General features: G+C 38.9%; 1 pseudogene; it reads right to left on the reverse strand.

Annotated features, from left to right (window-relative positions):
* Nucleotides 1–9,886: 9,886 nt before the first annotated feature.
* LOC120854500 lies at nucleotides 9,887–10,855 on the reverse strand (annotated as a pseudogene).
* Between the last annotated feature and the right edge of the window lie 61,234 nt (nucleotides 10,856–72,089).

The following is a 72,089-nucleotide window of genomic DNA, read 5'->3' on the forward strand; positions in this document are numbered from 1 at the left end:
CATGGACTTCAGCCTACCAGGCTCCTTTGTCCATGGTATTTTCCAGGCAAGCGTACTGGAGTGGGTTGCCATTGCCTTCTCCAGACATTCTCAGTACCATGGGATAAAATGATCATGAAATGCAATCATGGTCACTATAACTGCTGACTTTCAAAGCCTTTGAAAGGAATTCAGGATGAAAATCAGGAATCAGGCACTCTGTGCTCTGGGAAAAACTGGCAGAACAGTCCTTCAGATAGATCCTTTCAAGAGAAGATTTTATGAGTTCCAATTCTTGCATCTTCTCGTACCTAGAGAAACACAGACATCATTAATTGTGACATCTGCTTTGGCTAGTAAGGAAAATTTTACAGTTAAAAAGTCAAAATAGAGTGGCTATGGTTCAGACATCCTGGAAAATAACTAGGTGACACTATGGTGTAATTTCAGATTAGACGTTGTATTGCTAACACTTGAGTTTTCTGAGTCATATCAGGCTTAGATGCCACCATTCTCAAAACAATGTCTGCTGGAAGCTAGTAACTGCAACCTTACTTTTTATAAAACTAGGCAACTGGCTACTTGGCTACAAGTCTCCCTGAAGTGCCAGGTTTCCAGACTGGGTTTCAGGCCTATTCTTCTAAAAAGAAATGAGATTTATTTTGTGTATTAAAATTCCAGTTATCCCCTCCTCCAGCTACTTCTAATTGGATCTGTTACAACAAAATGGCAGACCAAGGGACTGAGATTTTAATCATATAAGACTCAGATCTAGGACTTGGAACTCAGGAGTACTTACAATTCAGTGTATCTTCTCCAAGCTGAGGCACTCCTATGCTCCATTTTGAAAGGAAGTTATCACAGTCATAGTTGCCCAGTTCCCTAAATTAAAACTGAGCAGGACGCTGTGGGGCTCTGGAGTACAGATCTGTTCTGTGTTCTCCATTTCTTTTCTGTAGGATATAGGCTTCATTCAGCCTCCTTGACCTTCCCTGAGTTCCAAAGGGTGGATTCAGACAACTGATAATTAGGGAAGGGAGGGGATACAGAAACAGGAGAAACAATCAAGAGTTGGTACAGCCTCCAGACAGAGTCCTTGTTCTACTCAAAGAAATATGCATAACAATATCTTTGAGTTCTTCTACAGAACTGGAGCCCCCACCCAGGTGGAGGATGGTAACTTCACACTGAACACAAGATTTCAGTGTTCAGTGGAGCACTGCTCTGTTGCCTCACCACCAAGCAATCAAAAAAGGTCACAAACCCTGCAACCCTCACCCCAAATGTTGCCTTCCAGGGACCAGAGATGACCATCCTGTTAGGTCTCCTGTTTGGCCTCTGTCTATTTCATCTCTGAGAGGGGCCAACAGTTTCAAACTAAATTGCTGTTATTACAAGGGTAAATATTGGTTTCAGGCAAAAAGTACCTTGACTTAGATCAGGTAGAGAGAGACTTCTGCTCTACTAGGCAGGCCTACACCCATGCACAGCAGGAAGAAGTTAGAGAAGAAAGAGAGCTCCACCCCAATTCCCAAGAAGTATATTGAGTATGATGTCTCTCAGGAGGGAGTTGTTAGGGGAAGCACACTGACTGAAACTGCACACCCTGGTCAGGCCCTTTAGTAACCATTCACATGAGTTGTTTTATGACAGATCCTTGTAAGGAATATGAAACTAATAAGCCACCACCAACCGGAAGAGTTTGGGAAAGGTCAAAAGGAGACACTATGTGCCCGTCTACATCCCAGAATCTTTCTCAGTACAGTTCAGTCGCTCAGTCGTGTCCGACTCTTCGCGACCCCATGAATCGCAGCATGCCAGGCCTCCCTGTTCATCACTGTCTCCTGGAGTTCACTCAGACTCATGTCCATCGAGTCCGTGATGCCATCCAGCCATCTCATCCTCGGTCGTCCCTTTCTCCTCCTGCCCCCAATCTCTCCCAGCATCAGAGTCTTTTCCAAAGATTCAACTCTTCTCATGAGGTGGTCAAAGTACTGGAGCTTCAGCTTCAGCATCATTCCTTCCAAAGAAATCCCAGGGCTGATCTCCTTCGGAATGGACTGGTTGGATCTCCTTGCAGTCCAAGGGACTCTCAAGAGTCTTCTCCAACACCACAGTTCAAAAGCATCAATTTGGCACTCAGCCCTCGTCACAGTCCAACTCTCACATACATACATGACCACAGGAAAAACCATAGCCTTGACTAGAAGGACCTTTGTTGGCAAAGTAATGTCTCTGCTTTTGAATATGCTGTCTAGGTTGGTCATAACTTTTCTTCCAAGGAGTAAGTGTCTTTTAATTTCATGGCTGCAGTCACCATCTGCAGTGATTTTGGAGCCCCCCAAAATAAAGTCTGAACTGTTTCCACTGTTTCCCCATCTATTTCCCATGAAGTGATGGGACCAGATGCCATGATCTTCGTTTTCTGAATGTTGAGCTTTAAGCCAACTTTTTCACTCTCCTCTTTCACTTTCATCAAGAGGCTTTTTAGCTCCTCTTCACTTTCTGCCATAAGGGTGGTGTCATCTGCATATCTGAGGTTATTGATATTTCTCCCGGCAATCTTGATTCCAGCTTGTGTTTCTTCCAGTCCAGCATTTCTCATGATGTATTCTGCATATAAGTTAAATAAGCAGGGTGACAATATACAGCCTTGACATACTCCTTTTCCTATTTGGAACCAGTCTGTTGTTCCATGTCCAGTTCTAACTGTTGCTTCCTGGCCTGCATACAGATTTCTCAAGAGGCAGGTTAGGTAGTCTGGTATTCCCATCTCTTTCAGAATTTTCCACAGTTTATTGTGATCCACACAGTCAAAGGCTTTGGCATAGTCAATAAAGCAGAAATAGATGTTTTTCTGGAACTCTCTTGCTTTTTCCCTGATCCAGTGGATGTTGGCAATTTGATCTCTGGTTCCTCTGCCTTTTCTAAAACCAGCTTGAGCATCAGCGAGTTCACGGTTCACATATTGCTTGGAGAATTTTGAGCATTACTTTACTAGCATGTGAAATGAGTGCAATTGTGTGGTAGTTTGAGCATTCTTTGGCATTTCCTTTCTTTGGGATTGGAATGAAAACTGACCTTTTCCAGTCCTTTGGCCACTGCTGAGTTTTCCAAATTTGCTGGCATATTGAGTGCAGCACTTTCACAGCATCATCCCTCAGGACTTGAAACAACTCAACTGGAATTCCATCACCTCCACTAGCTTTGTTCGTAGTGATGCTTTCTAAGGCGCACTTGACTTCACATTCCACGATGTCTGGCTCTGGATTAATGATCACATCATCATGATTATCTGGGTCGTGAAGATCTTTTTTGTACAGTTCTTCTGTGTATTCTTGCCACCTCTTCTTAATATCTTCTGCTTCTGTTAGGTCCATATCATTTCTGTCCTTGATTGCATGAAATGTTCCCTTGGTATCTCTAATTTTTTTTTTTTTCTTTCTCTTTTTTTTTTTTTTTTCTAATTTTTTTGAAGAGATCTCTAGTCTTTCCCTTTCTGTTGTTTTCCTCGATTTCTTTGCATTGGTTGCTGAAGAAGGCTTTCTTATCTCTTCTTGCTATTCTTTGGAACTCTGCATTCAGATGCTTTTATCTTTCCTTTTCTCCTTTGCTTTTTGCCTCTCTCCTTTTCACAGCTATTTGTAAGGCCTCCCCAGATAGCCATTTTGCTTTTTTGCATTTCTTTTCCATGGGGATGGTCTTGATCCCTGTCTCCTGTACAATGTTACGAACCTCATTCCATAGTTCATCAGGCACTCTATCTATCAGATCTAGGCACTTAAATCTATTTCTCACTTCCATTGAATAATCATAAGGGATTTGCTTTAGATCATACCTGAATGGTCTAGTGGTTTTCCCTACTTTCTTCAATTTGACTCTGAATTTGGTAATAAGGAGTTCATGATCTGAGCCACAGTCAGCTCCCGGTCTTGTTTTTGTTGACTGTATAGAGCTTCTCCATCTTTGGCTGCAAAGAATATAATCAATCTGATTTCGGTGTTGACCATCTGGTGATGTCCATGTGTAGAGTCTTCTCTTGTGTTGTTGGAAGAGGGTGTTTTCTATGACCAGTGCATTTTCTTGGCAAAACTCTGTTAGTCTTTGCCCTGCTTCATTCTGTATTCCAAGGCCAAATTTGCCTGTTACCCCAGGTGTTTCTTGACTTCCTACTTTTGCATTCCAGTCCCCTATAATGAAAAGGACACCTTTTTAGGGTGTTAGTTCTAAAAGGTCTTGTAGGTCTTCATAAAACCATTTAACTTCAGCTTCTTCAGCATTACTGGTTGGGGCATAGACTTGGATTACCGTGATATTGAATGGTTTGCCTTGGAGACGAATAGAGATCATTCTGTCGTTTTTGAGATTGCATCCAAGTACTGCATTTTGGACTCTTTTGTTGACCATGATGTCTGCTCCATTTCTTCTTAGGGATTCCTGCCTGCAGTAGTAGATATAATGGTCATCTGAGTTAAATTCACCCATTCCAGTCCATTTTAGTTCGCTGATTTCTAGGATGTCAACGTTCACCCTTGCCATCTCTTGTTTGACCACTTCCAATTTGCCTTGATTCATGGACCTGACATTCCAGGTTCCTATGCAATATTGCTCTTTACAGCATCAGATCTTGCCTCTATCACCAGTCACATCCACAACTGGGTATTGTTTTTGCTTTGGCTCCATCCCTTCATTCTTTCTGGAGTTACTTCTCCACTGATCTCCAGTAGCATATTGGGCACCTAATGACCTGGGGAGTTCCTCTTTTGGTATCCTATCATTTTGCCTTTTCATACTGTTCATGGGATTCTCAAGACAAGAATACTGAAGTGGTTTGCCATTCCCTTCTCCAGTGGACCACGTTCTGTCAGACCTCTCTACCATGACCCACCCATCTTGGGTTGCCCCGCAGGCATGGCTTGGTTTCATTGAGTTAGACAAGGCTGTGATCCTAGTGTGATTAGATTGACTAGTTTTCTGTGAGTATGATTTCAGTGTGTCTGCCCTCTGATGCCCTCTTGCAACACCTATCATCTTACTTGGGTTTCTCTTACCTTGGGCGTGGGGTATCTCTTCACGGCTGCTCCAGCAAAGCATAGCTGCTGCTCCTTACCTTGGACGAGGGGTATCTCCTTACTGCCACCATTCCTGACCTTCAACGTGGGATAGCTCCCCTAGGCCTTCCTGTGCCTGTGCAGCCACCGCTCCCTGGGTGGCTCCTCCCAGCTGCTGCCCCTGGCCTCGGGCTTGGGGTGGCTCCTCAGGGTCACCGCTCCTGGCCGTGGGCACGAGGTGGCTTCTCCTGGCTGTCCCTGACCTCGGACGAGGGGTGTCTCCACCTGGCCACCCCTGACCTCGGACACGGGGTAGCTCCTCCCGGCCGCCACTGACCTCGGGTGCAGTGTAGCAAGTAGAATCCTTCTCACTAGTATCCATTTTGGCTGAGTGATGAGTTCACCACCAGGAAAGACTCTGAATTAGAGTGACTGGCCAAAGACAACCCAGAAGCCAATACCATCACCATAAAACCCAAGACTGCGAGCCACATGGCAGAGCAGTTCTCCTGGGTTCCCTTATCCTACTGCTCTCCACCCTGGTGCCCTTTCCCAATAAAATCTCTTGCTTTGTCAGCAATGTGTCTCCTAGGACAATTCATTTCTGAGTGTTAGATAAGAGCCCAGTATCGGGCCCTGGAAGGGGTCTCTCTTTCTGCAACAGTACCATTAAAACTATTATGTAGTTTCATTTATTTGGGAAAACATATTGATTGCTTGTGTTTTCTTGGTTCTAGTTCTTACCTGGTGGAGTATGTGAAGAATAAAAGTCTTTATAGGGTATCAGTTATTTCAAGTTTTTTTTTCTTTTCTTTTTAAAATTAAGTTATTTCTTAGTTGAAGGATAATTGCTTTACAGAATTTTGTTAGTTTCTGCCAAACAGCAACATGAATCAGCCATTGGTATACATATGTCCCCTTCCTCTTGGAGAAGTTTCAAGGTTTCTAACGCAGCTTTCCTTTAATCAAATGAAGAATCTGTCAAGCATTTAACAGGAACTTATAGTTTAGCTTTTTGGACAATGAAATGTTCAACTTATGAACAAATCAAAGAAGGTCAAACCCAGCATGAATCAAATTAGTATAAAATCGTAGGTGAAATTTTAAGAACTGTGTATTAGGACTGTTCTCTCTCTCCAGCTATGAGAGGTGGAAGGGAAGAACTCTTTTTCTATACTCACACATCTGACACTAACTACCCAGAATTAGCACAGACACCACAGATTAAAGGCTCAGTCCCACAGGACTGTCCCCACTTCTCAAGTCTAGAACTGCTGTACTTCTGGCCAACTGGTTCCATAATAGAGGTTAACACAATCTCTCTCCTAACATTCAATAATTTTCTAGAACGCTTCACAGAACTCAGGAAAGCATTTTGCTTGGCACGCTACAGTCCATGGGGTGCAAAGGGTCAGACATACCTGAGTGACTGAGCTCAGCACAACAGCATTTTTAAAGGATATAGTAATAACTCAGAAACCACCATGTGGAAGACAGCCAAGACAAGATGAGGCATGTCTGCATGACTTCTAAGGAATGAAATGTTTCTATGCCCTTTCCAGGGATGCCATCCTTCTAGTACCAAGACATATTCACCAAACCTGGAGTTCTTGGAAATCCTTTGTTTAAGGTTTTCTTAGAGGTTCCATTAAACAGGCATGATTACCTAGATCACTGACCATTGGTGATTAACTCACCCTTGTTCCTCTCCCCTCCCCAGTGATCAGGGAGTGGGGCTGAAAGTTTTAACTCTCTAATCACTTAGTTTTTTTTCTGGTGGCAACCAGCCCACATCCTCCAAGAGTCACCACATTATCAAAAACTCAGGTTTGATAGAAAGGGACTCATTATGAATAACAAAAGAGTCTCCTCTCACCACTAAGAGTCAGGAAATTCCAAGGGTTTTAGAAGTTCTATCTTAGGAATCAGAGATAGAGATGAAAAATATATTTCTTATTATGTCACAGAAACAATTCAGTTTAATCATTAATGACTGGATATACATGAAGTTCAATAACCAGGCTGTACATATGATGAACATGATTGTTTCCAAAAACTGTGAATCAAAGTACTGATGACTTTCAAGGAGTATGAGGTTTTTAAACTGCAGAAGGAAAGAAAAAGCCAAGAAGATAGAGATAAGGAGATGGTAGGTAATTGTGCGTGCTTGCTAAGTCACTTCAGTTGTGTCCGATTCTTTGTGACCCTATAGATCATAGACTACTAGGCTCCTCTGTCCATGGGATTCTCCAGGCATGAATACCAAAGCGGGTTGCCTTGCCTTCCTCCAGGGGATCTTCCCGACCCTGGGATAGAACCCATGTCTTGTACTTCTCCTGCATTGGCAGGCAGGATCTTTACCACTGGTGCTACCAAGTAAAAGTTCATATGGTTAAAATAATTTTGCTTTATTGAATATGGATATTTTATATCTACAAATAATAAAGGGGGAGGGAAATTCAGATTTTATTCCAGAGAGTTACTCACATGCTGAATTCATATAATGTACACTGTATGGGTGAAAATCACCCATATGTTATTAATAACATACACAAAATATACAGGAGTAGAAAAGGAGAAATGTAGTTTTCAACCTCTGGGTATGTGAAAACATTTTAAAAACTCAATTAAAAATGTTATATATATATATAACATTGAAACGCTTTAAAAACTGCTTTCATTTAACACACAGAATCATGTTTTTTTTTTTAATCTAGAGAAACAAAAGACAGATTAGGTCTTATGATACTCAAATTTTCTTTATTTGATATCAATTAAAAAAGGAAAATTGAGTCATTTTCTCACTTTAAATTGATTGTTTTAATTATCAGTATGTCATTCTTTTTTTTTTTTTTCAGTATGACATTCTTAACAAAAAATAAAGTAACTGAATAAAAAAATGAATGTTTCAGAGTTAACCAGAGAAAGAAAAGATGGGTTCCTCCTTTTCGCTCTAAAGTTAATTATGTTAGAATACATTTTTATTACATAAAATTAGAAGATTCTCATTAGCCAAAAAATAATTGGAATATTTATATTCTTCTCCTACAGGTAACCATTACTAACCTTTGATAAAGTTTCTTTCAGAATTTTTTCATACATATTATTCATTAAATAAATATTTTTATAAGACCAAGAAGCATATGATTTTTTTCACTAAATTATACATCAAAAACATGCTTCTACAGTATAAAAGTGTCCTTCAATATAATTGGGTACAATGTTTTATCTTATTTATGAATTAATAATGAGTTATTTAATTGTTTATACAACAACAGAGAGACATTTAAAGGGAATTTAAATGTCTAGAAGAGGTCAAGAAGGTAACTTAAATCTTTGATTTAGACAATAATGCTTTTGAAACAACCAGAGAACCCAAACCTAGCCTAATAGATTTTAAGTATAATTTAAAATAAAAATGGAAACAATTACATTTTTAAATTGAGAAAAAATAAAAATATTTATTTTGTACCATACCTGATAATTCACATATTTGAAGAGTTTCATGGGTCTCATCCAGTTGAGACCCAAATTATGCTGTATTTTTTAGATTTTTTAGTCCCTGTTTTTATGACACTGCTGCTGCTGCTAAGTCGCTTCAGTCATGTCTGACTCTGTGCGACCCCATAGATGGCAGCCCATTGGGCTCCCCCGTCCCTGAGATTCTCCAGGCAAGAACATGGGAGTGGGTTGCCATTTCCTTCTCCAATGCATGAAAGTGAAAAGTGAAAGTGAAGTCGCTCAGTCGTGTCTGACTCTTAGCGACCCCATGGACTGCAGTCCACCAGGCTCCTCCATCCATGGGATTTTCGAGGCAGGAGTACTCGAGTGGGGTGCCATTGACACTAGGGAAAAACAAAACAAACAAACAAAAAACTTCTGAGAAGTCCAGTCCAGAGTATAATCTTCTGGAGCTGATTTTCTTTTCCTTCTGCAAGGTTCTACAAGATGTGACCTCTTCTTTTTTTTTCTTTTAATTATTTGAGATATTGAAAAGACTTGCAAAAATAATACAAAAATTTTGTTTTGCACAAAAATTTTCTAAAGTATTAATATTAATATTTCACCACATTTGTTTCTCTCTTGCTTTATATTTATATAAAATTATGCCTGGTGGCTCAGACAGTAAAGAATCCACCTGCAATTGTGGGAGACCTGGGTTCAATCCCTGGGTTGGGAAGATCCGCTGGAGAAAGCATGGCAACCCACTCTAGTATTCTTGCCTGAAAAATCCCTATGGTCAGAGGCGCCTGGTGGGCTACAGCCCATGGGGTTACAAAGAGTCGGACAGGACTGAGAAACTAAGCAGAGTACAGCGCCGATTGGAGTGCTATTTCTTAATTTGTGATTTTCTGGATTATGTAAGTGTTATTAACTAAAACCACAACTCCTCCTAACTTAGACCAGTAATTGCATATACTTTCCCCCAAGAATCTTATTTAAAGCAAAGAAAAAACATCTTTACTCTTGCTTTGCTGTTCTGTTTGTTTTACTGGTAGATTTTTTTTTTTTTTTTCATAAGAACACGTTTTATTTGAGGCAAAGAAAAGTCTAGCTGAAAGGATTACAGTACCAAGCAATCAAAATCCCACTGTTAGAGGCACTATTCTGATTTTGTAAATTCAGTTTAGAAAAGAGTATTTGGGTTGCATGTTCCCCAGTTCCCCAGCCAAGAAGGGCAAAGGAAAACTGAAGAGACTTCTGCTAATCTACTGATTCTGTTCTTTGGACCCGATACCAAGCTGACCGAGCCCTCACCGGTTTTTCTAGAAGTTGCTGATCCACCACTGAGGGACACGGGTCAAATTACGCTACACACAAGAAAAGAGGTGGGAGATGGCAGGTCATCTGGCCAAGGGCAGACACGTGCAGCTTCAAAACTCCTCGTGAAAGGGGTAATCCCCATAGGAGGCACAGCTCACCAAGGCACAAGCCCTCCAGTCCCTGTTGTAGTTGAGCAAGGTGGTCATATCCTCCTTGTTCAGTTCAAAGTCAAAGACCTCGAAGTTCTCAGCAATGCGTTCAGGCGTCACTGACTTGGGGATCATGATCAGGTTCCTCTACATGGGGAATCAGATCAGCACCTGGGCTGTGGTTTTATTGTGCTTGTCTGCAATCGCTCTGATCCTTGGGTCCTCCAATATGGCAGGGTCCTCGGGGTTGGCCCAAGCCCTGTTGGGAGAGCCGAGAGGACTATAGGCAGTCACCACAATGCCTTTGGAGTTGCAGTATTGGATTAACTTCTCCTGAGTGAGGTATGGGTGGCACTCGATCTGGTTAACCACCGGCTTGTATTTTAAGCCAGGTTGTTTAAGAATCTTCTCCACTTGGAGATGGTTGAAGTTGGAGACTCCTATAACTTTCACCAGCCCTTCGTCCACCGGCTCTTCCATGACCATCCAGGTATCCATGAAATCTTTCTCACTGGGAATCACATCTATGTCCTCATCCAATGGGAAAAAGTCTTTCCCAGGCTTGAAGCCCATGGGCCAGTGGATGAGGTAGAGGTCCAGGTAATTCAGCTTCAGGTCGCTGAGCATCTTCTGGCAGGCTCTTTTCACATGCACCACAGCTTGCTGACGATGAAGAGGTCCTCAGATTTCACAACCTTCTCCTGCAGCTTCGCATGGAGGGCCAAACCCACCTCATTCTCATTCTGGTACTTGTGGCCACAGTCAATGTGACAGTACCCAGAGTCAATCGCTACCTTCACAGTCTCTGTCACTTTGCCTGGAGGGGACTTCCAGGTGCCCAGCCCCAAGATGGGCATCTTGGTGCCAGTGTAGAGCACGATATGGTTGGCCATGACTGCTGAGCTGTGCTGACAAGGATCAGAGGACTGTGGTAGATATTTTTCTACTCTACTTTTTTTCACTGTAGATATAGTGGCTTAACTATTATCAATGTATGGGAGGATCTCAATTCTGTTGGTTCTGAGACCATTCCCCTTTTTCTAAGTGATGATCAATACTCGCAGTTTTAGGGTCCTGGTATCAGCATATGTCTGTAAGATATGTGTCTATAGTTATATATTTATAGCTGTGGCTTCATTTTTTGTTCATCACTTTCATTTCAACTTATTTTTTCACTTTTGCTTTATGCGGATTTTACCTCACCCTGTTGAGAGATCTCTTATCCATTTAAATATATGTTTGTAAAAATGTATTCAGCATTTCTAGATGTTTAATCATGCATCATTTTTCACAATATCAAAGCAGCCATATTGCTAGAACAATTCTAAATAACAATTTTAAAGATAACATTTTCAATTGTTTACCTTGAATATAATATTCATTATTTTTTAATGAGTCTGGAAAATAAAAATTAGTCAGAACTTATCATACTTACTGTTATAGATTCTTCTCCCCAAAGCCCTGATGAAATCACTGTATATAAAATAATTAATTTCATATATATTCCTCTTCATCAATTAACTTATTTCTTTTGACATTTTGAAGATAAATCCTACCTTGGGTGTGCAGATGTTTTGTTGTTTTCCTAACATTCAAATAAGTTGTATTTTTCAACATTTCTTGTGATAGCTTGCTATTTTTAGCCAAAAAAATAGAAGCAATAAATTTCTGAGTAACATATTAAAGAAAATGAATGCTGAAGTAACATTTGACACTGAGAACTGGAAAATGAGTTGATCAGAATCACACTGGTTAGCCTGGAAAGTGAGTTTTTAACAGAAAGAAAATTTGGCAGTGCCAACTCTGAACTACTCATTGCTTATGACATGATTTGACATTATAATCATTCACCTTACACTCTTTGTACTAATTTTTTATATGAAGTAAGCAAGCTTGTCTCTATAGTTTGGCTTCCCATTTGATTTCCTACAGAGATTATAAGTTGGTCAAGGAAACTATAAATCTTGTCTGCTTAACAGTGATATTTCTTTCTGTATGTTGTTAAATTAGCATTCAGTTCTGCACTAGCTTTTGTGAGCTTGGCTGACCTGAGACTATCTGGGAAAGATTGAAAGGCTAAAAATGAAACCTGAAATATTATGAACACAAGAATTCTGGGATGCTATATACATTACCAATGAATCAGTTATCCCTTAAATGCTTCCTGTGTTTTAGTCACGTAGACAGTCATTTATTTCTGTCATTATTCATTCAATCATGCATTTATCCATGCACCCATCCATGCATCCACCCATCCATTTAACTATTCACTGAACCAGCACTTATTAAATATCTATATATCTAGTTCTGTGCTAGCTGGTAGTAATAAATAGAAAATTATTTCCAGCAACTTTTTTTAGAAGGGAGGCAGATAGGTGAAACAGAAACATAATCACATATTACAAACATAAAAATATAAAAATAGGTGTTACTCAGTATGATCAAAAGAAAAAGTGAGTTTACCCTGGAGAACAAAAAAAAAAAAAAGGAAACGAATATTTATAACTCCTAATATCACTTTCTTTCAATTTCTCTGAAATTATGCCTTTAGTTATGAGAGTATATGAATTGATCTTGGATATATTTCTGACTATGTGTAAACATGTAAGTAAGTAAAAATTAAATGAATAAAAATAGGTAAAATGTATGAAGTCACATCACAAGAGCCATCATTGGAAATATTTCCTCATTTAATAAGTATATGCTGAACACCAATATGTACAATTATGTACAAGGCATATTAATCCCTGAATCGTGTGACTAAAAGTAATGCATCAATATTGAACTTGGCCTTTTATATTTTTAGAATATAAATATAAATATAGAATTTTAATTTTTCATGTTAAATTTTAAACTATTGGAAGAAATCACCATTACAAATCTAAAGCTTTTTAGCTTCATGGTCTATTATGTCAATTTTTAAACTACAGATTATTATGTAGATCAAAAAGAGCTTAAAAGTGTTTAGTAGTAGCTTTTACCAATAAATGAAACATCTATGATTAACAACTATTAATCTTTGACATATATAAATGCCATGCATATCTATATATAATTTTATCTATATGTCCATAAAAAGAGGACTTATTTTAAGAATATGAAGGAAGAGCATTCATTTCTTTTAAGAGACAGAATTTTGTGCTCAGTGATTAGGAGATGAAAAAAAGAACCTAGAAATTTAACTGGGCACATTGGTCATGAACCAATACTGGATTTCCATAAATTATGGGATTAAAACTACTGATCTGACATTTATAAGATTAATTTACAACATTTATTTTAATTGTCTCATTACAAAATTTGGCTGTCTTTGTAAATTTTTGGCCTTGGATTAAGAATTTTAGATATTTATTTATATTTAAGATTACTGAGAAAATATATGATGAATTTTCTCTCTAATACAAAATATTATTCTCTAGTGTTGTAATTTTTATTCTAATGGTGGATAGTTAAGAAACAGTATTTATCTGTTGTATACAGGTTGTATTAACTACAAATTGGCCCTTGCCATTGCACTTGCCATCTACCACAAGGATTAAATCATGTGCTGCTGCAGCTGCTGATTTTCAATACCCTCTGAGAGCAATTCAAGGTTGAGATCAGAAATGAGGCAGCCTGTGTTGTGGGGGTGGGGGTGCTGTCGGGGAGGAAACTGGAAGAACAAGTCTTCAGATAGTTAAATATTTTCAGGAGCCAATTTTATGAGTTCAATTCTTATATCTCTTTGTACCTAGAAAAGCACTAAAATCCTTTATAGTGATGACCGCTCCTCATGACAAGCAGAAAACTTCTGCAAAAAATATGGGATTGATTACATGTACTACCCTCTTCAACAAAATAACGTATATTCTGACCTTCCCCTCTATCTCTTTGGAGCAGTTTCTCAGGGCTATCTGAGGTGCTGTCTCTTGGGCTATAGTTCTCATTTTGCCCCCAATAAAAGTTAACTCACAACTCTCACATTGTGTGTTTTTAAAAGTCAACACTTGTTTAAATTACTAAAGTGCCAACACGAATACTACATATATTCTCAAACTCATTTATTAAATTAGAACAAAAATTAGCACATTTTAAGTATGCTCATTAAAAATATCACAAAGTTCAAGGATTTAAATTTCACTCACATTTTCTGAATGTTTCTTGAGGTAAAAGACATAGTGTTAGGTAATGTAAATAACATACAACTGGTTTAATGAAGAATCAACTATGGTAACTGTGATAAATGCAGAATAGAGATATGAGGCAAAGGGCTGGTACAGAGGAGGGAACGATTGAGGGTTCTTGACACAAGACAGTCTTTTAGAATAATTCTTGCTTGAACTGGGCTTTTGATTACAAATAGCTTTTTTTTTTTTTTCTTTCAGGTAAATGAGGGTGGTGTAAAAGGGTATTGAGAATAGAGGAAAATAGAATAGCACATTCAAGAAACTATTCAGTATCCTAGAATGCAAGATGCAGATTTTCAGCAGGATGTATCTGCAATGTGGAAATGATCAGATTCTATAGGATCTTGTGACTCAAGCTAGTATCTTTATCACTTGGATAATGGCAAGCCACTGAGACACAGAAAAGGTTAGAAACTGAGGTGAAAACAAACACACATACCCCTCCCACATATTAGTTTTCACCTTAGCAAATATGTTATTTACTTTATATTTTCAAAAAAGAAAGAAAAAGAGAACAACTGGATCTTCTGAAACTCATACAAAATTTAAGGGGTTTTTTGTTGTTAAATTTTTTTTAATTTAATTTTTATTGGAGTACAGTTACTTTGCAATGTTGTGTTATTTTCTCCTGTATGGCAAAATAAATCAGCTTTAGAAAGGAACATAGGAGTTTGCAAGGTCAATCTCTACTCTTGGCAGATAAAGACTTTAAGCTTCTTAGAAGCTAAATGAGGCTCTTGAGCTCTTACCAAGGACCAGATGCAAAACTAGACTAGATCACAGGTCACCTACTCATTGTCCAGAATTATTTGGAGATTCAATATTATTGTGACTTTGCAAGATAGTTGCAATATATTGATGCTTGATACTGTTTAATGCCAGTACCATCATTCACTTATTATAAAATAGCTCTTGTATTTTGCTTTCATTAATCCAGGCTTTTAAGGTTCCTTGCCTTTCACATTAATCTTTGGCATATGCACTGTTAGTAGGAGTAGCATTTGGTTTTCATGTGGCTTCTTTTAATCTCAGTATGATTGAAAACAAAATGAATGTTTCTTCCGACTATCTGTGCCCTAATCCCAGCATGAAAGTCCAAATACAGAATATGATGCATTGGCAGAGACCCAAGATGGAAGCAGAAGGAGGTGCCAAAGGTCTGATGATAGGAGTCAAGGTTTTTGGCTTGTCTATGAAGGAAAATTAACACATGGGCTTTAAATGAAAAATATCCCATCTTCGTGCAAAATGCAGCAACATTAATTACAAGAGTAAAGTCTATTCATACCTTACTTCAGAAGAAGGTGGGTTATTTTTCATTCTAGATGCACTGATTGTTATTCAATAACCTTGCTGGATTTTGCCCTTAACTGCATTTATCAACTATGAGACTTGCTCAGAAAATAAGTTTATAAGGTTAATTATTAGCACATTATACAGAATGCAGAAAATTTGATGGTGGCTTTATATTCTGCTGGCATGTGAGGGAACATTTTGAAGGGCTCAGCTCTGATTGTTTGTGACATGGTGTTTCCTTAATTAAGAATGGCTATTCTCCTACATGTATGCTCCCCACACAAACGTCAAGATTTAATTTTTTTTAACTCTTCTTTTTTTTAACAGCAAAAACCAAGATCAATTTACTGTTTTGTTGGAAAAAAATACTAACACTTAATAATTTTAAATTGCTATTTAAGAAAAGAGCATTTCCATCACTATAAGGGGACTTTAGGTGTCGTCAGTCAGTCGTGTCCGACTCTTTGTGACCCCATGGACTGTAGCCTACCAGGCTCCTCCGTCCATGGGATTTTCCAGGCAAGAGTATTGGAATGGGGTGCCATTTCCTTCTCCAGGGGATCTTCCCAACCCAGAGATCGAACCCGGGTCTCCTGCATTGCAAGCAGATGCTTTACCCTTTAAGCCACCGGGGGATTTTAGTTTTTTTTTTTTTGTTTTTTTTTAATGCATATTATATGGGTTTCTGAATGTGTTGTGTGACAATGATAAACTGCTTAGTCCTTCTCTCAAAACTGTCAATACATCATCGAATTTTTTATTGTCTTTCAGTTTTCACTCTGACACTTAAGTGGAATACAGGTTTTATCTGTTTGCTTAGGGTACATTATTAAGAGATAAGTACTCCTTGGTGGCTCAGACTGTAAAGAATCTACTTGCAATGAGGGAGACCTGGGTTTGATCCCTGGATTGGGAAGATCCCCTGGAGGAGGGCAAGGCAACCCACTCCAGTATTCTTGCCTGAAGAATCCCCATGGACAGAGGAGCCTGGTGGCCTACAGTCCATGTGGTCTCAAACAGTCAGACATGACAGAGTGACTAAGTACACAGCACTCTCTTATCTACTTCCTAAAATTTATAAACTGAATGGCTTTCAACATCTCTTGAGGAAAACAACATAGAAGACTAGAAGACTCTGAATGAATATACATACATCTAACAGTCCATACAGTTAATATTTGATGGCCACTGTTTCCCTCCTTTAGTTAAACCTAAGATAATTGATCAATCTATGAGACTACTGAAGATCCATTTTCACAAGCCAAGAGGATTTTTTATTTTAGAAATTTCATGACAATAGAGAAAAAGGAAGTTTTTTTTTTTTTTTTACATTTTATAATCCTAGGAAAATTTGGGAAATTCTTAGGCTTCAAAGTGCTGAACAACAAGAACCCTTACCTCCTTCTCTAACCTGTTCTGATATTACTCTTTTCCTAGCTATATTCCCGCCATGTCAGTTATCTTTCAGGTCCTCAAACATTTCACTCTCATTTTTACTGCAGGTGATTTATCCTTACCATTTCCTCTGCCTGAAATAATCATCCATGGTTCTTGAATAGCTGACTCCTGGTTGTCATTCAGGTTCCAGTTCAAAGGGACTTTCCTTAGAGAAGTTATGCTAATAATCTAATGTACAGCTCAGGAATCCCTGATACTAACCACTCTCTCTCTCTTCAAACCTCTTTCATTCTCATCGTAAAGAATAGAAGTATCAGAATGTATTTAGTTGCTTATTCTCTGTCTTCTCCTTCCAAAATATAAAGACTTGGGTGGTTTTTATATTCCTACTATTTAGAAGGATAGTAGTTCAAAAATATTGGTTGAATATAAGAAAGAGGGTTTCCCAGTGGTAAAGAATCCATCTTTCAATCAGGAAACCCAGGTTCGATCCCTGGGTTGGGAAGATCCCCTGGAGAAGGAAATGGCAACCCACTCTAGTAGTCTCACCTGGGAAATCCTCTGGACAGAGGGGCCTGGCAGGCTACAATCCATGGTGTTGCAAAAGAGTCGGATATAACAACAACTAAACAACAAAAAATACAAAGAACAAATGGGAGCATCCTGTGTGTGGAGCTCTCTGTAATACATTCTATGCATTTCTGTCTTAAATTAGTGGTTACAAATGCAAATGCCTACAGAGGTCAGGTAAACAATATGAGTGAAATAGTCAGGTATCATGATTAATAAGGATAGGAAGGGGGAAGATTATGGCAAATTGTGGAATATTTCCTCTACCTACACTCAGTTTGACTAACATTTATTTTCATGAATTTGAACTCCAAAATGCTAGAGTTTATGTATAATTCTTAAATTTTAGTGTTGGCAAAATAAATCTTTTTAGAATTTTATTAGCCAAAAATGTATCTCTATGCTACATAAGTATTACTGATCCTCTTGTTTGCAACTTCAGCTACAAAATTAAATGTTACCATAAGAGAGTATCAAAAATTCCCAGAGGGAAAAAAAAATAATCTCAGGAAATTGCATATGACATGTCACTCCAAATAAGGTATGTATTATATGACATTTCCATCTATAAAGACCAATTCAGTTGTAATTGAAACCCCAAAATGATAGTGGTTTGAACAAGGTACACATTATTTTTCTCATAATGAGGTATAGTATGTTGGCTTTGTAGACCAGGAATCTGGTCTCCTTCAATTTAATTGCTTTACCAGCTTCACAAATGAGTTTTTCCTCATGGTTCTCAAAAGCTGCTTCAGTTCAAGATAACAAATCTGCATTTTGAAACAAGAATACATTTTGTGGTGGTAGCAAAACAAAAAAAGAAAGAGATAGACATCAGATTTGTACTGCAATCAGCAGAAAAAAGGAAGTGGATGAAAGAAAAGTGGTAAAAAATATCTGTTACTCAGCTCTTAAGAAATTTTCCTGGAAACAGATACATACAGTTTTTGCATATTCAACATATTTGTGCAACAAATATTTACTAAGAGGAATTAAGTATGAATACACAACACATTTTTCCCTGGATCCCCAGGATAAGGCACCATTTTGAGAGGTAGGGAAACACCAGTGAACAAACCATATCTGCCCTATGAAATTTATGTTCAGGGAAGAGAAGAATGAAAAATGAAAATATATAGAAGTAAAATATATACAGTTGACCCTTGAATAGCATGAGTTTAAACTGAGCAGATCCAATTACAGGTGGGTTTTTCCAATAATAAATACTATAGTACTACACTATTCTCAGGTGATTGAATCCACAAATACAGTACTGAGGATACAGAGGAACCAGGTATAGGGTGCATACATGCCTGCTCAGTCGCTAAGTTGTGTCTGACTCATTGCAACCCCATGGATGTAGCCCACCAGATTCCTCCGTCCATGGGATTTCCCAGGCAAGAATATTAGAGTGGGTTGCCATTTCCTTCTCCAAGAGATCTTCCTGACCCAGGGATTGAACCTGCGTCTCGTGCATTGGCAGGTGGATTCTTACCACTGAGCCACTTAGGAATCCCTTGGTATACAGAGGGCCCACTATATGTGGGAATGTAAATTGGTGTGGCCACTATAGAGAACTGTGTGGAGGTTCCTCAAAAGACTAAAAACACAGTTGCCATATGGTCTAGCAATTCCACTCCTGGGCATATATCCTGACAAAACTATAAATCAAAAAGATACAAGCACCCCTGCGTTCATAGCGACACTATTTACAACAGCAAAAACATGGAAACAAACTAAATGTCCATCAACAGATAAGTGGATAAAGAAGATGGAATACTACTCAGCTGTGAAAAAGAACAAAATAATGCCCTTTTGTAGTAATATGAATGCTACTAGAGATTATCATGCTAAGTGAAGTAAAAGACAGAAAGATAAGTGATACATTATCACTTATATGTGGAATCTAAAATAAAAGACAAATGAACCTTTCTAAGAAACAAAAAGACTCACAGATATATAGAACAGACTTCTAGTTGTCAGGGGAGGTTGGGGGTGTGGGAATGATGGGAGAGGGAAGGACTGGGAGTTTGGGGATAACAGACCCAAACTCTTATATATAATGGATAAACAAGTTCCTACTGTGTAGCACAGGGAATTTTGTTAACTATCCTGTGATAAACCATACTAGAAATGAATATGAAAAAGAATGTGTATATATATATGTGTATGTATGTGTGTATAACTGAATCACTGAATCACTTTGCTGTAACAGCAGAAATTAACACATTGTAAATTAACTAGACTTCATTATAATTTTTTTAAAATTTAGCCATTTTAATAGATGTATAGTGCTTTTTGTGTGGTTTAATTTGCATTTCTCTGGTGAAAAGTACTGATTAACACATGTTCATATCCTGTTTGCTATTTGTATTTATTTGTGAAATATATGTTCAACTTTTACTTGTTTTCTTTAATTTTTTTGGTCATCTTTTTAATATTACATTGTAATGGTTCTTTATACTTCTGGAAGCAGATCCCTTAGTTAGTTATATGTTATAACACATTTTCTCCAAGTTTATGACTTTCCCTTTTATTTTTTTAACTTTATCTTTCAATGAGCTTTAATTTATATGAATGTTGTTGTTCAGCTGCTCAGTCATGTCTGACCCTTTGCGACCCCATGGACTACAGCATGCCAGGCTTCCCTGTCCTTCACCATCTCCTGGAGTTTGTTCAAACTCATGTCCAGTGAGTCAGTGATGCCAACCAACCATCTTGTCCTCTGTTGTCCCCTTCTCCTCTTGCCTTCTATCATTCCCAGCATCAGGATCTTTTCCAACGAGTCAGTTCTTCACATCATGTGGCCAAAGTATTAGAGCTTCGCCTTCAGGATCGGTCCTTCCAATGAGTATTCACGGTTGATTTCCTTAGGATTGACTAGTTTGATCTTGTTTTCCAAGGAACTCTATTAATTTTCTTTTGCATTTTGTACTTTTTGTATTTGGTTTATATTTTCTTTTTTTTCCTAATTCAACATCACAAGAATTTTCTTCCTTGCTTCTTCTAAGTCTTAATATTTTTATCTCTTTTATTTAGGTCTATGATCAGTTTCAGGTAATTTTTGTGGATGGTTTGAGGCATGAGTCAAGGTTCATCCATTGTATTGGCTTATTATATTTGTAGAAACTCATTTGATGGTATAAGTGTGAGTCTACTTCTGACTATTCCATTGATTTTGATGTCTATCATTATGTGACTATCGTACTATAACTTTAAGTTTTGAAATTGGATAGTATGAATCCCAGAATCCTGTTCATTTTCAAGAATAGCTAGAATGATTTTATACTACTTAGTTTAATCCTAACAATATACTCTGGTATAGTGATTATTGTTATTACCATTAACTGCAGCAGAAATCTTATATATAAAAATGGCAGAGCCAAATTTGAATAATGCCAGTGCGACTCCAAAATGTATCAATTCAACCATTGTATAGTTCTGTCTCCTTGCATATGGACAATATGATATTGGACCTATTTATGGACACTAATGACTAAAAGAAAGCTAATGACATCTGTATTGAGTGTGTGTGTGTGTGTGTGTGTGCATGCGCACATGCTCATACATGTATAAGTATCTATTATATATGAAAATTCAGAACAAGAACTAAAGCTATCTTTTAGAAGATAATTTTCCCATTAGCCTCAGTAGATTTAACTTTATAGTTTTTGCTGAGTTTCTATGCTCTTTTTGGCCTTCCTGGTAAAAATCCTTAATCATATTGCCACATATGCCATGTTTCAAACCTATGTTCAGAGCTCATGACCTTTCTAAAACACTTTAACTGCTACAAGTTCATACAATAACACTGGTTTATAGATTTACTTAATGCAGATATTAAAATCTTATCATGAGACAACAGTATTCCTGATATAATATGTGAGAGTTGAAAGATAACACAGGCCTTGGTGGAAGAAGACAATGGAAAATTTAAATTTCAAAATTCAGGAGGATTATTTTTTATATATATAAAATTATGGTATAAATAAAGTTTCTAAGTGCCTGAAATAATGGGAACTGAGTCTGCCTGCCTGGTCTGTCAGACAACATATACTGAAATAGTTTTACTGAGTGGATCAAGGGAGGAAGATACTATAGTCTTCAGGAATGATATTGAAGAAATGGTGCCATCAGAGAGCCTGACATTCCATGGGCCTAAAGCAGAGATGTATGCATATAATCACTTGTTAAGGGTACAAGTATTAGAAATACTTTCTCTTGATTCAGGAATTAGTTTATAGCTACATTATCTGAGTATTTACCAAAGTCACAAAAAAAAATAGGAAAAAATTATTTTCTGAGGTCAAACACTAAAATGGAATTGTTCATATGCCCCTAAAAATAGAATTTTACAAAACTCACTTCCCAGTATTAGAGCTGATTTCTAAGGAATTAATAGAAAAATTGTCAGTTGACAGAAAGAGAAAAGAAGTATTTTAGAGATGTGCTAAAGATGAACCCAAGAAAGAGGTTTGCCTCTCTCAGGCATGATACCAACTTCAGTGGCACATCCTGACATATATGTATAGAGGTAAGGCTAGGGAATCAAGAAGTGAACTATTGGAATAATTTTATTCCAGGTAGGAAGTGTTGAGGGCCAACAACGGCAGTGCCACTAGAAAGCTTTCTGAAGTAGGATCAGTGGGATACAGTAATCATTTGAAGAGAACAGATGTTTGAATTTTTCAGATCATGATTCTCCTCGTAATATAAACATTTTCCTTTTAAGAAAAAAACCTTAAATGGACTCTTTGGAACAACACTTATTTTTAGTAGTCAATGTTAATAGGGAAAAGCTATTTAGAGCAAGAGAATGAAGGGAAAGAGGGGATGATCTTCCCAGGCATGTGTTTCACAATGAATACAGACCCATCTGGGCCCAGCAATCTCCATCTCTGCCACTGAAAGTATGCTCCATATGTATTCATGAGTTCCTGCTTTAGCGTGCTAGGAGCCTGTGACCTTCAATTTGGCAAGGCACGCTACAACAGGATGAATGGTATTCTGTATTCAAAGAATATTTTTTAAAAATCCAAAAAGCTATTGTGTTCAAAGGCTTGTATTAAAAAAAAAAAAAGTATCATTTAATCTTGAGGAAAAAATGGTGTGAATTAGACCATATGCTTGTTCTCTGAATAAAATTATTATTGGCTTTAGTTAATGTTGCCTGAGTCCCAGATATAAACTAAGGAAGATCTATAGACTTACCATGTGCAGAGAACATTTCTAATAGTATAACCAAGGACCTGCAATAGGAAATAGGCAATGTTAACTTTCTCTGCTTAATATAATGCAACTTAATAAATGTTTCATATATGAAATGATCTGCAGGGATGTGTGTGCTTTTTGAATAATGAGTTGAAAAGTGAAGGGAAAAAACAACCATTCAACTGGTTAAAGTCTCTTCATGATACCAGGCTATTATTTTGACTGATGTTGGCACTCAACTCCCTGGACTATTGTTGTCACATTGCCTTGACATATCCTGAAGAAGGTCATCAAGCCTCAAAATGGAAATATCCAGAACTGAAAAAAAGAAAAACCAAAGACAAAATCCACCAAAGAGAGACAAATTCTAGGATGTGATGGTTTTGCATCCTGAAAACAAGCCATTTTTCAACTGCATGGTATTAACAGAGAAGTTGAAGAAACTAAAAAGGATCAGAAACATCTGACTGTTTAATGTCGTTATAGTCATTTACCTTTCTTCTGATTTTGAAATGTTCTGAAACTTTCTGTACCTGCTTCCTCATTTGGTGCCTGAGTGTTGTACTTCAAAAAGTGTTACAAATGTAAAATTACAGTTGTAACTTGCTTAGCCTGTAAAAAGGAAAAAAAAAAAGTCAATTCACTTCTGCCTGCTTCCTTCTTTTGTAGCTATTGAAGTTAGATACATGATTTCCTGCTTCCCTAGGTGCTCAGACTGTAAAGAATTTGTCTGCAATGCAGGAGGCCCAGGTTTGATCCCTGGATAGAGAAGATCCCCTGAAGAAGGGAATGGCTACCTACTCCAGTATTCTTGCCTGGAGAATTGCACGGACAGAGGAGCCTAGCAAGTTACAGTCCATGGGGTCGCAGAGTTGGATATGACTAACTAGTATTCTCACATGATTTCCTAGGAAGAGAGGAAAGTCCCCATTCAGTTTGTCCACCACTGATTTTGGCCACAATTGTTCTGACCGATCAGGCTTGGAGTGAGGGGGGAGAAAAGATGTGTACGAATGCTGTTTTGTAGAGACAGAACTGTCTGAAATATAAGGAGAGGAGCAGAATGATGATGAAATGTGAAGGGTGATAGAAAAAGATGACTCTCTTAGCTTGGCTTGATCACCATTAGAGATATTCCATGAGTCAAGAGTATAGTCATAAAATTAGCCTTAATCAAATGAAAACACTTATATAAGTACCCATGATGCCCTTTAATTTAACACACGGGTAACTCATCAGCAGAACTAGAAACCATTTGAGCATCTTCATTTTTTAACAATTATTTAAAGATTTAAAAATTATTTATTTTTTTGGCTGCACTAGGTCAAGTTTGCTACACATGGGCTTTCTCCAGTTGGGGTGAATGTGGGCTACTTCTCATTGAGGTGGCTTCTCTTATTGCAAAGCACAGCTCTGTGTGGGCTTCAGTTAGTTTTTCTTTGGCATGTATGATCTTCCTGGTCCAGGGATCAGACCTGTGCCTCTTGCACTGGCGGGCAAATTCTTAACCACCTGACCACCAACGAAGTCCAACAACTTTAAATCTGATTTCTGATTGTGTAACTCTATAGAAATACAGACACTAATATCCCCTCTCTTAAATCTTACATCTTTTTTTATATTTCATTCTCCCTATAGATTCAGTTGTTGTTGTCATTCAGTCACACAGTCATGTCTGACTCTTTGCAACCCCATGGGCTGAAGCATGCCAGGCTTCCCTGTCCTTCACCATCTCTTAGAGTTTGCTCAAACTCATGTCCTTTGAGTCAGTGATGCCATCCAACTATCTTATCCTCTGTCATCCTCTTCTCCTGCCTTCAAAATTTCCCAGAATTGGGGTCTTTTCTAAGAGTCAGTTCTTCACATTAGGTGGCCAAAATTTTGGAACTTCAGCTTCAGTATCAGTCCTTCCAAAAAATATTCAGGATTGATTTCATTTCGGACTGACTGGCTTGATCTCCTTACAGTCCAAGGGACTCTCAAGAGTCTTCTTTAATACCACAGTTCAAAAGCATCAGTTCTTTGGCCCTCAGCCTTTTTTATGGTCCAACTCTCACTTTCATACATGACTACTGGAAAAACCATAGCTTTCACTATATGGACCTTTGTCGTCAAAGTAATGTCTCTGTTTTTTAATATGCCGTCTAGGTTTGTCATAGCTTTTCTTCCAAGGAGCAAACATTTTTAAATTTTGCGGCTGCAGTCACTGTCATCACTGATTTTGGAGCCCAAGGAAATAAAGTCTGTCACTGTTTCCATTGTTTCCCCATCTATTTGCCATGAAGTAATAGGACGGAATCCCATGATCTTAGGTTTTTGAATGTTGTTTTAAGTCAGTTTTTTCATTCTCCTCTTTTACCTTTAACAAGAAGCTCTTTAGTTCCTCTTTGCTTTCTACCCTGAGGGTGGTGTCATCTGCATATCTGAGGTTATTGATATTTCTCCTGGCAGTCTTGATTCCAGCTTGTGCTTTATGCAGCCTGGCATTTTGCATGCTGTACTATGCATATAAATTAAATAAGCAGGGTGACAATATACAGCTTTGATGTACTCCTTTCCCAATTCAGAACCAGTCAGTCATTCCATGTCCAGTTCTAACTGTTGCTTCTTGACCATTGCCATCTCTTTAAGAATTTTCCAGTTTGTTGTCATCCACACAGTCAAAGGCTTTAGCATAGTCAATGAAACTGAAGTAGATTTTTTTTTTTCTCAATGTTCTTGCTTTTTCTATGATTCAGTGGATGTTGGCAATAGGTTCAGTAACATCTAGCAATTTAAATATCATTTTACTTGAAATTTATCTCTCTTTAACTCTGTGGCTCTGAACCCTGTCTCCTAAGGTTAGTGTTTCCCAAAGCAGATTTCTGTTCTTTTGACATTTGAAAGTTAGGGTTAACTTTTACAAGACTGATACTCTTTAGACTGGCTGCTACAAAGCTTCAAAGAAACTCATTACGCTGATGCTTAAAGGCATACAGTCCTGCAGAGGATTGCAACGAGAGTTCAGAGAAATGGTTCTACCAAGTTGACTAACTGTAACCACGTTACATGCTCAGTGGTTTGAACTCTAGTCCCTGATGATACCAGTGGAGGCACTAAAATTCTCATGACTGTGAATACTGGATTGATGGCAAAGGAATTCTACTAGTTTTATAGTTGTATTCTTAATGCTTCAACCTCAGCTTCTTAATCACCAAAGGGGAGGGTGTTCTTTCAGTTAATGAGTGCTTCAATTCTGGATTAAGCTTGGGGACAAGGTCCCCAGTCAAGGAGTTTAGGAGTCCCCAGACCTTTGACCAGGGTCCATCTTCTGGAGCCTAATGTCCAGACTTTTCTGTGCTGTCACAGCAAGCAAAGAGCCACAGAATCCTGCCACTGCTCTCATTTTGGCGACTGTTCTCCACTGATGGATGCTGATTCGGAAGGCGGGTGTGCTTGCTCCATAATAATTCACCTTCACTTAATCTGTTACAGTCTTTTTCCTCAAGGAATCCATCTACTCATGACCTTCTTCTACTTATGCCAAGGTTCAGGGTAGAGAGTATAAGTTATTAAATCTTATGTCTCTGTTGCCTAGCACAATAACTGCTACAAGTAAGATTTTGCTCTACCAAACTCAACAATCCAACAGCAAGACATCACAGCCTTTCTTTTTTTTTTGAATAGATGAGTGAGAAACATTATCTTAGCAGTTCTTTTAGAAATTCATTTTCCTTCCAAAAAAAAGGTCCCTTGTTTACTTCTTATCTTTTTGAATAATGCAATAATTGACTCTTGTCATCCAAGCTCAATACCTTGGAGCCACTTCTGAATCTTCTCTCTGTGAGTTTCCATGTTAGTGACAAGTGGATTACGGCAGACTGTGCTGGCTATAAATTCTGATTCCTACCATTGGATGTCTTAACAAACTGCAAGTAGGAAACAAAGTACCAAACAGATACACAACAGTAGCTTTTCACCATCTGTTATTATACTTGTTTTTCTTTTTTTTGGTAAAGATCTTGTCTCCTCATCTAAATTAAAAGCTTTTTAAGGGCAATGACCTTATTTTCCCACAATAACTAGAACCATTCTGTGCCTAATTTCTGCTTAAGAAATACTGGTTAATTTTGATTAGATGATAAGAGTTATGGAAGAGGATAAAAACATAAAGAGAAGAGAAGCATCACAGGACATGGAGGAGGGTAAAGAATTAGGAGGTGTTTAAAGATGTGTCACCCATTTCACAAGTTTTATTGGAATGAGTTCTCTAAGAACCTAAAAGGCCAGTTTGATGAACTGACCTGAAAGTACAGTGATTTCAACTCTCCTCCAGACAGCTGATGATTTTCAGCCTGATGACAGTCTGCTCTCTAATCAAACTAAGGAAGCTCTCCACATTTTCAGTGATTGGGAATCATAGAAAATTTAGACATGGGAATATTTCTCATTATCTTTGATACATGTATTTTTAAAAATAAATCTCTAGACGGAATATTAAAAAAAAAAACACACACACACACAAGAGAGAATAAAGTGGCACATGTTTTCCTAGAGGGCTACAGCTCTTACAAATGTCTGACCTTGTTTGCCGGGTTGAGGACAGCATTAGTAGATTTCTCCATCTGAAATTAACACCATCCACCTACATACTGGCAAGTGTCTGGAGAGGCAGAGTCCAAGGAATCAGCTTGTAGGCTCATGAATTGAATGCCCAGGTTCCCTGGGTCTTGGGAGCAAGACATTTTCATATGTGCTCATCAAGTGGACTCTTGGTCTATAAGGAACATTATTTTGTAATTTGCCAAGGTATGTATTGGAATTACAGAAAATATTTATCCAGAGAAAAATGCCTGGATTCACTTATGAAGATTGCAGTGTTATCACAAAGGTAAAGGTTTATACCCCAAAGTCTGTGTGTATCCAAAATAAAACATAATGGGTAGAGATAGTTTTGTACTATTTTACCTTCCTTTTGTCTTATTTCAAAATTCTAAGGCATAGTTTGTTTGTCCATATCTCTGTCCATGTGTGTATATAATCATGTCTTATGTGTTTTTTTGTGGCTCAGAAATGACACACTCACTCTTTAAATGGTGATTTCTCTGATCCTTTTGTTAAATTCTTTTATTTTTTTAATTGAAGGATAATTGCTTTACAGAATTTTGTGATTTTCTCTAAAAATTGACCCCCTTCTTAGCTCTCTGATTTCATCTGTAACTACTCCGCATTTTGAACTCTCTACTAGAAATAGCATTTTATGTAGTTCTTTCAAAATACCCAATCACTATATACCTATGTTCCTTTGTACTTGGTGTTCTGTCCACCTGGAATGCTGCATATGTCCTGTATGAATAATAAGATCATACAATGAACCTAGTTTGACAAAGATACTTGGAAGGATTCCTAGCCATTACTGTAGGAGGCAGAAAGAGAAAAAAGCAGAAAGTCATTCTCCTGTATTATGGAAGAAATTTGTGCTATACCACTCTCTTCTGTGTAAGTTCTTAAGTTTCTTTGAGTTTTAGTCTCCAACCTTTAAAAATGAGGATAATAATGTCATATGACTGCTGTAAGGATTAAAAAAAAAAAAAAATAGTGTGGGAGCCGAGTTAGGCATTACTGACAAAATGGAGGTATGGCCCTAAAACTCCTCCGTTTGTTCCATAGGCATGGACCTGGAATGAAGGAGTTAGGCTTTGTGATTCTGACTTGATTTCTCCTTTCCTTGGCTGAGTTGACTGAAGAGAATATTAAGGTGCTTATTGTTTTTGAGAGGAGCATGAGAAGGCATAAAGCCTTCTGCAACTGTGCTCAAAGAATAATTCATGAAGTTAATCATTGACATTTGTTCAAGGACTTTTACAAGAGTGTTCCAGGGTGAGCACAGAGGCCGCAGGTTGAGACCATGGGAGGGATTGCTATCTGAGGCCTATTTGTGAGGAAAGTATTTATGGCAAGAGTTTGCTGAATTTAGGGCTTAGGAATAATTAAAATAGTTAGAAGCTAAAGATTTAAGGAATGTTGTAATGTTAGCATATACTACTATAGCTTATAGAAATTAGGGACTTTAGAGATATTATTAGCTAGAAGCCCTTTCTAAGAAATAGTAGTGAACTTAGGATACTAGGGGCAAACAGGACTTAGAAAGATAAGAAATAAACTGAGGAATGTGGTATGCAGCCCAGACATTAGAAGGAGTTACAGTGTATTCACAAGGACAGATGAGAAAAAGTAGAGAAGAGAATCGCTGAGACAGAAACTCCTTTTGAGGGGCAACAGTGATTTTTGGAGAAAAATAAATCTGAGTCTATGAGAACTAAAAATATCAAACCTCTGACCTAATGCTTTTGTAAAAGTATAAAAGAGAATCATAAGCTTGAAATAAACAGGCAGTCCAAGAAAACTGAGAGGCTGCCTCAGTTTCTTGCTGACACTGCTCACCCCTTCAGGTTGAATGCCTGGCTGCTGGAACTGGGCTCTGGCAAAAAAAGATTATATGAAATGTTATAGGCAAGGTAAACACTATTTTGGGTGTTTATTTCAGGCCATCAATTATACGACTTTATGATTTTCTCCCAGTTCTGTTAGTGTCATTTTTCCCTTTAGGACTGGCCAAGAACTGTCACTAGGAGGAATCTATCTTCTATATATTTATTCTTTGTCTTTATCATCAGGTGATTCACCTAGACCAAGATTATTCATTATTAAAAAAAAATAATCAATTTTGCTTAAGAGCTTTAGCTAATATTATTGACCATGCCAAAGCCTTTGACTGTGTGAATCACAATAAACTGGGGAAATTCTGAAAAAGATGGGAATATCAGACCACCTGACCAGCCTCTTGAAAAACCTGTAAGCAGGTCATGAGGCAACAGTTAGAACTGGACATGGGACAAGACTGGTTTCAAATAGGAAAAGGAGTACGTCAAGGCTGTCTATTGTCACCCTGCTTATTTAACTTATATGCAGAGTACATCATGAGAAACGCTGGGCTGGAAGAAACATAAGCTGGAATCAAGATTGCCGGGAGAAACATCAATAACCTCAGATATGCAGATGACACCACCCTTATGGCAGAAAGTGAAGAGGAGCTAAAAACCCTCTTGATGAAAGTGAAAGAGGAGAGTGAAAAAAATGGTTTATAGCTCAACATTCAGAAAACGAAGATCATGACATCTGGTCCTATCACTTCCTGGCAAATAGATGGGGAAACAGTGTAAACAGTGTCAGACTTTATTTTGGGGGGCTCCAAAATCACTGCAGATGGTGACTGCAGCCATGAAATTAAAAGACGCTTACTCCTTGGAAGAAAAGTTATGACCAACCTAGATAGCATATTCAAAAGCAGAGACATTACTTTGCCGACTAAGGTCCTTCTAGTCAAGGCTATGGTTTTTCCTGTGGTCATGTATGGATGTGAGAGTTGGACTTTGAATAAAGCTGAGTGCCAAAGAATTGATGCTTTTGAAATGTGGTGTTGGAGAAGACTCCTGAGAATCTCTTGAACAGCAAGGAGATCCAACCAATCCATTCTGAAGGAGATCAGCCCTGGGATTTCTTTGGAAGGAATGATGCTAAAGCAGAAACTCCAGTACTTTGGCCACCTCATGTGAAGAGTTGACTCATTGGAAAAGACTCTGATGCTGGGAGGGATTGGGGGCAGGAGGAGAAAGAGATGACAGAGGATGAGATGGCTGGATGGCATCACGGACTTGATGGACATGAGTCTGAGTGAACTCCGGGAGTTGGTGATGGACAGGGAGGCATGGCGTGCTGCGATTCATGGGGTTGCAAGGAGTGGGACATGACTGAGCACCTGAACTGAACTGAACTTAAGATAAATGTGGAGTTATTTTGAGAATTTAGGGATCTTATTCCAACAGTAATTCTTAGAAATTACATTCTTAGTAATTATTAGAAACTCTTTGGTCAGGTCCTTTTTTTAATCTTTCTCCTTCCAGTACCACAAGATCCCTTCTCCTTACTTTCCAATGGGTGTTTAGTATGTCTTCTTTATCCTTTTTTCTGTAACTTAATTTCTTCTATGTAGTCTGTGAATTCTGCTCTACCATGACTTCAGCTATTCTGTCTCTCAACTTGACGTAATTTTATAGATCTCTTTCCTAAGAATAAGAGTTTATCTTTATCCCTTAGTTAAAATTCTTGTGAGCTGGTTAAAGCTAATTAGGTCAGGAGTTCAGGTTAACTGTAACAACATGGCTCCTTATGGACACTTTACACCCCAAGAGCTGTGCCACAGAAGATGATTTGGGTTTGAAGGCAAAAGTAAGCATGTCTATACAGCTATATCTTTTTTGATTCATTTCCTAGAGTAATGGAAATAAAAACTAAAATAAACAAATGGGACCTAATTAAACTCAAAAGCTTTTGCACTGCAAAGGAAACCATAAACAAAATGAAAGATAATCCACACAATGGAAGAAAATATTTACAAATGCTGCTACCAACAAAGGATTAATCTCCAAAATTTGCAAACAGCTCATGTGACTAAAAAACAAAAACAAAACCCAATCAAAAAGTAGGTGGAAGGCATAAATAGACATTTCTCCAAAGAAGACCTACATGAAAACACACTCAACATCACTAATTATTAGAGAAATGCAAATCAAAAGTACAATAAGATGTCACCTCACACAGTCATAATGGCTATTATCAAAAAGACTACAAATAATAAATGCTGGAGAGGGTTTGGAGAAAAGAGAAATTTCCTACACTGCTGCTGGGAATATAAATTGGTACAGCCACTATGGAGAACAGTATGGAGGTTCATTAAAGTACTAAAAATAGAGCTATTATATGATCCAACAATCCCACTCATGGGCATCTAGAGAAAAACATAGTTTGAAAGGATACATGCACCTTTATGTTAATTTTGCCTCTGTTTACAATAACCAAGGGACATGGGAACAATCTAAATATTCACTGATGGATGAATAGATAAAGAAGATGTGGTGTGTGTGTGTGTGTGTGTGTAATGGAATATTACTCAGCTATTAAAAAGAATGAAATAATGGCATTTGCAGCAATGTGGATGGATCTGAAGATTATACTAAATGAAGTAAGTCAGACAGAGAAAGACAAATATCGTATGATATCGCTTACATGCAGAATCTTAAAAATGATACAAATAAATTTATTCACAAGAGTGGAACAGAATCATGGAATAAGAGAACAAATTTATGGTTCCTGGGGGGAATGGTGGGACGGGGGAGGGATATATATGGAGTTTGGGGTTGATATGTACCTGCTGCTATATTTAAAATAGAGAACTAACAAGGAATTTCTGTATAGCACAGGGAACTCTACTCAATACTCTGTAGTAACCTAAATGGGAAAGAATTTTAAAAACAGTCAGTTCAGTCACTCAGTCGAGTCCTACTCTTTGCTATTCCATGGACTGCAGCATGCCAGGCCTCCCTGTCCGTCACCAATGCCCAGAGTTTACTCAAACTCATGTCCATTGAGTCAGTGACGCCATCCAACCATCTCATCCTCTGTTGTCCCCTTCCCCTTTTGCCTTCAATCTTTACCAGTGTTAGGGTCTTTTTCAAATTTAGTCAACTCTTTGCATCAGGTGGCCAAAGTATTGGAGTTTCAGCTTCAACATCAGTCCTTCCAATGAATATTCAGGACTAATTTCCTTTAGGATAGACTGGTTGGATCTCCTTGCAGTCCAGGGAACTCTCAAGAGTCTTCTCTAACACCACAGTTCCAAAGCATCAATTCTTTGGTGCTTGGCTTTCTTAATAGTCCAAGTCTCACATTCATACATAACCAATGGAAAAACCATAGCCTTGACTAGACGGATCTTTGTTGACAAAGTAATGTCTCTGCTTTTTAGTATGTTGTCTAGGTTGGTCATAACTTTCCTTCCAAGGAGTAAGCATCTTTTAATTTCATGCTGCAGTCAACTTCTGCAGTGATTTTGGAGCCCCCAAAAATAAAGTCAGTCACTGTTTCCACTGTTTCCCCATCTATTTCCCATGAAGTGATGGGACCGGATGCCATGATCTTAATTTTCTGAATGTTGAGCTTTAAGCCAACTTTTTCACTCTCCTCTTTCACTTTCATCAAGAGGCTCTTTAGTTCTTCTTCACTTTCTGCCATAAGGGTGGTGTCCCCTGCAAATTTGAGATTATTGATATTTTTTCCAGCAATCTTGATTCCAGAATAGATACATGTGTTTGTATAATTGAATCACTCTGCTATACAACTGAAACCAATACAATATTGTTAATCAACTATAATCAACTATATATAGTTGATTATTAATCAATTATATAATAAAGGGTTTACTTTCAAATCCTACTAGGATTTGAGACCACCTGAAATCTGACAATCTTCTAGGATCTATCAGAGGATCCTGGTTGTATAAGGGAAAAGATAGGGAGAAGATCCCTGACCTCAGCTTTAGGATTCCAGGAATTTTTTCTTGCTTGGTTTCCATTCTGCATTCTGGAAAGCTTCTTTCTGTTTAGATATTTTCTAGTTAGTCTCATTTAGATTACTTGGGTTTCCTGAAGGTCAGTGTCATAGGAAGGGGAATGAGAAAATAGAGCAAGTGCAATTTTTCAGTTTCTCTCCCAGATCTGCCTTATGACCTTTGAATAAAAGTGGAAACTGGAAACTGAAAGCAACAAAGCACTCATACTTACCTGGCTAAGAGGAAACTGCGGTTGACTCCCCAACATCTCTGTCACCCTTTCCTCGTGGTATCCCCATGAAGTGCAGATAGATTGATCCACTCCAACATCTGGGTGGGTGAGTTCAGATTTGATTAACCGTCGGCCACATTTACTGCTTACAGAGGTCTATTTCTTAGTCTGTCAATCTTAGCATTCCTCTGGCCACAGGGGATGTGTAAGAATGAGTATTACATAAAACTTGGTTAATAGGACATAAATGTGACACTTTATTTTTTTTAAAAGTGTTTTTCTGACAAACTTACTACCAAGTAGGATTATTCTTTCATTAGACAAGGACGCCTGTAAATCAGATTACAACTGGCCATCCTGTTATTATGAAAAAGCCAGACTTTATAAAAAGCAGTTATTATGGAAATCAGCTAAGAGAAATCAAAAGGAAATGGGTCTTGACAGCATCACTGAACACTCATGTGAAACAAATCTGAAGTTCTTCTTTGTATTTTTTAGCTTTGTGAACCAATATAGTATATGTATTATTTAAGCCATCTGCAGTAATTTTTTTCTTGCTTCCAAAAACATCTTAACAGATACCTTTGCTTCAGAATTAAATAAAAAGAAAACACTTATTGGACTATATAACAGATTTTCCAAGGTATTCTATCTTCAGACATGACTGGATACAGCAACAGTTCCTGGATACAGGAACTGTTTTGTCTCTCTTGAGTCTCTCTTCTACTTAGTTGGACTTATTTTCTGGTTTTGTTCAGCAGCCTCAGATAGTCAAAGGTCTGCTTCTGAAGCAAGGGGTGGAGTGAACAACTCTAGCAGAATACAGTAAAAGTAAAATGAAGAGTAATTTTCTAGTGGCAAATTGCATAAAGTGATCAGAAGAAGAATGGATGAATTCTGGGCAGGAGTAAAAATAGATATCTACTAAATAAGGGCAGATCACTTGACTAAAAAGTCCTTAGTTCTAGTCCCAGTTGATCTGTAATTCACTGGATATGACCTTGGAAATGTTACTTAAATTCTTTTAACCTTGATTTTCAAATACTGAACTTATCATATACAATCTTTAAGGTTTACTTTGATCTTATTTTAATGTGATAGTATACGGCAAAGAGTCGGACATGACTGAGCGACTGAACTAAACTGAACTGATGCTAAATATACTACAGTATACTGTTGGTGTTCAGTCGATCAGTCACGTCCAACCCTTTGCAACCCTGTGGACTGCAGCATGCCAGGCTTCCCTGTCCATCACCATCTCTCGGAGATTGCTCAAACTCATGTCCATCGAGTTGGTGATGCCATCCAACTATCTTGTCCTGTCATCCCCTTCTCCTCCTGCCTGCAATCTTTCCCAGCATCAGGGGCTTTTCTAATTAGTAGGCTCTTTGCATCAGGTGGCCAAAGTATTGGAGCTTCAACTTCAGCATCCGTCCTTCCAATGAACATTCAGGACTGATTTCCTTTAAGATTGACTGGTTTCATCTCCTTGCAGTCCAAGGAACTCTCAAGAGTCTTCTCCAACACCACAGTTCAAAAGCATCAATGCTTCAGTGCTCAGCTTTTTTACAGTCCAAATCTCACATCCATACATGGCTACTGGAAAAACCATAGCTTTGAGTAGAGGGGCCTTTGCTGGCAAAGTAATGTCTCTGCTTTTTAATATGCTGTCTAGGTTGGTCATAGCTTTGCTTCCAAGGAGCAAGTGTCTTTTAACTTCATGGCCACAGTCACCATCTACAGTGATTTTGGATCTCAAGAAAATAAAGTCTGTAATTGTTTCCATTGTTTCCCCATCTATTTGACATCAAGTGATGGGAGATGCCATGCTCTTCGTTTTTTTTGCATGTTGAGTTCTATTGTTGAGTTTTTGAATGTTGAGTACTATAGTATAATGTAGTATAGTATATTTAGTATACTATCACATCAGAAGAAAATCAAAGTAAACCCTAAAGATTGTTTATGCTAACTACAACTTTGGAAAATCAAGGTTAAAATAATTTAAATGACTTTTCCAAGGTCACCTCCAGTGAACTATAGACCAACTGGGACTAGAGCTAAGGACTTATTAGTCAGGCAATTTGCCTGTAAAAATTGGAAGAAGGTGACATATCAGTAAGAAAGAATAACTCAGTATCTTAGTTAGGTTCCTTATACAGTATAACTCTGGGACTATCACTCTCGCTGAGAGGATGATAACATTTTGCTCCTTGCTTCATTTTCATGGGAGAAAATAGGTGCTCCAATTTAGCAAAAAAGTTTTAATCTAGGGAGAAAAAAATCTCTTCAAATACACCACAGCATACCTCTGTGAAGGTTATTTCTTTATTTCTTGGCATGTTGGCATCTTAATTATTTTAACTGTTAAAGCCACGTATGGATTTCTTCTACTGCCGGATAATCATCAGAAATGAGAAAAGCTTCTTTGATCCTGCAAGAACATTTTAATCACAGGATGAATTAAATACAAGTCAGCAATTTATATCTGACTTGTAGAGCATCTGAAACCCTGAATCTCATCTAAAAAGGCAAAAAGAAGAAGGGAAATGAGTAAATATACTATTATTTTTTCAGGGTAAGGAGTCACTTTTCACTGTACTTCTTTCAGTGAATATGTAAATAATTCTTTAATAATAAGAGGCAAAAGAAAGAAATAAAGAGGGTTGCATAACAGCTACAGGTTTGACATATCAAATTCAGAAAGTAATAGGAAAAAAGTGAAATATTTCTCAAAGTTCAAGGGCTTCAATTCAAGGGCCAATGAAACCATAAGTGTTGTCCTTTGGCTTCGAGAGCCACTGCATAGTTTTTTCATCTGACACTGTCAAAAAGAATTTTAAATATTTTGCAGGCTACTCACAGCTTAGAGTCCCAAAGAGATTTTAAAGGTATCATAAAGGATGTGATAATACTTATTTTTCTTCTTACAGAGTGGGTCAGAGGTTCTATTAAAAACCCTCTTTAACATAAAATCAATGTAAGAAATTCTCAGATAGAAACTCTATGTAGAACAATTTCTAACATAATAACACCAGATTTTGTCCCAACAGAGGGGTCAAATAGCTACAGTATGTGACCTCAGTTGCAGTAATTTTATGTCACTAATTTTCCATTAGTGGAGCTATGCAGGGAGTTGTGTTGCAAGCAGAGAGAAAACATAACTTCAAGTTACTGGTCTTATATATTGCTATTCATGTGAGGAAAAAAAAAGAGGCATGAGTTTAAATGGAGATAGACACAGAGGTAGATTGCAGGTAGACCGTTTACTGTAAACAGAAGTGTTTTATTCATATATTCTTTCACTCATCATATTTCTGAATATTTCCTATGAACCAAATTCAGCATTACTCATTAGATTCTTTCATAAGTGTTAATGAGGGACATTAAGAACATTCACTGGAAGAACTGATTAGAAAAGTGTAAGAAAACACTTAGCTGTGTGTATATGAGCATACCTGTGTACATGGAATTTGACACAATAGTTGTTTTTTTTTTTAATTCAAGGAGTTTTATTTATTTTTACTTCTTATAATAAATTTTTTTAAATATAAATTTATTTATTTTAATTGAAAAGAATACATTTGAACCAGTTCTAATGAGGTGGATGAAACTGGAGTCTATTATACAGAGTGAAGTAAGCCAGAAAGAAAAACACCAATACAATATACTAACACATATATATGGAATTTAGAAAGATGGTAACGACAACCCTGTATGCAAGACAGCAAAAGAGACACAGATGTATAGAATAAATAACTTTTTAAAATTGCAGTGTAATTGCTTTACAATGTTGTGTTAGTTTCTGCTGTACAACAATGTGAATCAGATGTAAGTAAACGTATATTCCCTCCCCCTTCACCTTTTTCTCAAGTGCACATGGAACCTTCTCCAGGATAGATCACATCCTGGGCCATAAATCTAGCCTTGGTAAATTCAAAAAAATTAAAATCATTCCAAGCATCTTTTCTGACCACAATGCAGTAAGATTAGGTCTCAATTACAGGAGAAAAACTATTAAAAATTCCAACATATGGAGGCAGAACAATACGCTTCTGAATAACCAACAAATCACAGAAGAAATCAAAATATGCATAGAAATGAATGAAGATGAAAACACAACAACCCAAAACCTGTGGGACACTGTAAAAGCAGTGCTAAGGGGAAAGTTCATAGCAATACAGGCATACCTCAAGAAACAAGAAAAAAGTCAAATAAATAACCTAAGTCTACACCTAAAGCAACTAAAAAAGGAAGTAATGAAGAACCCCAGGATTAGTAGAAGGAAAGAAATCTTAAAATTAGGGCAGAAATAAATGCAAAAGAAACAAAAGAGACCATAGCAAAAATCAAAGCCAAAAGCTGGTTCTTTGAAAGGATAAATAAAATTGACAAACCATTAGCCAGACTCATCAAGAAACAAAGGGAGAAAAATCAAATCAATAAAATTAGAAATGAAAATGGAGAGATCACAACAGACAACACAGAAATACAAAGGATCATAAGAGACTACTGTCAGCAAATATATGCCAATAAAATGGACAAAGTGGAAGAAATGGACAAATTCTTAGAAAAGCACAACTTTCCAAAACTGAACCAGGAAGAAATAGGAAATCTTAACAGACCCATCACAAGCATGGAAATTGAAACTGTAATCAGAAATTTTCCAGCAAACAAAAGCCCAGGTCCAGATGGCTTCACAGCTGAATTCTACCAAAAACTTAGAGAAGAGCTAACACCTATCCTATTCAAACTCTTCCAGAAGATTGCAGAGAAGGTAAACTTCCAAATTCATTCTATGAGGCCATCATCACCCTAATACCACAACCTGACAAAGATGCCACAAAAAAAGAAAACTACAGGCCAATATCACTGATGAACATAGATGCAAAAATCCTTAACAAAATTCTAGCAATCAGAATCCAGCAACACATTAAAAAGATCATACACCATGACCAAGTGGGCTTTATCCCAGGGATGCAAGGATTCTTCAATATCTGCAAATCAATCAATGTAATACACCACATTAACAAATTGAAAAATAAAAGCCATATGATTATCTCAATAGATGCAGAGAAAGCCTTTGACAAAATTCTACATCCATTTATGATAAAAACTTTCCAGAAAGCAGGAACAGAAGGAACGTACCTCAACATAATAAAAGCTATATATGACAAACCCACAGCAAACATTATCCTCAATGGTGAAAAATTGAAAGCATTTCCCCTAAAGTCAAGAACAAGACAAGGGTGCCCACTTTCACCGCTACTATTCAATATAGTTCTGGAAGTTTTGGCCACAGCAATCAGAGCAGAAAAAGAAATAAAAGGAATCCAAATTGGAAAAGAAGAAATAAAACTCTCACTGTTTGCAGATGACATGATCCTCTACATAGAAAACCCTAAAGACTCCACCAGAAAATTACTAGAGCTAATCAATGAATATAGAAATGTTGCAGGATATAAAATCAAGACACAATCGTTTTTAACTTTTTATTTTAAAATAATAAGATTTGTAACATGTTGTATAAAAAGTGCCATGCTAAGTCGCCTCAGTTGTGTCTGACTCTTTTTGACCCTATAAACTGTAGCCCTCCAGGCTCCTCTGTTCTGGGGCTCTCCAGGAGAGAATACTGCAGTGGGTTGCCATGCCCTTGTCTAGGGGATCTTCCATGCCCAGGGACTGAACCTATATCTCTTAGGTCTCCTGCATCAGCAGGCCAGGTTTTTACTACTGGTGCCACCTGGGAAGCCCATATAAAGAGTACAGAGAATTATTTCTAAGAATCTATATCAAGGAAATAATCAGACATATGGGTACAGCCTTATCAATGAGGATGTTCATTACAGTGCTACTTATGAACATAACTGAAAATAATTTAAGTGAATATCAATTGAGAACCAGAAAAATGCATTAATATATATTCACATTATTAAATATTTATAGCCATTGGATAATGCATACAAATTAAATATTTATTTATCATAACCTCAATTTTATTATGTAATCTTATGAAAGAAAGTGAAAGTGTTAGTTGCTCAGTCCTGTCTGACTTTTTGTGGCCCAATGGACTGTAGCCCATCAGGCTCCTTTGTCCATGGAATTCTCTAAGCAAGAAAACTGGAGTGGGTAGCCACTCTCTCCATGGGATCTTCCTGACTGAGGGATCAAATCTGAGTCTCCTGCATTGCAAGTGAATTCTTTACCATCTGAGGCACCAGTAACCTTACAGACATGTATAAAATTTGAAGGAAGTTTATACCCAAAAAGCTGTTATCTTTAGGTGGTGGTGACTACAGTTTTTTTCTGATAGTATATTTTCAGGTAGTTGAGCTTTCTCAGATTAAAAGCAGATTTGAGGAATGAACATCAACTAACTGCTAAATCACAACTGTTGGATCATAATTCTCTGTTTTTGATGGTATTCTCTCAGTCACGTTTAGGTTTACATGTTAGCAGAGAATATAATTGTGCAATGTGATATATTCGTGACATAGTAAAGGGTTCACTGCATAAAACTCCATCCTGCTGCTGCTAAGTCGTTTCAGTCGTGTCTGACTCTGTGCCATCCCATTGATGGCAGCCCACCAGCTCCTATGTCCCTGGGATTCTCCAGGCAAGAACACTGGAGTGGGTTGCCATTTCCTTCTCCAATGCACGAAAGTGAAAAGTGAAAGGGAAGTCGCTCAGTTGTGTCCAACTCTTAGCGACCCCATGGACTGCAGCCCACCAAGCTCCTCTGTCCATGGGATTTTCCAGGCAAGTGTACTGGTGTGAGGTGACATTGCCTTCTCCAAAACTCCATCCAACTCCTTTAAAAAAAGTTCTTTTTTTTTGGCCACAGCTCATAGCATGTTGGATCTTAGTTCCCCAACCAACTGGCATTGGACCAGTACCCCTTGCAGTGGACACACAGACTTAACAGCTGGACCACCAGGGAAGTCCCAAATCCATCTGATTTATTGCTAATGCCTTGAATTCCACAGATGGACATTAGGTTTTAATGTTTAAATGCCACAAAGAAATAAAATAAATGGCTTAAATTCACATTATGTGTCAATACTGTTAATACAATCCCTTAAGAGGGGGATTTTGAAGAAGGCAGAGGGAGGTAGTTGAAGTTGAACCTGCTTTAAAGAGGGGAAAAAAGACTCTGAGGGAAGTTGCTGGAGACGAAGATAGCCATCACTGATTTCTGATTTTACAGATTTCCTGAGGGTTGACTTACATTTAGTCATGCAAAAGGATATGCTTTGTGATATTTAAGTATCCCTTTTCAAAATACGAGATTTCATTTTGAATTATTTCTCCTGTTGATTGATGGTCTTTCCCATTAGACTGGAAGTTCCGTGAGGGTGGAGGCTTTGTTTTCTATGCTATTACAATCCTAGCTCCCAGTGCCTTTGCAAATTAAAAATGTATCTAAAAATATTTGAGTCAACCTACATTTTTAGAAACAGAAAAGGCTTTGGAACCAGATAGATCTGGTTATTACAATGGCTTTGTCACTACCACTATGATCCTTTCTTCCGCCCTTCCTTCCTTCACTGCTTCCTTCCTTCCCTTCCTTCTACAAATATTAGCTAAACACCAACAATACGAAGGCTTATGTTAAATGCAAGCAAGTTAAAAACCTCATAATCTCTATGTTTTATTAATGACAAAATGAAGATAAAATCGTTCTCATTTCTAGATGGTTGAGAATATTCTGTGCAATGAGAAATTATGCATTTGAGACATCTTGCATCGTTTTCACAGTTTCCTAACTTAGTAAATGATAAATAGTAGCTATTAATAGCAATATAGTACTGTATAATAAAGTATTCCTTTTGCACTTATTCATGATTTATATTGCAGATATTTATTGAGTAATTAATCTTCCTTGGTGGCTCAGACGGTAAAGCATCTGCTTATAATGCAGGAGATCCAGGTTCAATCCCTGGGCCGGGAAGATCCCCTGGAGAAGGCAATGGCAACCCACTCCAGCAATCTTGCCTGGAAAATCCCATGGATGGAGGAGCCTGGTAGGCAACAGTCCATGAAGTCACAGAGTCAGACACAACTGAGCGACTTCACTTATTTATTGAGTATTCATGGAGGTCCAGGGATTGTTCTATAGATTGTCAATACAAAGATGACTAAGACAGAGTCCTGGGCCTCTGGGATCTCACATCACAGTGAAAAACATACCACAAGGGCACAAAACCATACACTTTTTGCCGCCAAGTTACATGACCCCTCCTCCCCATACTGTATTTTTCAAAAGTGTGATAAAAAAAAAAAAATACTGAAAGCTAAATCAGCCTAAGTCACTCACAGAAGTTGCAGGCTTCTCTTGGGTAATTCTTTACTTGACTGACCTTAGTGTGACAGGATGAAGGGCATCTGAGTGGAAGCAAAGGATGCTGGCTTTTCTGTAGGACTTCAACTTTTTAGGGGAGCATGGTCCTAACTCATTCTCAGTTGACCCAATCAGTACTAGGCTTTGTGTATCAGTTTCTAGAATAGATGTGAGTGCTTTCCCATCAAGACTTTGAGGGACGAAAGGGCCGGGGCAAGAGACCTAGATTTCCACAAAAGCAATAGAAAAAAAGGATATTCAGGGGACAGGAAGATGAACAAAATTTGGGAATAAAGTTGAGCTTTATACTGAACATTGAATCGGAATGCACTAGGTAGAATATCAGAAACTGTTCTGGGCGTATATTTAAAAAAGCATTGCAATTTTCCTCCTTATTGTCTGTCACTTGGATAATACATGTGTGTGTGCTCAGTTGCTTCAGTTATGTCCAATTTTTGCGACACTATGGACTGTAGCCTCCCAGGCTCCTCTGTCCAAGGGATTTTCCAGGCATGAATACTAGCTGGAGTGGGTTGCCATTTCCTATTCCAGGGCATCTTCCCAAACCAGGGATTGAACGTACAACTCTGCATCTCCTACATTGGCAGGCGTGTTCTTTACCACTAGCACTACTCGGGAAGCCCTGCATAATACATGGATAGGACTTTTCTGGCCTAACCTTAGAGCACTGAAGCAGACTCTTGCTACCTGCAAATCTTGAGGTTCCTGGAATGAGAGAACAGAGAAAAGGACTGGAAAAGGCTGTCTCAAATCTCCTAATGGAAATTCACAACAGCTTCTAAACAACTCCTACTATATATAAACAATTCCTGCTGCCTGCAGTGGCAGACACGTCAGTACCACACTAGTGTGAACGTAGCTGACTTCTCACGTGTGCCTGTGTGCTCAGCTGCTCAGTCATGTCCAACTCTTTGCAATCCCATGGCCTGTAGCCTGCTAGGCTTCTCTGTCCATGGAATTCTTCAGGTAAGAATACTAGAGTAGGTTGCCACTATTCCAGGGGATATTCCTGACCCAGGGGATATTCCTGACCTAGGGATCAAACTCACATCTCTGATATCTCGTGCATTGGCACGGGGCTCTTTACCACTGCACTACCTAGATTAACAATTCAGTCAAAGTGGGGGTGTTGAAGACCCTCCATAATGCATGACTCGAGGGGAAAAATTGGGGAAATTTACTGATTGTACAGAAATTTTCTTGTTGAGTCCAAAAAGGGACTATTCGATCGCTGATGAAACGTCTTTCTCATTGTCCTTCAAAGAAAATCTCGATCTTCAGAGGCAAATCTATGTGTGACTGTAAGTACAGGATTCCTCGGTGAAATGTTCTCTTTTAAGCACGAATAGTTCAGAAGGTTGGAGCCAAAAAGAAGCAGCTATCTGCTTTCCCTGTTTCCTAGCTACAGCCCTGAAGTAAGCTCCCACCCAGCTAGAAATGAGTTTTGACTGTGGCAATTACATAGATGTCACTGTAAGCTGTTATCTTATCAGATTTTTTTCTTTTCTTTCAGAGTCCCAGCATCATCTTTCAGAGGGACTGGATTACTTAAGATAAAGAGAGAGCTTAGATACATTGCCACATTAAAAACAAAGATGCCTCAGATATTGGCTTTATAATGTTAGCCTCAGATGGAAACTGCTTGAAAGGATACATGAAAATAAAAGCAAACCCAGCTCACTCATTGCTCAAGCAGTAATGATAGTCAGACTTTTCAAAGATCCTGGACACTGACTGATTTATCCATTACAAAGCTTGCATCTTACTTGAGGAAATTCTTTAAATACAAGGTCAATGCATGCTGCAATGTCTTTTAGTGTCTATTGGGAAAAGTATCTAAAATCTTACCAACAAATCTGGATTCTGTGAAGCTTACTCAATGCTTGGAACAAAAATACACTCATCCAAGAGTGCAATCTCAGTGAATGAGAGCAGACCTGCCACATTTTTGATGAAGACATGATCTAGGAATGGACAGTAGCCTCTGAAAGACCCCACAAAAGACCAAGCAGGAAAGAAAGGTAATTTACAATTTTGCACATTTGTGAAAGGGAGGTGGCCTTAGCAAAGTGAAAATGGCATGTTAGCTTTCAGCTACATTTTCCATTAAAGAATGGGGGAGATTAAAAAGCAACACCAAAGAATGCTCAAACTACCACACAATTGCACTCATCTCACACGCTAGTAAAGTAATGCTCTAAATTCTCCAAGCCAGGCTTCAGCAATATGTGAAAAATGAACTTCCAGATGCTCAAGCTGGTTTTAGAAAAGGCAGAGGAACCAGAGATCAAATTGCCAACATCCTCTGGATCATCGAAAAAGCAAGAGAGTTCCAGAAAGACATCTATTTCTCCTTTATTGACTATGCCAAAGCCTTTGACTGTGTGGATCACAATAAACTGTGGAAAATTCTGAAAGAGATGGGAATATCAGACCACCTGACCTGCCTCTTGAGAAACCTCTACGCAGGTCATGAAGCAACAGTTAGAACTGGACATGGAACAACAGACTGGTTCCAAATCGGGAAAGGAGTGCTTCAAGGCTGTATATTGTCACCTAGTTTCTTTAACTTATATGCAGAGTACATCATGGGAATGCTGCCCTGGATGAACACAAGCTGGAATTAAGATTGCTGGGAAAAATATCAATAACCTCAGATATGCACTCTTATGGCAGAAAGTGAAGAACTAAAAAGCCTCTTGATGAAGGTGAAAGAGGAGAGTGAAAAGGTTTGCTTAAAGCTCAACATTCAGAAAATGAAGATCATGGCACCCAGTCCCGTCACTTCATGGCAAATAGATGGGGAAACAGTGGAAACAGTGGTTGACTTTATTTTTCTGGGCTCCCAAATCACTGCAGATGGTGATGGCAGCCATGAAATTAAGACGCTTACTCCTTGGAAAGAAAGTTATGACCAACTTAGACAGCATATTAAAAAGCAGAAACATTACTTTGTCAACAAAGGTCCGTCTAGTCAAAGCTATGACTTTTCCAATAGTCATGTATGGATGTGAGAGCTGAACTTATAAAGAAAGCTGAGTGCCGAAGAATTGATGCTTTTGAACTGTGGTGTTGGAGAAGATTCTTGAGAGTCCCTTGCACTGTAAGGAGATCCAACCAGTCCATCCTAAAGGAGATCAGTTCTGGGTGCTCATTGGAAGGACTGATGTTGAAGCTGAAACTCCAATACTTTGGCCACTTGATGCAAAGAGCTGACTCATTTGAAAAGACCCTGATGCAGGGAAAGATTGAGGGCAGGAGGAGAAGCGGATGACAGAGGATGAGATGATTGGATGGCATCACCGATTCAATGGACATGAGTTTGGGTAAACTCCAGGAATTGGTGATGGTCAGAGAGGTCTGGTGTGCTGTGGTTCATAAGCTGGCAAAGAGTTGCACATGACTGAGTGACTGAACTGAACTGGTCTTAGAAAACTTTAATTCAGAAATTTATGATTTGTCAAGATTGGAATTTTGCCCCTGACTGTTCATTTCCTCATCTGCAGGGGGATCATAATGCACTCTCCATTAATACCTGACTTGAAGTGCCTCCCTAGGGCAGGAGTATAGGTACTGCACATTAAGACTTTCTTTGGCTGATGCAAAGTAAGAAGTGCCACATCTCTATATCAGCACAATGTTAAAAAGCAAGAGATTTCCAGAAAAAAATCTGCTTCTCCTTCACTGACTATGGTGAAGCCTTTGACTATGTAGATCACAAAACACTGTGGTAAATTCTTCACGAGATAAGAGTACTAGATCACCTTACCTGCCTCCTGAGAATTCTGTATGCATTTCAAGAAGCAATAGTTAGAACTGGACATGGAACAACAGACTGGTTCCAAATCGGGAAATGAGTATATCAAGACTGTATATTGTCACCTTGCTTATTTAACTTATATGCAGAGGCCTGGCTTGCTGCAGTCTATGGGGTCGTAAAGAGTCAGATATGCCTGAGGGACTGAAATGAACAGACTGAGGGACATTTTTGATTGTCGTGACTGATGAGAGGAGGGATGCCACTGGCATCTAATGGGTAAAGTACAGGGATGCTGCTAAACATCCTCCAATATATGGGACAGGCACCCTGCTTCAACTTCAACAAAGAATTATTTGATCCAGAATGTCTGCAGTGAGAAAGTTCTGGAGATTGACAGTGGTGATGGTTGTACAATTATGTGAGTGTACTTAATGCCAATAAACTATATGCTTAAAAAAAAAAAAAAAAAAAACTTATATGCAGAGTACATCATGCAAAATGCCAGGCAGCATGAAGCACAAGCTGGAATCAAGGTTGCCAGGAGAAATGTCAATAATCTCAGATATGGAGATGAAACCACCATTAGGGCAGAAAGCAAAGAACTAAAGAGCCTCTTGATGAAAGTGAAAGAGGAGAGTGAAAAAGTTGGCTTAAAACTCAACATCTAAACAATGAAAATCATGGTACCTTGTTGCATCACTTCATTGCATATAGATGGGGAAACAGTGACAGACTGTTTTCTTGGGCTCTAAAATCACTGCAGATAGTGACTGCAGCCATGAAATTAATACACTTGCTCCTTGGAAGAAAAGCTATGACAAACCCAGACAGCACATTAAAAAGCAGAGACATTACTTTGCTGACAAAGGTCCATCTAGTCAAAACTATGTTTTTTCCAGTAGTCATGTATAGATGGGAGAGTTGGACCATAAAGAAAGCTGAGCACCAAAGAACTGATGCTTTTGAACTGTGGTGTTGGAGAAAACTCTTAAGGGTCCCTTGAACTGCAAGGAGATCAAGCCAGTCAATCCTAAAGGAAATCAGTCCTGAATATTCATTGGAAGGACTATGCTGAAGCTGAAGCTCTAATACTTTGGCCAACTGATGGGAAGAGCCAACTCATTGGAAAAGACCCTGATGCTGGAAAGATTGAGGGCAGGAGGAGAAGGAAGCAATAGAGGATAAAATGGTTGGATGGTATCATCAACTCAATGGACCTAAGTTTGAGCAAACTCCAGGAGATACTGAAGGGCAGGGAAACATGGCATACTACCGTCCATGGGGAGCTGGAAAGGGTCAGACATGACTGAGCAGCTGAACAACAACATTTAATAAATGGGATAAAATATCAAAGAGTCTTAAGTGAATTTTCCATACAGCTAGTATATGACAGAATCATTTTCAGATCAGTTTTTGCCTCAAAGGTCAGTGGCGTTTCCACCATATCATAATGGCCTCTTCACTGACCTCAGAAAATTCTCTGAAGGATGCAAAGCACAGGTTAAGTCCTGTTTCTTGAAAGCCTAGCCTTGCCCACTGAGTCCATAATTGTCTCTCTTTCCTAAAAATCTACCTTACAAATTTTCTCATTATGGAATTCAAGCAAACATAGCATCATTACGTTCTTTTTCAAACTTAATATGTGCATGTTATCTGTCAGGTGAGTGTAATCTCCTCATTCTGGATCATCTCAACAAAAATTTGAAGCAACGACACTAAAGCCCTCGGTGCATCACAGCTCTTGGACAGATTGTGGTCTCGAACAGACTGTGTTATAGCTCTTAGATCAGTGTTACAGCTCCATGTTACAGCTCAGTTTTATTTAGAAAATAGCAGGAAAATTCATTCTTGAGCATGAGGGCATCCCAACCCAAAGATGCAAAGAGGAGAGAGGGCGTGAGAGAACAAGCACACGAGCACAGGAGAGGAGAGAGAGAGGCCCTCGGCCCTTTGGCTCCTCTTTTTATATATTCCCCCCCACCCCGCCTCGGGCTTGCCCTATGTAAATTGGGCTAGCCAGGAGTGCTGTTCACTCTACCTGAGGTCCTCACTCTGGTCCTTGGACTTTCCTTTGACCTTCCTTTATTCTATTTCCACGAGATTTTCCCTTTCTTGTCTTTTAGCCACTGCCATTTTGGACTCCCGATTCCTATTCTAACTACCTAACATTCCCCACTCAAGAGATGGGAGGCCCAATTCTTTGGGAATGGGACGTCGAGGTCTTTCTGGCTCCTTCCTGCTGAACTGGGATGGCGAGGGGTATTGGGCCTCCCCCTCTTGTTAATCTCAGGCCTCAGAGTCCTTATAGTCCATGTAAGGGTGGGTGATATTTTCTGTGGTCGGCTGTAGTTTTATATATCCTTGTTGAACTGGTACTGCTTGTTGTAGCTTGTTGACCTGATAGCAGAGGCTTAGCCTCTTTGGTCTCAAAATTGGAGACTACTGCATATCCGGCTTTTCTTTTTCCATCCAAGACAAAGCTGCTTCCATGAGTGTACCAGATTTCCTCTGGTCAGAGGATCTCCCAACAATCCCTCTCGGGGTTTTGTCCAGGGGTTCAAGGTTTCTAGGCAAGAATGAAAGGGGAGAGAGCCCTTGGGGGTAGGCAGGAGGGTGGTTGGGTTAAGAACCTCACAAGGGGATATACTGAGGCCTGGATTTTCCATCAGCACTACTTGATATCTGAGGATTTTTTGATCAGACATCCATAAGTGGCCTCTCCCATTTAGGAGTTGTTTTACTTGGTGGCTGGTAAAAATAGTTAGTTTGCCCCCAAAGGAGTTTTAAAGTTTCTTCTATCAGGATTGCAACAGCTGCAAGATTTCGAAGGCAGGGAGACTAGCCTCGGGCAGTTGGGTCAAGCCTCTTGGATAAATAAGCTACAGGCTAGGGCTCAGATCCCAATCTTTGAGTTAATACTCCCAAGGCTATTCCTTCTCTTTCCTGAACATAAATTTGGAATGCTTTTTCTGGCTCTGGAAACCTCAAGGCAGGTGCCTGAGTTAAGGCTTGTTTTAGTGTAGCCTCTGCCTTCTTTTGAGAAGTTTCTCACATCAGTGGGATTGAATCATCCCATCCCTTTAAGCTTTCATATCAGGGCTGGGCAATTAGACCATAGTTGGGAATCCAGATTCTACAATACCCAGTTAGCCTCCAGGAAAGCTTTCAACTGTTTTTGAGTCATGGGGGAGGGCAACTGGAGGATTCCTTGTACTCAATCAGAGGACAACCTCTTGGACCTGTGTGCAATTTGAACTCCCAGGTAAGTGACCTTTGTCTCAACCACCTGTGCCTTAGCATGGGAGACTTTATATCCTCTCTCTGCCAACAAGTTTAGAACCCGAATTTCATGTTGTTGGGCATTTTTCTCATCTGGAGAGCAGATTAGTAGGTCATCTACATATTTTAACTGTTTCCTATTAGGTCCCAGGTCCAGATCTAGGAGATCTCAGCTAAGGGTCTGACCAAATAGGTGGGGGCTATCTCTGAACCTCTGAGGTAATACTGTCCAAGTCATCAGTTGGTGTTTTTCTCCTGGGGCTTCCCACTCAAAGGTGAAAACATATTGGGATTCTTTAGCCAGTGGTATGCAAAAAAATGCATCTTTGAGATTCAAGACTGTAAACCACTTGGCACTGGGTGGAATTTCTCCCAAGATTACATAGGGATTGGGTGCTGTGGGATGGAGGGGGCCTACAGATTCATTTATGATCTGAAGATCTTGAACCATTCACCCGGTTCTGTCCTTTTACTTTACTGAGAGGATTGGGGTGTTATATGGCAAATTGATGGGGACCAATAGCCCACAAACAAGGAATTTATTTATTAAGGGCTGTAGTCCCTCCTGAGCCTCTCTTTTGAGGGGATATTTTTTCCAGTTAGGAAACCAAGTGGGATCTCAGAGGACAATGATGAGTGGTTCAGCTTGGTGGCCTTGTCCCACACCTGGGGGTTAATTTTGTCCTCCTATAGTTTTTGGTCCCTCTGTATTGGAGATGGTGTAATGGGTTCTTCAGCAGTAACCAGAAGCTATAGGGCTCTAGGGGCTGAAAAACTTTCCATCACAAGGGTGGTCCTCAGTTTAGTGAGAATATCTCTTCCCAATAAGGGAGTAGGACACTCAGGGACCCCAGAAACTGGTGGGAAAATATTTGTCCATCCCAGCAACAAAGAAGTGCTCCAGTGAATCTTTTAGTAGTTGTTTTTCCTGTAGCACTGCAAATGGCACAGGTTTGGGAGGAGAAGGCTCTGGAGTAGGAGATCAAGACAGAGTAGGTAACCCCTGTGTCAACCAAGAAATTCTCAGACCTACCTGCTACATCCAGTTGCACCCTTGGCTCCAGCCCTATGATGGTTATGTGTGACAGGCGAGCTGGCTGGAGCGGGCCACTTCAGTCCTGTTGAACCATCGTGAGGGAAGGCTTGGCACGTGACCTCGAGCCTCTTGAGTCACGAGGGCAGAGTGCTGCCAAATGTCCCAATTGACAGCATTTGTAGCAAGCCATTTTAGGAGACCTGTCATGGTTTGGACACTCTTTGGCCCAATACCCTGCTTGTATACAGATTAGGCATTTGCCTCGTGCTTTGTCCTTTAAGGACTTGGGGTTTGCCATAGGTCCATGGAGGGCAGCCACCATCTAGGCATGCCTTGTTTCTTTCCTTCTCTCCCTCTCCTAGGCCTGGCCTCCTTCTCCTGTTCTCTGTTGTAGTTGTTGTAACTTTATTCTGCTATCTGATGCACACTGGGACAGGAATTTGTCCTTTAAAATCACTTGTCCCTCGTAAGAGTGTAAGTCCAGATTGGTAAACTTTTGCAGGCTCTCTTTTAGCCTTTCCAGAAAAGCAATGGGGTTCTCACTGGGATCCTGAATTATTGCTGAGACCCGGCCTAGCTGATTACTTTTTGCTGGGCTGCTTTCAGTCTTGCCTTCACACAGATTAGAAAATGATCTAATTTTAAAGATGTGCTCAGGGTCATTAGAATTCCAATTAGATCTAAGGAGGGGACTGCAGTTTCCCCTACTGAGTATTTATCACTTGACATGTGAAGCCCTGTTCCATACCTTCTGGCTTCCTTTAAGACCCTAGTATGCTCAGGGTAAGATAACTTTGACTAAATATGACCATAATGTCCTTCCACATCAGGTCAAAGGCCAAGGTAATGTGTTGGAATGTATTTATATTTGCCTGGGTCATCTGTATAGCTTCCCAGGTCTTGTTTGATCTGTCTTAGTTCTAAGAGTGAGAAGAGTTTATGGACCCAGGTTGGTCTGAATTCTCTTCCAGTTTCAACTAAGGGACATATTTGAGTTGGCTTTTGTGGAGGGGGTATTCCCAGATATGGGGGCACGTTTGGATACAAGGAAGGAACACCAGGCAACTCAGGAGCTGTAGGAGGCTCCAGTCTCTTCGGGGTGTGTGAGAGGTGAGCCTTCATCGGGGGTGGAGGGGGGGGGTCTTTCTCTTGGTTGCCTGTGCATAATACCATTTGCCTAGTAGGCTCACTTTTAGGGCAAACAACAATCCCATACTTAAGACAGAGTTCCTTCATATCTCTTAGTCAGAAGAAAATTTGGACATAGGGGATCTCTGTCCATTCCCCTTGACTTTTGCAGAACAATTATAGCTGCAGGATAGTATTGTCCATCCTCAGGCCAGGATACTGAGAGAATACCCCCCAGAGGATACTGTGGCCACGCAGTGGCAAAAAAGAATTTTAAGTGACTTCTTAGTTATCAAGGATGCATCTCATGGGCGTCTGCCGGGAAGTGGATTGGTTATTTCCTATATGAAAGACAATCATGAAAGGAAGGAAAATAAAAAGAAAAAACTAACAGGTCTCCTTCAGTTTCCATGGGTGACTTCCTTAGGGGTGAGTCTTTCTGAAGCTTATCCTACCGAGTACTGTTGCAACCTGAGAGCCAGGCGTCCCCGGGTCAGGGTGCAAATCCCCAGGCAGGCTGAGGTGTGACAGCCTCCTAGAGATCGAATCCCCGGGCAGGTCGAGGCATGATGGCCTTCTAGGACCCCTGGACTGGAGGATCCCAGAGGAGGTTGAGGTGAGACAACCTTTCGAGGACCAGATCCCTAGGCAGGTCAAGGCAGGTTGACCTCCTGGGGCCCCTGGACTGGAGTTGGGTGTCCCCAAGATCTCCAGTGTGACCAGTGCTGAGTAGGATTAAGGGGTTTTAATTTTAACTCATTGCCAGTATATTCACCACAGATGGGAATAGATAACCTGATGTAAGGCAATCCAAGCCTGTGCCCTGAGACTGGGAAACAGTGAAACAGTCATAAGCCTTGTCCTCTTACTGCTCTAAGGGATTGTAAGTCACTGATTTCCTCCCCTAGGGCAATGAGACATCAGAGCTTGAGCTTCATTAGGTCCTGAAGCCAGAAAATCTGCTAAATACCTGACCTGTGCTCACAGTTTTCATTGGCTTGATCCTTGGCACAAAGATTAAGGACAGAAGAGCCCCCACCCACTTAGGTAACAGCTACTGGGGCTCAGCAGATGGTGGCTTTGGGGCATACTGAGAAATAGCCTCTCCAAAGTCCCTCAATAACTGCCACTTGCCTGTTCGTGGTATGTGTTGGGCGGGGTGGGGGAGGGTTGAGGAAACAAGAAACAAGAGATTGTAAAGGAATTAAGATTTTGTTAGGCATATATCCCTTCAGCCATAGGAAAGAGGACCCTCCTACCTTAACCGGAGGTCTTCTGGAATCTGAGACAGCTGTGTGAGCTTTCTGCTGAGTTCATTTTTCACTGTCCTGGTTTTCAGCACGATGGGCCTCTTGTCATTTCCTTTGTGCTGGGTTTTCTTCACGTTCTGCTTCTACCAAGGGAGGTTTGTTGGGTTGGGATCCTGCTGTGTTTGGCTTCTTCCTTGTGGGGACAGCGTGGAGATTGTTTCAGCCAGGTTAAACTCAAGTCACGGTACCATATATGTCAGGCTAGTGTAATCTCCTTGGTTCTGTCTTGTCTCAACAAAATTTGAAGTGACTGACATTAAAGCCCTCGGAGCATCACAGCTCTTGGACAGACCGTGTTATAGCTCTTAGCCAGATCAATGTTACAGCTTCATGTTACAGCTCAGTTTTATTTTGAAAATAGCAGGAAAATACATCCTCCAGGCATGAGGCCATGCTGACCCAAAGACACAAAGAGAAGAGAAAGAGAGAGAGAGAACACCAGCGCTCATATACAGAAGAGGAGAGAGAGAGAGGCCCCTGGCCCTTTCGCTCCTCTTTTTATATGCTTTCTCCTCCCCCGCCCCCTGGGCCTGCCCTATGTAATTTGGGCTAGCCAGGAGTGCTATTTGTTCTACTTTAGGTCCCCACTCCATTCCTCAGACCTTCCTTTGTTCTATTTTCATAGACTTTTCCCTTCCTTGTCTTAGCCAGCGCCATTTTGGACTCCTGTTTCCTATTCTAACTACCTAACACTATCCTTGCTTAACTCAATTTGATCCATTAGAATAAAGTAAATATGTACTTGTGTTCATTCCCATCTGGATAAATGAATCACTTCCCTTTTCAGGAAAATTACTTTGTGGAGGGGGATAGATTGGACAGAAAGGCTCAACATCATTGATACTTGCTTATATCCAATTAACATAAAAAGAGGACACAGAAACAATGAAAAAGATGACACATCTTGTAAGAGGTAGAGACTGTGTTCTAAGATTTTAGCTTATGTCTTTAAATGCCGAGTTTACGATGTTTCTCACTGTGCTACATGACCCATATGGCTAGTTTCAATAACGTGATTTTTATTTTTAAAGCAGAAAAGTTCTCTGATTTGTCCTCACTCTCTAAATTGCCCAACAAAAGTATGTATTGAAAGGAAAACTTCCAGATTTGCTATACATCACCTGTGAGAAATTGTTCAAGAAATAATTCCTCAACTCATTCAGTCTCATTACTTTTCTCCTTTGAGGGATGGAAAAATGGATCTTTCTAGCAAAAATCAAATTTGTGCATGACAGTCAGTTGAGCTCAGAGGTCAAAGGATAAATTTGGGTTGCTTCAGTGCATTCCCATCCGTTCAATCTTTTGTCATGCTTGCACAGCAGGCAGGATTTGAAAGAGAATCTGCCCTTGTCTAAATAACTCTTTTTTTTTTTTCCTTCTTCTTCTTCTTCTTTTAATGGCTGAAAATAATCAGACCTATACTTGAAAACAGATAGTCAGTGCCAGTTCCAGTGCTAAAGTAAACCTCTGCCAATACTTAGGCTTGGCAAAATATTTCAAAAGTAATTGCCATGGCCCAGAACAGATCTTACTGAAGTTTTATGTCTGTACTTACGTATGCAGCAAGAGAGTTGGAGGGGCAGGAGAGAATTTTTCAAGGAAGGGTCTCAGAAAAGTGTCTTTCCACAAATGCATGAAAGGGAACACAGACATAAACCCAAAGCTAATGTCACCACACACCAATATCCCCGTCAAGCTCTAAGTTCCCAGTGACTTTACCAGTGCAATTTCAATTTTAGCTCCCAAGCTGCGGTTCTTACTAGGATTTGGTAAAAGTAAAGGACAAAGGTCAAAAATAGGAATAAAAATTAGAAATAAAAATCAAAAGCAGAAATCTCTGTTGTCTCCTGTTCTCACTTCACTTTTAAAACATTCTGTTTCCACATACCTGGTGCATTTCCCTTTAGGAAGAACCTTCTTTGAGCATTCTGAAGAGGTGTGCATGCAGGTGTGCTAAGTTGCTTCAGCCATGCCTGACTCTTTGCAGCGCTATGGATGTGTAGGCCTCCAGGCTCCTCTGTTACTGAGTCCAAACTCACTCTGCTCACTGCACAGTAGGCCAATGAATCCAAGAGATGAGGTGTTCAGGCAAGGAAGAGCCTTTAGTAGGGGAGCAGGCAAACCAAGATGACGGCAGGTTAGTGCCTCAAAATAACTGTCTTGTTAGGGTCTGGATGCCAAGTTCTTTAATAGATCAGAGAGAAAGAGGTAATGAGGAACTAAAGTCAAAAGGCAGACTAGAGAGGGAGAAGCACTGGGGAAATAAAGTGAAAGGGTCTTCAGTCTTGCAAAACATCTTCAAGGGAATGCCCAGCCTTCAGAAGGGGTGTGTTAAACTCTTCTATTCATAGGCGAGCAGGGAAAAAGTATCTCTCTGTGAGCTGAACAAAAGCACTTGAATTTACAGTCAAGCAGAGAGGCAGGGTCCTCCAGGCAAGCCATTGAGTATGATTATAATAATAAAAGCAAGTCAAAGAAACAGTTTACAACATAGAGTCAGAATCGACTTCCACCCTGCAACATGTCCATGGGATTCTCCAGGGAAGAATATTGGAACGGGTTATCATGCCCTTCTCCATGGCATCTTTCCAACCCAAGAATTGAACCCTATTCTCTTAAGTCTCCTGCATTGGCATGTGAGTTATTTACCACTAGCGCCACCTGGGAAGCCCTCAGAAGAGGTGAAGTTGCCAAAGTCCTTGGAACTATTTTCCAAGTCCCAGACTTCAAAGTCAGAGCAACACTTTCTACTTAAAAAAAAAAAAAAAGTTTTTTTTTTTATCTTTGTTTGGCTGTGCTGGGTCTTAGTTGAGGCATGCAGAATCTAGTTCCCCAACCAAGGATTGAACTTAAGGGGCCTGCATTGGGAGTGCAGAGTCTTAGCCATTGAACCACCAGGGACGTCCCGATGTCAGAGCAATGCTTTCTATCAAGGCTGTGAAGTCCTGATGCTTTGTTAGCCTAGGTAGGGTCTCATCCTATTGAAGCACACATACTTTTCTGATTTATTAAATATTGATGATGTCTAAATTTAAATAATTAAGAGATGTGGTCAGATTTATGTTTTGAGATTGTGATTTTCCATTTCTGTGTGGGCTATACACCTTGTGTCTCACTTTAGGTCAGCTGGACTCCTGTCCTAAGTGTTCTTAACAGCAACGTCATTTGAAACAGTTCTTTGCTTAGCAAACCAGTTTTCAGAAGACTTCATGTAAGTTTGTGTGTCTGCTTGTGGCTTCCTTCACAAGGCCCACGGCCTGGCCTCTCCATTGAAGGTTGTGTCATCTGCCCAGGGCTAGTCACTGAAACACCCCTTCTCCCCCAGCCTTCTCTGCCACAGGACTAGAAGTTTTAGTGCCCTTAACACTGGTGAGTGAGACTAGTAAAAACAAGTTTTTACCAGAAGAATTTTAGTCCACTATCTGCTGCCAACGAGGGGAGAGAATTTTAAGTACTAGTGGATTATAAAAACCATTCAAGATCTTAAAACAGGACATGGTGAGGGAGAAAGCAGGGAATCATTTTTCAACAGTCACAAATGCTTGAAGAGCATTGAGAATATTCTTTAAAGATTACATTAAGGGAAACTTAAAGAAAATTTATCTGTATATTGAGATGTTGTTTTTTAAAGAGAAAAGCTGAAACACTTTTTTATCTTGTGAAGTGCTTTTAGAACTGCAAATATTTAATTTAGGGAACAGTCTTACTTTGATGAGTATGCATGCATGCTCAATTGTACAAAATTCTTTGTGACCCTGTGGACCATAGCCTGCCAGGCTCCTCTGTTCTTGGGATTCTCCAGGCAAGAATACTGGGGTGGGTTGCAATTTCCTACTCTAGGGGATATTCCAGATCCAGAGATTTAACCTGGATCTCCTGCATTGCAAACAGATTCCTCACTACTGAGTCACCAGGGAAGGCCACTTTGATGAGAGCCTCTTGTGATTTAGAAATATTTCTATTTAAGCAATGATTAAAGCATACAGGTAACATGATTATAAAGGTTACTTAGTAGTTGTGGTAAGGATCTTGCCTTCTTAAAAAGGGAATCGAGTGAATATAGACCCAAAGGAAGATGAAAAGGAAGCTGCCCAAGATAGTGGTAAGGACTCATAGATTGGACTGAAAGGGATCAAGCCCAGCTTTGCCAACTATTAATATCAGTGTGCCACTCTGGGCAAGTAACTTCATGGTTGCACTCTTAGTTTCCCATTTGTAAAATGTAATTAAGTATACTAATGTTTCTATAATGAAAGTGCAAGAATACTTTTCTTTAAGTATAAGGCATTTTGCATAATGTAAATGGCATAGTAAATATATAATAGTCACTATTATTATTTATTAAAAATAATTATTGAAACTCCCACTATCTTCAAAATATTCATAATCATTTATTATAAGGAAAAAGATGCAAAAGTAGAATTCTACTGAATTTCATATTGTCTCCACAATGGGTAATAATTTGCAGTGTTTTGTTTTGTATGTTCCTATTTCTGTTATTACTTTCTCCACTATTCTGTTCACCAAAATCCCTTTCAGGCTTCAGGGACCATCTCCAAACCTTACCTTACCCTTGACGAGCTCTGATGAAAGAAATTTTACCCATATTTCAACATCCCTTGTATCCCATTACTTTGTTCTCTGTCATCTGTGGCATGTATTTGTCTGCCTTATACTATATTTGGGCTCCCCTGGTGGCTCAAATGGTAAAGAATCTGCCTGCAATGCAGGAGACCCAGGTTTATTTATGTGTGTGTGTTTCTCTAAGTGCCAGTTGTGTAACAGGTACACAATAAACACTGTTGTATAAATGATGCATGTTTTTAGCTAAAAATATTTTAGTTTACTTTGTATTTTGTACTTTAAAAATACAAAGCTTGAAATATTTTACTGTGACATAATAATTGGCAGAATTTTCAGAGGATGCGTCCCAGAAGATAAATACACACACATACACAAGGATTACAAATACATTAGAAGTTGTACAAGGCTCTTTGTTGCAAGAAGCAGAGAGTCATTTTGGATAACATAAACAGGAAAATGATTTGTTGAAAGGTAGCAGATATCACACAAAATGTTTGGAAAAACTAAATACTGAATCTTTGAAATTAGGCAGAAAACCACAATAAATGGAACATAGAAACCACAGCTAGTGCGAGCAGCAGGAAGAGTTTGGATGGTACCTGGCCTTTGGTGTCACCTCTGGATACAGCCATTCGGGCCAGGCTAATGAAAAGAAACTAAATTTCTTAAGCATATTTGTCACTCAGTTAAGTTTCAAAACTCATTGGTAAAATGAGTTCAAAACTCATCGTTTTGGTAAAATCAGATTTGTATGCCCAGGATTTATGGAAAGGTAAGATTTCCCTTCATTAGTTTTGACAGATACACATGATGATAGATTAATCTCAAATTAACGTAGACATTGAAGTTAAAGAGACACTGAACGACAAATATACTTCACAATTAATTCTTTCTACTCCCCAAACCAGGGGAAAAAATCCACTAACGTATAATAAGACTGTCTTTACACACAACTGAGAGTACATTCCTTCCATCTCCAAAGTGACAAAACCCCAAATTAGTTCATTTGTACAGCACAATGCTCAGAATCTCTGGACTGGATGTACATTTCTCTTTAAGTTTTATGATGTTGTTTCAATATATTGTAACCTATGGGCTGACTCAGTTGTAGGGATAATCACCATCAATGTACCCAACAGAAAATTGTGGAACATTTAAAGGAGAAAAATCAATTGAAAATAAAATGAAAGTGGGTATGAGCTAAAATTGCTATTTCTGCAATTAATCTTGAGGCTCTATTTATTTATGACCTGACCCACCAAATTCTTTTCCATGTATCTGTTCCCTCTCTTCAGCTAGTATCTCAGTTTATTGGGGTCTTTTTCCTAGTGAATCACTCAAATCTTAATATCTGAGAGCTTTGAACATTGAAAAGCCTCCACTGTACAAGATTTCAATTCAGTTAAATTCATTCATTCAATCATGTCCGACTCTGTGGCCAAATGAACTGCAGCAAGCCAGGCCTCCCTGTCCATCACCAACTCCCAGAGTTAACCCAAAATCATGTCCATGGAGTCAGTGATGCCATGCAACCACTTCATCCTCTGTCATCCCCTTCTCCTCCAGCCCTCAATCTTTCCCTGCAACAGGGTCTTTTCAAACGAGGCAGCTCTTCACATGAGGTGGCCAAAGTACTGGAGTTTCAGCTTCAACATTAGTCCTTCCAATGAACACCCAGGACTGATCTTTAGGATGGACTGGTTGGAACTCCTTGCAGTCCAAGGGACTCTCAAGAGTCTTCTCCAACACCACAGTTCAAAAGCATCAATTCTTTGGCACTCAGCTTTCTTTATAGTCCAACTCTCACATCCATACATGACTATTGGAAAAACCATAGCCTTGACTAGCTATGGACCTTTGTTGACAAAGTAATGATTCTGCTTTTTAATATGCTGTCTAGGTTGGTCATAACTTTCCTTCCAAAGAGTAAGTGTCTTTTAATTTCATGGCTGCAATACCATCTGCAGTGATTCTGGACCCTAAGAAAATAGAGTCAGCTACTATTTCCCCATCTATTTGCCATGAAGTGATGGGACTGGGTCCCATGATCTTCATTTTCTGAATGTTGAGCTTTAAGCCAACTTTTTCACTCTCCACTTTCACTTTCATCAAGAGTCTCTTTAGTTCTTCTTCACTTTCTGCCATAAGGGTTGTATCATCTACATATCTGAGGTTATTGATATTTCTCCCACCAATCTTGATTCTAACTTGTGCTCATGCACGGCAGCATTCCCCATGATGTACTCTGTATATAAGTTAAACAAGCAGGTGACAATATACAGCCTGGACGTACTCCTTTTCCTATTTGGAACCAGTCTATTGTTCCATGTCAAGCTCTAACTGTTGCTTCCTGACCTGCATACAGGTTTTTCAAGAGGCAGGTCAGGTGGTTTGGTATTCCCATCTCTTTTAGAATTTTCCACGGTTTATTGTGATCCATACAAAGACTTCGGCATAGTCAAGAAAGCAGAATTAGATGTTTTTCTGGAACTCTCTTGCTTTTTCCATGATCCAGCGGATGTTGGCAATTTGATCTCTGGTTCCTCTGCCTTTTCTAAAACCAGCTTGAATATCTGGAAGTTCATAGTTCACGTATTGCTAAAGCCTGGCTTGGAGAATTATGAGCATTACTTTACCAGCATGTGAGATGAGTGCAATTGTGTGGTAGTTTGAGCATTCTTTGGCATTGCCTTTCTTTGGGACTGGAATGAAAACTGACCTTTTCCAGTCCTGTGGCCACTGCTGAGTTTTCCAAATTTGCTGGCATATTGAGTGCAACACTTTCATAGCATCATCTTTTGGGATTTGAAGTAGCTCAACTGGAACTCCACCTCCACTAGCTTTGTTTGTAATGATGTTTCCTAAGGCCCACTTAACTTCACATTCCAGGATGTCTGGGTCTAGGTGAGTGATCACATCATCATGATTATCTGGGTCATGAAGTTCCTTTTCGTACAGTTCTTCTATGCATTCTTGCCACTTCTAAATATCTTCTGCTTCTGTTAGGACCATATAATTTCTGCCCTTTCTTGAGCCCATCTTTGCATGAAATGTTCCCTTGCTAGCTCTAATTTTCTTGAGGATATCTCTAGTCTTCCCCATTCTATTGTTTTCCTCTATTTCTTTGCACTGATCCCTGAGAAAGGCTTTTTTAATCTCTCCTTGCTATTCTTTAGAACTCTGAATTCAAATGGGTATATCTTTCCTTTTCTCCTTTGCTTTCAGCTTCTCTCTTTTCACAGCTATTTGCAAGACTTCCTCAGACAGCAATGTTGGTTTTTTGCATTTGTTTTTCTTGGGGATGGTCTTGATCCCTGTCTCCTGTACAGTGTCATGAACCTCCATCCATAATTCATCACGCACTCTGTCTATCAGGTCTAGTCCCTTAAATCTGTTTTTCACTTCCACTGTGTAATCATAAGGGATTTGATTTAGGTCATACCTGCATGGTCTAGTGTTTTTCCCCATTTCTTCAATTTTAGTCTGAATTTGGCAATAAGGAGTTCATGATCTGAGCCACAGTCAGCTCCTGGTCTTGTTTTTGCTGACTGTATAGAGCTTCTCCATCTTTGGCTGCAAAGAATATAATCAATCTGATTTCAGTGTTGACCATCTGGTGATGTCCATGTGTAGAGTCTGCTCTTGTGGTTTTGGAAGAGGGTGTTTGTTATCACCAGTGTGTTCTCTTCACAGAACTCTATTAGCCTTTGCCCTACTTCATTTTGTACTGCAAGGCCAAATTTGCCTGTTATTCCAGGTATTTCTTGACTTCCTATGGTTGCATTCCAGGCCCCTATAATGAAAAGGACATCTTTTTTGGGTGTTGGTTCTAAAAGGTCTTGTAGGTCTTCATAGAACCATTCAACTTCAGCTTCTTCAGCCTTACTGGTTGGGGCATAGACTTGGATTACTGTGATATTGAATGGTTTGCCATGGAAACCAACAGAGATCATTCTGTCATTTTTCAGATTGCATCCAAGTACTGCATTTCAGAATCTATTGTTAACTATGATGGTTACTCCGTTTCTTCTAAGTCATTCTTGCCCACAGTAGTAGATACAATGATCATCTGAGTTAAATTCACCCATTCCAGTCCATCTTAGTTTGCTGATTCCTAGCATGTCAATATTCACTCTTGCCATCTCCTGTTTGACCAGGAGTATAAGGTTAATGTGACACAAAAAGGCACTCTGAGAATTACTTTGGCTCCTGTCTTACTTCTTTCCTCTGCTCTCATTATACAGTAACAATCTTATTTCCTGGATGATCAAAAATCAATCACCTCAACCCAAGGTAATCTGTTTTGCTGCCTGCTTATGTTGTCTTTGAGAAGCCCCTAAGGGCCAAACAAGGAGACTAAACTCCCAGTTCAGTGGGTGGTCCTCTAGTAGAAGTGGTCTCCTTTAGGTAATCAAAAACAGACAGTTAGACATAAAGCCTCCCTAAATAGTAAGCTTCATGAATTACACGATCGGAGATAAATGTAGGTCTTATAATTACTTGAGTTCATGTGTCTGTTGGCTTTTTTGGAGAGATGTACCTTTAATAATTCAGTATATTTATTCGTTACCTCTGCATCTCCCAACCCTTACCCACTGCCCACTTGCTTTCTCTTTCCACATATATGTTAGTCAGACTCACCTGCAGAAACAGAGTCAACAGGAGTGTAATGGGACAGGAAGAAAGAAGTTATTAAACGTCTAGAGTGGCAGGTTTTAGGTTCAGAGAAGAGGTCATCAAGCAATAAATTGATCAGCTCCTGAAGTAGGTCAGAACTGTGGGAGCTCATGGAGAAGACTATGGGTATGTCAGTATAGGCACTGCCTCTGTGGATTCATAAACAACTGTCTTGTTTTAGAGGAGCTGGACAAAAGATAGAGGAGAGTGAGGCAAAGCAGAAGATTGCAAAGGACCCTGTGGCAGAATTTCAGAGAGGAATTTCAGAGAAGAATGACTGCTATTTTACTTCTGCTTTCTAAATTTGCTCAAGTTTTTCTTTTATCAAACACTTAACTGGAATCATATAGTTCCCAACTTAGTCATGTTGACAAAACACAGTCCATCACACTGTGTGTGTATAAAATTGTTACCAAATTAGATCAGTATAGTAACTATAGCTTTATATACATCTTTATTTTAACTCATAAATTACAAGCATTTATCTATGCCATCAAATTTTACATGATTGTACCAAGAAAAAGCACACTGGAGCAGAAAAGTATAAATAACATTTTAATTGTCCCTTGATGGGTGGGGGGTTTGGGGAGTAAAACAGAAAATGGCATTAAGGCAGAGGAAATAACACAAACAAAGAATGAAGGGAATGGGCAATGTGTTTAGGGAACAGCTAGTAACTGGCTGTGGAGAAGATACAGGGTAAATAAAATATTTAGAGACATAATAGGAAGATAGATTCAACTGGACTTAAGCTGACTTTAAATTTTATATCAGAGAGTTTAGACTTAATGCCAGGGACAATGGGGAGCCAATTAATAGTTTTAAGTTTGAGAGTGGTGATTGGGTTTGTTTTTCAGTTAAATCACTCATGAGTAAGTATAGGAACTGGATTAACGGGGCCAAGGGAATAGAGCAGAGAGAATTGTTAAGAGGTAACTGGAAGAGTTCAGGAGAGGCATGATTCAGAATTAACCAGGGCAGTGGCTATGAGAAATGTTTGGAAAGGAGAAATCTGAAATTCATAATGGTAGCCGAATCCAATAGTTTGATAACTAAATATAGAGACTGGGATATAAAAGTATGTTAGAGATGATTTTGAGTATTCTATCTTGAGTTGATTGGATAGAGAGTAAGACTAATTTGAATTAATTTAAATTCATATTAGAGACAGTTTAGGCTTGAAATACAGTGAGCCAGAATTGCTGCAGTAATTTTTAAGGAAGTCTCCCTCATCGGTGGCAAAAAGTAGTGATTTTCAGACATGGTAGACAGTCAAAGAACCAAAAGACCATAGAGAAGGCTCAGCAGTGAAGAAATGATGCTTTTGAACTGTGGATAAGATGCTTTCAAACTGGAGAAGATTCTTGAGAGTCCCTTGGACAGCAAGGAGATCAAATTAGTCAATCCTAAAGGGAATCAACCTTGAATATTTATTGGAAGGACTGATGCTGAAGTTGAAGCTCCAATACTTTGGCCACCTGATGTGAAGAGCAAAATCACTGGAAAATACCCTAATGCTGGGAAGGATTGAAAGCAGGAGAAGAAAGGGGCAATAGAGGCTGAGATAGTTGGATAGCATCACTGACTCAATGGACCTGGGTTTGAGCAAACTCCGAAAGACAGTGAAGGACATGGAAGCTTGGCATGCAGCAGTCCATGGGGTTGTAAAGAGTTGACTGAACAACAACAGTGATTCTGATGGTCTGCTAAGTTAGTGAGTTTGAATGTTGATTTGTCCAACTTTAAAGTGCCAATAATTTCCAATTTGGATTCCTTTTATTTCTTTTTCTGCTCTGATTGCTGTGGCCAAAACTTTCAAAACTATGTTGAATAGTAGTGGTGAAAGTGGGCAACATTGTCTTGCTCTCACTGTTTGCAGATGACATGATCCTCTACATAGAAAACCCTAAAGACTCCACCAGAAATTTACTAGAGCTAATCAATGAATATAGTGAAGTTGCAGGATATAAAATCAACACAGAGAAATCCCTTGCATTCCTATACACTAATAATGAGAAAATAGAGAAATTAAGGAAACAATTCCATTCACCATTGCAATGAAAAGAATAAAATACTCAGGAATATATCTACCTAAAGAAACTAAAGACCTATATATAGAAAACTATAAAACACTGGTGAAAGAAATCAAGTTCAGTTCAGTTCAGTTCAGTCGCTCAGTCGTGTCCAACACTTTGCGACCCCATGAATCACAGCACGCCAGGCCTCCCTGTCCATCACCAACTCCAGAAGTTCACTCGAACTCACATCCATTGAGTCCATGATGCCATCCAGCCATCTCATCCTCTGTTGTCTCCTTCTCCTCCTGCCCCCAATCCCTCCCAGCATCAGAGTCTTTTCCAATGAGTCAACTCTTCACATGAGGTGGTTCAAAGTATTGGAGTTTCAGCTTCAGCATCATTCCCTCCAAAGACATCCCAGAGCTGATCTCCTTCAGAATGGACTGGTTGGATCTCCTTGCAGTCCAAGGGGCTCTCAGGAGTCTTCTCCAACACCACAGTTCAAAAGCATCAATTCTTCGGCACTCAGCCTTCTTCACAGTCCAACTCTCACATCCATACATGACCACTGGAAACACCATAGCCTTGACTAGACAGATCTTTGTTGGCAAAGTAATGTCTCTGCTTTTTAATATGCTATCTAGTTTGGTCATAACTTTCCTTCCAAAGAGTAAGCATCTTTTAATTTCATGGCTGCAGTCACCATCTGCAGTGATTTTGGAGCCCCCCAAAATAAAGTCAGACACTGTTTCCACTGTTTCCCCATCTATTTCCCATGAAGTCAAAGAGGAAACTAATAGATGGAGAAATATACCATGTTCATGGATCAGAAAAATCAATATAGTGAAAATGAATATACTACCCAAAGCAATCTATAGATTCAATGCAATCCCTATCAAGCTACCAATGGTATTTTTCACAGAGCTAGAACAAATAATTTTACAATTTGTATGGGAATACAAAAAACCTCGAGTAGCCAAAGCAATCTTGAGAAAGGATAATGGATCTGGAGGAATCAACCTGTCTGACTTCAGACTCTACTACAAAGCCACAGTCATCAAGACAGTATGGTACTGGCACAAAGACAGAAATATAGATCAATGGAATAAAATAGAAAGCCCAGGGATAAATCCACACACCTATGGACACCTTATCTTTGACAAAGGAGGCAAGAATATGCAATGGAGAAAAGACAATCTCTTTAACAAGTGGTGCTGGGAAAACTGGTCAACCACTCATGAAACAATGAAACTAGAACACTTTCTAACACCATACACAAAAATAAACTCAAAATGGATTAAAGATCTAAACGTAAGAACAGAAACTATAAAACTCTTAGAGGAGAATATAGGCAAAACACTCTCCGACATAAATCACAGCAGGATCCTCTATGACCTGCCTCCCAGAATATTGGAAATAAAAGCAAAAATAAACAAATTAAAATTAAAAGCTTCTGCACAACAAAGGAAACTATAAGCAAGGTGAAAAGACAGCCTTTCAGAATGGGAGAAAATAATAGCAAATAAAGCAACTGACAAACAACTAAACTCAAAAGTATACAAGCAACTTATGCAGTTCAATTCCAGAAAAATAAATGACCTAATCAAAAAATGGGCCAAAGAACTAAATAGACATTTCTCCAAAGAGGACATACATATGGCTAACAAACACGTGAAAAGATGCTCAGCATCACTCATTATCAGAGAAATGCAAATCAAAACCATAATGAGGTACCATTTCACGCCAATCAGAATGGCTGTGATCCAAAAGTCTACAAGCAATAAATGCTGGAGAGGGTGTGGAGAAAAGGGAACCCTCTTACACTGTTGGTGGGAATGCAAACTAGTACAGCCACTATGGAGAACAGTGTGGAGATTCTTTAAAAAAACTGGAAATAGAACTGCCTTATGACCCAGCAATCCCACTGCTGGGCATACACACCAAAATTGAAAGAGACCCGTGTACCCCAATGTTCATTGCAGCACTGTTTATAATAGCCAGGACATGTAAGCAACCTAGATGTCCATCAGCAGATGAATGGATAAGAAAGCTGTGGTACATATACACAATGGAGTATTACTCAGTCATTAAAAAGAATACATTTGAATCAGTTCTAATGAGGTGGATGAAACTGGAGCCGATTATACAGAGTGAAGTAAGCCAGAAAGAAAAACACCAATACAGTATACTAATGCATATATATGGAATTTAGAAAGATGGTAACGATAACCGTGTATGCGAGACAGCAAAAGAGACACAGATGTATAGAACAGTCTTTTGGACTCTGTGGGAGAGGGAGAGGGTGGGATGATTTGGGAGAATGGCATTGAAACATGTATAATATCATATAGGAAACGAATTGCCAGTCCAGGTTTGATGCAGGATACAGAATGTTTGGGGATGGTGCACTGGGATGACCCAGAGAGATGGCATGGGGAGGGAGGTGGGAGGGGGGTTCATGATGGGGAACATGTGTACACCCATGATGGGTTCATGTTGATGTATGACAAAACCAATACAATATTGTAAAGTTAAAAAAAAAAAGCCACTAAAAAAAGTATATTTAATTTAAAAAATTACGTAAAAATTTTATACAAAAGGAAAAAAAAAAGTACCAATCATGACAACCATCTTTGTGAATGTAAAGTGCACAATGTATATGGCAGTAAGCAGTTGCCCTGCTTAGGCCTCAAGAGACTTCCTATTGAGAAAATAACCAAAGACAATTCACAAAACAGAATGATATGAAGATTAAACAAACCCAGATTAAAATCATAAAAATAAAAATGTTTCTAGGGATGACTATAGGGCAGTTAACAAATACTGAAATAGTAATAGAGGAAAAATTTGGCTGCTTTGTGAATTTGCAAACTTGCCTCTGAAATTTCTGAACACTGGACTGAAAGACCCACGAGGGAGGGAACTTTGATTTTTTTCACTGTTGTATCCCCAATACCTTATAAAGAGACTGGTGTATAATAAGTGCTCAATAGATGAATTCAGTCATTTATCCAACACATGTTATCAAGCTTCATGTATTCTTTTACACTTTGTGCTAAAATAACTTTGTGATCACAGATGCTTGCATGTTGCTTTGCAGGGATGGTAGAGATTTCAGCATGACTGAAGGGTAGATTGCAAGGAGAGGAAGGCTAGAGGCATGGATAGGGGTCAGACATATGCTTTGTTTGTTACTATGCCTCTAAATCTAGGGAAGTGCCTAAACAGAATAAATGCCTACTTTATTCAAAATAAATTAATAGGCCAAAGCATTGCAGAAAATACTTTGTAATTTATCTGGGAAGGAATGGAAAACCACCAAAGGATATAGAGTAGATGAATCACATGAGAAGATTTTTATTTTATAAAGGTTAATTTAAGTAGTATTGTGATATGTTGTGCCATTGAATGTAAGAAGAGCAATTAGGTGATTATCACAATTGTCCAAACAAGAGTAATTTAGAGTCTCAGAAAAGAAGAGCAGTTGAAATAGGAGAAAGAAGCAATAGGAAAGCAGGAGTACATGATTCAGGTGAACTAAGTACCTAATTCTATGTATCCATGGCTGAAGAGCAGTCGCTATTTTCAAAGGCAGAACTGTTGACAAAATTAATCAAACCTGTTTGCCACATGTTATGCCAAAAATCAACATGATTATATAACAAGGTACCAGGGCCAAAAATCAACATGATTATATAACAAGGTACCAGGTAAGTAAGTTTATGTGTAATTTCTCTTACAACTGTTTGGTCTTCTTAAATAATCTTTTTTATTGTTTTCCTAAATTTGTGTGTTAAAAGACCCCTTGAGATAGTTTAAATTAAAAATGCCTAAAATTTTTGTGAAATAACGGTCTTAACTTTACCAAAAAAGTGCCTTCTTCAGGACTCTTATGTAACTGGAGACCTTTCAGAATTACTTGGACAAATGATATTGCTATATCCAAGGATGACTATGATTGCGTTTGTCAAGCACACATTCTATAAATATAGGGGCTTGTATACCACAGTTGCTCTGCAAATATCATGGTAAGAAAAGAATTGTACTAGCACAGAATCTCAGATGTTGATATTTTGAGTTATGATATGAATAAAAATAAGAGTCTTGACATTAATTATAATCAGAATCATAAGATCAGGCAATTTGAACCTCCCTCTCATCATTGGCCTTTAAAGAAAGATGACTCTTAATGGACATATCTGCATAATGGCTTTTCTATGTTACTTTCACTTAGAGCTAATTGACTATAGATTGAGAAGGATCAAAAACAGATGTTTGTGGCCTGGGCTGCCAAGGAATCTGACCATGCCTCTAAGGGATATCAAACTTCCCAGGTAAAGCCTGTAAAAACATGTCTCCTACTAATTTTTTTAACATTCATACAAAATTATGTTGTTCTAATTATATAGTGAGACTGAAAAACAATGAAACTTTTTTATAAGTTGAAAACATAAAAACCTTTGTGGAGTTCTCTCACTCTGTGTCAGGTATGGAAAAGAACATTATCTGTCTCCCAAGAATCAGTCTTCCATGTAGCAGACAAATTCCCTCAGCTTTTGACTAGCGAAGGGCCTTAGAGACTAAAATCTTTTGTAACTTGTTCCTAGACGTAATAACCAGCGGGGTAAAGCATTTTGGTACTTTTAGTAAATGACATGAACATTAAATAAAAAATATCTGGTAACTTGATCAGAGACACTTATTGGGACTATATATTGGACTAGAACTTAAAACTCCAATGTCTACAAATGCTTCCTATTTATATGTTTATTTGTTTAGACTAATCTGTGCTGCTGTTGACAGCCAATTCAGCTAATCAAAAGCACCAGAGGAAACTTGTTATGAAATAATTTTGATAACTAAATATCAACCTCCCCATACCAAGTCAAAACAGGTTTCTAATACAAATTCAGATTGTGATAAACCTAAGTTAAAAAGAAACATAATTGGTTGCACAGACACTAATACATCATTGAGTTCCCACTAATCTTTTAATCTATTTAATTCAGAGACCTTAAATTAGATGTAGAAGAAACTCAGGCTATTAACCACAACAGTGGAATAACCCATTAGCAGTGGACCATGAAGTTACAGCTCTTTCCCCTATTACAATAAAGAGCCATCCAGGGCTTTGATTGATTGGGAAATTTTAGATGTTTTCTAATTGCACCAAAAGGCTGCATCTAATAATTTATGAAAATCACATTAAAACTATCTGATGAAAATACATCCTGTAGATCAGACTACCTTGTAATTGCTACAGGATTAGAATTGATTATTATCTTGAATAGTTTTAAATGGCTTAGAGTGGGAAATGGAGAAAGCATCCTTCTATTTCAAGCCATTTGCTGATCAGTCATAGTCTATTATTTATTACTTTCCACATCCTAGTGGCTCAGATGGTAAAGAATCTGCCTGTTATGCAAGAGATCTGGGTTGGATCCCTGGGTCAGGAATGGCTGTCCACTCTAGTATTCTTGCTTGAAGAATTCCATGAATAGAGGATAAAGGAACCTGATGGGATATAAAACCTATGTATATTTATATATGTATATTAAATATATATATATATGTATATATGTACACATGTGTACTAAATCACTTCAGTCATGTCAGACTCTTTGGAACCCTATGAACCATAGCCTGCCAGGCTCCTCTGTCCATGGATTTCTCCAGGCAAAATACTGAAGTGGGTTGCCATGTCTTCCTCCAGGGGATCTTCCTAACCCAGGAATCAAGCCTCTTATGTCTCCTGCATTGGCAGTAGGGTTCTTTACTACTAGGGCCATTTTGGGAAGCCCATATACAAAATGTTTACATTTATTTATTCATATGATAATAAATAAGATTGATAGATACATATCTATATATCTACACACATATATACATAAAGACATTTATATACACACACACAAATATATATATGTATATATATCTTTTCTTTTCTCCCAGATAGACACATAGTTGTATCTTCTGAATTCTTTTAGATTTCAATTCAAATATCATCCTTTCCAAAAGTGACTAATATAGTAATCCCAAACATTATTACCCATTTTCTTTTATTAATTGCACTAATTAATAATTTTCTTTTATTAATTGCACTAAACTCTTAAAAAAACCTTATATGGTTATTTGCCTTTTTAAAATAATTTGCATAATTAAAATAGAAGCTTTTTCTGTCCGGTGGTCTTGCCTATCTTAGTCATTTTGAATTGTCTGTACCTAGAATTGTATTTACTAAAAAAAAAAATAAAATAAAAAGAAACTCAATAAATATTTATTATACATTCATTAAATGACTGAATGAATGAGCTAACTTTATTATAATGATATTGCCAAAGTGTTCTAAAATTAATGGTTCATAGTTATACCATGACTAAAGCCAGGCTTTCAAATGAAAGAATTATTTTTAAAATCAAGTAAAACTTTTGACAAGTAAGGAAGTAGAAGCTCAGGAACTAAAGAAACACAAACAATTTAACAAGTAGGAATATCAGCAAAATCAGGGAAAAGGGACAAGTAGCCTATCATTCACTGAAAACGTTAATCCAATGCATTATTCAGCATAGTTATTAAATTGACAGTTGATATAGGTGAGCGTTATTTCTGTCCCTTGTTCCAGTTGCATACAGAGATTCAACTAAATGTGTGTTCTTTACATATTTGTCTATCTACCCCTAATCCTTATCTATATCCCATTCAGAAAAGAAAAAAAAAAAAAACCTGTCAGATAGACAAATACTTCTCTGAGCATGTTTCTCAAGCAATAAGAATGGCACATGAGTCCTTCAGAGAAAATAAAATAATGCTCTTAAAAGCAGTTGTAAGAAGTTTGAGTGTGGAGAGGGTGGAGGTTGGAAGGATTTCTGGTTTCCTCTTATGATCTTGAGAGCTGGAAAGAGCATCACTTCCACCCACATAAAGAAACAATAAAGCTGGACATATGCAAGATCATGGATTTCTTGAAACTGAGCTGAGATTACTGTCAGCTAACCAGGTCTAAAATCCATGGAGAGGCAGCCACTGAACTCTAGGGAGATATAACATGCACACTGATAAGCAACTGATAACGAGTCCCTTTAGAGAGGTTAGGATATTTGAAGGAGGCTCAATCAAGGCTTGTGTACTGGCAAGAGAATGTGAGCCCTTGGGAGCTACAGACCTTGAGGAATCTGAGCCCTTAATAGAGTTATTCTCCAAAAACAGTACTGTACACTCACAAAAGACTGGAGAAAGTTTTAAGAAAATAATCCTGGTGGTACAGTCCTGGGAGAGAGGTGCTGCATGAGTAGGGGTGAAGGTGGGGCACATTCTCAGCTCCTTCTCCTCTGTCTTCCTCTGGCACTTTCATCTGTGGGTCAAACACAGTTGCCCTAAGGACACTTGTGAAAACCCAAGAAAACCCACCACATCTGGAAAGAGGGAAAAGAGGAGGGGGTAGAAATCTACTCCCTAAGAGCAGAAGGGCTAACCTGGAGGCCCAGTGGTAAAGAACCCACCTGCCAATGCAGGAGACATAGATTTGATCCCTAGGTTGGGAAAATCCTCTGGAGAAGGAAAGGGCAACCCACTCCAGCATCCTTGCCTGGGAAATCCCATGGACTGAGGAGCCTGGCGGGCCACAGTCCATGGGGTTGCAAAAAGAGTCAGATTCAATAACAACATGAGCATGAGAGGATTATGTGTGGGGCCAGGGTGTTACCAACCAGGATTTTTGGCCTTCTTAAACAATAGAAATTGATCAGAAGCCAGACAAATAATTCAGGCAAGGCTTAATAATTTCAGGTGGGGGGCGGGGTGGGCAAGAAAGAGTAGTAGGTTCCCTTGTTTGCTTGTTCCCAGCTGGAGGCTCTGAGCTGGTTCCTTATATGGGATGAGGATAGGGGTGTGTCCAGGGGTTGGGCCTGAAGGGTGGCTTAAGTGGTCTGCCCATCCCTAAAGTTGTTCCCAACCTCCTGCTCTTGTTTCAGCTCTTCAGAAGTGCCAGTAGGGCTTTTTGGTCTTTTTGTGTGTTTTGTTGTCCATAATTTGCCTCAACTGCACATGCATGGAGTTATTTTTAGTTCCTTACAGTTTCCTTGTATTTTGCTGCTCGAGGGTACATTTGTCTAGATGCAAGCACTGCAGTAAAGGGTCCCTGGTCCTAAGTCCCAGCCTGTCTTAAGAGGAATCACTTGGAGAGGAACAAAAGAATGGAGTAGAAAATATTCTTGAGACCTATGGACGAGGCATCTATCTAATCCCCCACACACCTTCAGGTTAACCAGTGTTAACTGACAAATAACTGTGGAAAAAGGGAAAGTAAAAGTGTTAGTTGCTCAGTCATGTTCAACCCCATGGACTATAGCATGCCAGACTCCTCTGTCCATGGAATAAGGGACACGAGCATAAAAAGAGACTCTGTCTGGGATACAGCACCTAAAGCTGAGGGTGGAACAGAGGATAAGGTTAAAAGTCTTTGGCAAACTAGCTTACCAGTCTAAATATTAAGTATCCATAGAAGAATTTGAAGATTGTGGTGAACAGTAACCTCAGATATGCAGATGCCACTACCCTTATGGCAGAAAGTGAAGAGGAACTAAAAAGCCTCTTGATGAAAGTGAAAGAGGAGAGTGAAAAAGTTGGCTTAAAGCTCAACATTCAGAAAACGAAGATCATGGCATCCAGTCCCATCACTTCATGGCAAATAGATGGGG

The sequence above is a fragment of the Oryx dammah genome, unplaced genomic scaffold (genome assembly GCF_014754425.2).
Source record: "Oryx dammah isolate SB20612 unplaced genomic scaffold, SCBI_Odam_1.1 HiC_scaffold_27, whole genome shotgun sequence".
Taxonomy (NCBI): Eukaryota; Metazoa; Chordata; class Mammalia; order Artiodactyla; family Bovidae; genus Oryx; species Oryx dammah.